This window comes from Hyperoodon ampullatus (genome assembly GCF_949752795.1).
Source record: "Hyperoodon ampullatus genome assembly, chromosome: 11".
In the NCBI taxonomy this organism is placed as follows: domain Eukaryota; kingdom Metazoa; phylum Chordata; class Mammalia; order Artiodactyla; family Ziphiidae; genus Hyperoodon; species Hyperoodon ampullatus.
In genome coordinates, this window is record NC_136924.1 from 39,082,301 (window position 1) to 39,151,026 (window position 68,726).

Below are 68,726 nucleotides of genomic sequence, written 5' to 3' on the forward strand. Positions count from 1 at the left end.
ACAGCAGGCCTGGAGGTCCACATGGGGTGCAGAGCCTGCTCTGTGGTTCTTCTGAAGACCACAACTCACAGACTTGGCACGCTCAGTTGGCGACAACATAATTGGATACAATGGAACACAAACGTAGTTTAAAATATGAAAATGTTCACAAACTATGGTTTGGGTATCACTTTACAATAATAAAATTTCATTTATTCAATAGGAAACTTCAAAGCACTAGCCACAGCTTACTCTATATGTGAAAGACCATCCTGCAGGCCCCAGCAGAGACCCCCATAACCAGGCTCTCTAAGAGCTATAGACTTGGGCTGAGGCCCACCTGGGGTCCTGGCTGGCCAGCCTCAGGCAAAACCAATGACCCTCCAATCCTCCCTCTTATCCTCCTCTGAAAAATGAAGAGGGGAGCAAACCAACAAGGCTGTTCTGAAAACAAAATCAGGACCATGGGAAAATTCCTGGTAAACTGAAAATGCCTACACAATCAAGCCATTTATATATATATATTTTTTAATTATAGAGTCAAGTTATTACTTAAATATTAATTCTAAAAGTAAAAGGCCAATGGAACAGTTTGGAAATCAAGGAGAAACTTTCCGTAATTCTACAACCTTAACTATAGTTGCTGTATATTGTTTTAATATTTTACACTTGTGATGAGTATACCTATTGCTTTACAATTTGCTTTTTCAAGCCTTTAAGTTTTTCATTACTTAAGTATGAGCTACTGTCACCATCACACATGGTCCCTTCCAATTCTGAGTCACTAAGGCTAGTCACAACACCAAGGGTCAGGCTTTCTATAACGTAGGTAACATTCAACTCAAGCACAGATTCACCAACCCAGATGGGAGCAAGGCCTCTGTGTGGCAGGGCTGCCCTCAAAACCCAGGAAGAAAAAGATCGCCCTCAGGCCTTCACCCCAACAAAGGGGACAGAATCAGAGAGAAGCCTGGAGGTGGAAAGAAGAGACAAGACAGGCCCTGTAAAGGGCAGGATGGGAGGGTGTTCCATGCAGGGTCAGAAGCCTCATCCATGTCGACAACCTCAACAGCAACCCTGTGACCCTGAGTCACCAAGGAGAGGTCCGAGTGTACTGAATACACTTCGGCTGAGAAAAGAATAACACATCTTAGAAGGATTTTCAATAGAACTGGATAATATAACATCAGTTTGAGCCCTTTAAACGTATATTTCTCTTAATTAGCAAATTCACTCAAGTAGACCCTGCACTTTGAGCGATACCGAAGTTACTGCACTGGCACCACGAACCAGGCACAGGTGCTGGGCTCTCAGGGTCTATGGTCCGCTCCCTCACATTGCCCTCCCCAAGTCGTATGAGGAGGGGGCTGTCAGTATCCTGGTTTGGGAGATGCTGAAGTATTTGGTCAAGGAAGACCACGGTTACCTAGTAGTAGAGCTGGCACTCAAACCCAGGGCTGTGTGGCTCTGAAACCATGTTGCTTCCTATACCTTACTGCAAATACTACCTTTTCTCTGCAGGAACTGGCGGTGAAAGTTACACACTAACTGCATGGATTTGTGAGCATAAGCCATATGAAAAGAGAAGCAGAACCCAGGCAGCTGCTGTATTACCAACTAAAAACGTAAATTCAGGCAAAGGAACTGAGTTAAGACTGACGCCAGTCCTACTGTGGAAGCCCCTCTCATAAGAGTTTAGCACTGCTTACTAAGAACTTCCACACTAATCCTTGAGCCTCCACGGACATAAGTGACTTTTGTTCAAATAAGCCACTTGAATCACCCCTCCCCTATCTGCATCTCTGACTTCCCACCTGACCTCTCACTTCTGTGCAGAGCTTCAACCTGCTGTGTCTACTACCCCAAAACAGCTCCCCATTGAACTCCACCCTCCAGGAGGAGGTCCAAACCCGAGCTTGGCCTGCAAGGCAGGTCACACAGCCTGAAGTCTGCCCACCCAGCCTTCCCCCCTCCACCCTCAGCAGCCCCCTCACACCGTCAAGTTCTTTACAACTCCGTGCCTCTGCCTGGGCCTCTCCTTCCAGTCACTGCCACCTGGAGAGTGCCTGGAGAGTGGCAAAACCACTCCGAAGTCACCTCCCTGAAGGCCAGCTTCTGTGCAGTGTCCTGAGGGCGGTCAGACCCACCCTCCTCTGTCTGTCCCTACTTTGTACACACTCCCATCTGCTACCGTCACAAAGATGGGATCGCTTCTAAGCTCACCTCCTGACTAACAGCCACCTGAATCCCAGGATCCCAGAACTGAGGAGAGACGAGCGTCAGGGGCACTGCACACGCAGTGGCCAGGAAGGCTCCCTTCGACCCACCTTGCCCAGTTCTCGTCATCGGCGTACACTCCTTCCAAACACTCAGCCCGGGAGTGAACTTTAAATAGAAAGCAGGTACTTCGACATAGCAGCCTAATGGAGTTCCCCAGCTCATTACTGACAACTCTGCCGCTCTATCAATATATAAATCACAGACAGGCCTCTGGAAGAAAAGAGCCAACAGATGCAAGTTTCCTGGTCAGTGAAGGGCCCATGAATACTAGCAGACCTCACGGCAGGTTGTGTAGTTAACTGGATGCCATTCCTGCACAGTGGCACCAGCCTGGAGTTTACAGTTCATCGTGGGCCTCGCCCTCTAACAGCCTCATCTCCTCACCAATGCCTCTCTGGCGAGCAACTCACCTAGGGATGCTGACACATGACATCAGGCTTTATGTTCGATGTCAGTGAGGCTGTCCATGTCTGCCTCATCCTCTCCAGTATTCTAAAGAAATGCACTGTGAAATGAGCAAATACCCTTTTCCATGCCTGGAGAGTGAATGATGTCGGCCAGTCTCCTTACAGCTATCAGACATAACATAATAGGAAGACTGGAGGACACACACATATACCACATTTGAGTGGTACCTACTGAATACCATCCTATTACCTCCATGTCTGATTATTCAAAACATCTTTATTATGATGATTCTTTTCATCAGTAATAAACCATTTAACATCTGTGAGGCTTTAAAGTTTAGTATTCTTTGGCTTACACAAGCCCTTTATATAGCTGATACACTGTATTCTGTTAATAAACTGAAAAAAAACAGTCCCTAAAATATTCAGAATCTGACCAGAAGGCCACAAGAAGTCACTGTTGGATAGTCATGGTCATTGGCACAATCCACACCCAACTCTCAAACCCACCCAGTGGCTCTGGGCCCAGGGAGGGGCCTCTCAGGCTGCAGGACAAGTCTCATCTGTGAGGACATATTCAACAGAACAAGTCAAATGTTTGGAATTTTCACTTAACATTTATTTCACAAGTTTCTCAAGTGCCACTCAACTGAAAAGTAATCATCTCAATGTACTCTTTAATCAATAAACATTAAACAACTCTGCTCAAAACGCTCAAGTCCCACAAATGTTTCCCTATGAAAAGTATGGCACAAAAAAATAACAAAAACAAAATAAGTAACCTTTTGACAGTCAGGCAGAAAGGTGTTTAGTGATCCAAATTCAGACAAAAAAACAGTCCTTTCAGGAGATGCACAAGTATTTCCTCTGCAAGTGACACATTCTGGGATATCTACACTGCCAAACATAACCAACCACCAAGGAAGCAAAACCTAATGGAAAAACCCCAAGCTGGCAACCAGGAGCCCTGACTCTGGTCCCAGGACAGGCCGCTGGCTGTGTAATGCTACTGAAGTGGTGGACAGGTCTGGTACCCCTTTCTCCATCAGAAGAAGGAATATCCATCACCACCCACACTGTTCAGAAATATTTTGGGGACAAAAAATGAGAGGTGAAAATGCTTTGGAATGTGTCTTCCATAAATACAAGTCATCATTATTATTAGCTCAAAGATGACCAGGAAAATAGGATTACAGAATATCAGAGGTGAGAGGGAGCTTAGAGATGGGATGAGCCAGGAATTCCTAATCTGGGGTACAGGCCTCTGATGCTGTCCACAAGTGTGCTTTCTGGGAAGAAGTCCATAGTTGTTATCAGATTCTCAAAAGGTTAAGAACCTCCAAGGCTCTCCTTTGACAAACATGAAAACTGAGACCATAAGATACGTGATTGTCCTAGGCCTCAGGGTTAGTCAGGAAAAGGCTGGACAGAGCCCAGGGTTCCTAGTCTCCATCGATGCTCCTCCCCCTCTACTATTCCACATTCCAGGGAGGAAAAAAGTCACATAAAGCTTGTATAGCTAAATAAATAAAATTAAAAAACAAAAGGGACTTCCCTGGTGGCACAGTGGTTAAGAATCCGCCTGCCAATGTAGGGGACACGGGTTTGTGCCCTGGTCCAGGAAGATCCCACATGCCGTGGAGCAACTAAGCCCCTGTGCCACAACTACTGAGCCTGCGCTTTAGAGCCCGTGCTCCGCAACAAAGAGAAGCCACCACAGTGAGAAGCCCGCGCACCACAACGAAGAGTAGCCCCCACTCGCCACAACTAGAGAAAGCTGCGCACAGCAACGAAGACCCAACGCAGCCAAAATTAAAAAAACAAAACAAAAAAAAACCACCACACACGTGGTTTCTAAAGTTATAGCAAAATTTCCATCCTTTTTTTTTTTTTTAATGCTTCTGAGGCCTTTGATCGCTGAGGCCTTTGATCGCCGAGGCCTTTGACTGCTGAGATAGCATTTTATTCATTCTATATCCTCATATGTTGTTCTTTCAGTGCCTAATGTCAGGAACCACTCAGATGATGTTTTAATATTGAAAATAAAGATTTTATTCTAGGAAACAAGAAAACTAGACTACATGATGCTCTGTTTTATTAAGCAAACAGATAAACACACAATCATGGGAATGACTACAAGCTAATATATAACATAAGTAAGGAGTTTTTGTCATTTTGTGTTTTTAATCAAAATACCAAAGCTTGGGCTCTTAGATGGCCACTGCCCCTTGAATAGCTACTTTTGGAACCACACATACGCCAAGCATGTTGCATTGTGCAGAATACTCTCAGAATTCTTCTTTTAACACTGCCTCCAGTCAGCATAGCATAAACGTCTGAGTACCACCAGTCTCAAGGAACTCCTACACAGCCATCCCAGGGACCACTACTGGGCCCATCAGGAACCAGGTTTCAGGCACTGACATGCTTTCAGGTATGCGAAGGATCACTGCCAGGGCCATAAAGTAAGGTCTCTACCTGTGGAATGCACACTGACGGACTTCGTAACTAAGGCACTGCTGCGCTGCCTTCAGGTATGCAGCTGCACTTCCAAACAATCTTAACTGGAAAAAAACTGAGCCAGCACTATCGCTCATGTGAATGTGGTCATTACCCAAATAATCTACAGGGTGGCCTCCACAAAGTCACCAGTACAATCTGATGGCAGATAAGGCAGGCCCAAGTCAGATGGGAGGTCCAGGTAAAGGTAGCCAGAGAGCACTTGGTAAAAGCTATCATGATCTCTAAACACAAGGTGCCGTTACTATTACTAAGGAATCTATGCCCCCTTTTTGATATTCCCTAACATCCTGGAATCAGCCGAGACCTGGTCAGAAGAAGGAAACCTGAGCACCAGGCCCTTAACTTGGTCTGCACAGACTTTCAAGTGAATAATAAGAAATGAAAAAATGTAAGGACAAATGCCCCTCATCTCCCACCCCAGAAACTGCCTGGCCATCAGAGATCTGGACTGGGCATCCAAGACTGGGGAAAGACAACTTTATCTCCCAGCAACAAGCCATGTTCAAAACCTAGATATTGGGACTTCCCTGGTGCTCCAGTGGTTAAGACTCCACCTTCCAATGCAGGGGACCTGGGTTCGATCTCTGGTTGGGGAACTAAGATCCCACATGCCGCGGGGCAACTGAGCCCGCGCGCCCAACTAAGACCTGACACAAATAAATAAATGAATTAATTCATTCATTCATTTTTAAAAATCAACACACTTTATAAAAAAGGACATGGAGTATTTATTTTAAAAAAACAGATACAGCTTTCTATATATGCCTGCTTTTAGATCATTTAAATATTATGACCTATATCTTATACATTTGAGACTAAAAGTAATAAAGTTTCAGTTCCCCAACAGCATGAGCTAAGAATGATATTTCATTCAAATGAATTTTTATTCTTCTCCAAAAAAGTGAATTAAGAGTGCAGACCTAATCACTCATCTATTCCTCTGTGTTACGTTACTTTCCCAAGTAATAAATATCATCAGCCTAATGGCCAGTTTCTTTAAAGCTGCAAGACAATTGTCAAAAGAAAAACACACCACAGAAAAGTTTTTGATGTAGTGGTCTCATATCTCAACTAACATAACCTCACCAAGGAGACTGTGAAACTCTAGAATTAAGTTTAAGTGCACACAGATTATTGTTTCCCATGTGAATCAAGAGAAACCCCAGTTGCACTGGCTCCCATTCAATGCCTCTATGGGGAGGCTGCAGGCAGGCTTGTGAATCAAATGGAATAAGAACTTTCATGCAAGAAGGGGAGGGCTGGTATTCAACCGAGCCCACCTGGTTGGCTCCCTTGCCCTGGGTTAAAACAGAACTTCAGCATATTGGGATAACTGGAGAGGAAGGAACTGCAGAGAAGGGAAGGAATTGGTGTGTAGCCCAGGTTTAAATTCTCTGAGCTGGTCTCCTGATTTTCATCAGGACAGCCAGGGTGTGTTTGGTAAACAGTGTAACGAGTAGCCGTGGAGTCTCTGAGCAGCCAACCCTCCTTAACCACAGAAACACAGGACAGTTGGGGTAAAGGAGAGAAGACAAGACCCAGGAATGGTGCCCAGACCCCACCTGAAGGCCACCTTCTCTCAGGCACCCAACCCGAGAGCAGCATCCTCAAAGGCTGCAGCTGTGTGGGACTCCCGGCGACAGCACAACTCGCTCCCCTGACCAACTCCTCTGAAAAGAAAACCAGCCTTCCCAGGTGGAGCTGAAACCCAACAAGCCACTGAAATTGAGCAGCAGCAGAAATCACTACCTCTCCAATCCTAGGCCTCTCCGGAGGCCCCAGGAGGCTGGAAACTCACGTTTCTAAAAATGACAGTCTGGGAAAACTCCGAGGGGCAACCGGACAAACACCCCCAGCCTCTCCTGCCCGTTTCCCCAGCCCTAGGACCTGCTCACAAAGAAGGGCTTGCCATCCCCCCGCCCCACAGGGCCAGAATAGGGACAGGGAGGGTGGGAAGGAAGGAAATGGAGGACGGTCATCAAAGCGCCCCAAATAAGCGCATCCGCAAATGTGTCCCGCCTGCTCTGGCCGCCCCCTCCCCTCCAGGCCACCCTCAGGCCCAGCCCTGCCCTCTAACCGGCGCCTACCGGGCCCCCTCTCCTCCGGCGCGGCTCCCCGAGCCGCCCGCGCTTCCCCCAGAGAACCCCTGCACCCCTCGGCTTCCCCGCGTCCCCTCCCCAAGTCTCTCCTAAAGTCGTCCGTCCCCGCTTCTGCAGCAGCGCTCTTGCCTCCGCGGGCCCCGCTCCCCAACTTCTCTCTGCAGCAAGCCCTCAACCCGAGAACTCGTCCTCTCCTCTGTGGCGCCCCCGCACCAACCCCGCACCCCTCGGCCCCCAACTTTCCTCAAGCCTAGCCCACCCGCCCTCCGGAGGCCCCTCGACGTCCTCTCTGGCGCCCCCCTCGGCCCCCGGACGCCCCTCGGCGCCCGCGGTGGCCCCAGAACACACCCCCTCCCACAGCGACAGGAAGTTCGCGCGCCGGCGGCGCGGCCCCAGAGGCTGCCCTCGGGCGCGGAGCGCGGCCCCAGCGTGGCGGCCTGACAGGGCGCGGGCCCGGCCGCCGACCAGCGCCCCGCGTCCTCCCGCGGCGCCCCAACCGTCGCGGCGTACCCCTCACCTTGGCCGCCGCTCGCCTCCCGACACGCCGCGCACCCTTCTCTGGCCGCGACCGCGTCTCCAGCCCCGGCTCCGGCCCCAGCCCGGCTGCCGCCCTCGCTCTGGCCGCTCTGTCCGGCCCTACCCTGCCCCGCCGCGGCCGCTTCTGCCGCCAGCCCCGAGCGCCCCGCCCCCGCCGCGCCCGCTGTGCTCGCGCCATTGGCTACTGGGAGCCGTGCCCCGCCCCACAGTCCCTTCAGCGTCCCTGATTGGGCCAGGGGAGCGACGAGGCGGCCCGCCCCCTAGCACGCCAAAGGGACCTCCCCTGGGCGTCACTGGCGACTACCTTTGTCAATCAAAGGGGGAGAGCCTGCTTAACTGAGGAGAGGGCGGCTGGGGTCACTTTCCCCGAGTCGCTCAGAGGCTGAGGTTCGCAGGACTTACTGCCGGGAGCCAGTGTTTCGGCTTTGCGGGCGCCCAGAGGTGGGGGCCGCGGGAGGGTAGCACCGCACTTAACTGGGAATTCAGGGAAAGTAGTCTCTGAAAGTTTTCTCCCCTTAGGCACTCACAGAAGCCAATGTCATCAGGGCTTCCTCAGATTCACTTGAGCCGGCTTAGTTTAAGCAAGACGGAGAGCAGGGTGTGTGTGTGTGTGTGTGTGCGCTCGCGCGTGTTCACAAAGCCCACGCGAGGGTTTGGGGAACCGATGCCAGGTAACTTGTCGGGGAGGGGGGGTGGGCGGCCCGGAGTAAATAAATAAATGTCAGAGCCAGGATTAGAAACCCGGGTCAGCCAGACCCCAGGCCTGAAGTGGATCCACATCACCACCTTGAAAATAATCACGACGATGGTGCAGCAATATGGAAAAACGCTTAAACTAAAATGTTAAAAGGAAAACCCAGATATGAAATGGCGAGGACTCTAAAACTGCTACTACATTTGCACAAGGACCAAAAACAGAGTGGTTTTTCCCTTTTTAAGTATTCTGTTGCAATGTGCTTGTGATAATAATAATTAAGAAAGAGGAAAAAGAAAGGCACCACCTGCTTTGTGACCACCTAGAGGGGTGGGGTAGGGAGGGTTGGAGGGAGACACAAGAGAGAGAAGATATGGGGATATATGTATACATATAGCTGACTCACTTTGCTATACAGCAGAAACTAACACACCATTGTAAAGCAATTATACTCCAATAAAGATGTTAAAAACAAAAAATAAAATCAAGACAAAAGAAAAAAAAAGGATCCATACAGTCTAAAGAGAAAGGGGGAGGGGAGGTGGGGGAGGGATGGATTGGGAGTTTGGGGTTAGCAGATACAAACTATTATATATAGGATGGATAAACAACAAGGCCCTACTGTATAGCCCAGGGAATGATACTCAATATCCTGTGATAAATCATAACAGAAAAGAATATGGAAAAGAATGTATATATGTGTAAAACTGAATCACTTTGTTGTACAGCAGAAATTAACACAATATTGTAAATCAACTATACTTCGATAAAAATAATAATAAAAGAGATACAATTGACATACATATTTTAAAAAAGCACTACCATGCTGTGCCAGGACCAGCTACTGCCAAGAACTCCCTGCCATTCTCCAGGACTCAGCCCACAGGGACCACTCTGCCACCCAAAACACTTCTGGACCACATGTGCAGAAGCCAGTCATCAGCTGGGGTCTCCCAGACTTCTGAGATCTGGGGAAACTCCAGCTGCACTGCTTTTCCAGGCCCTCTGAAGATCCAGAGTCTCCCCATGGTTTCTGAACAAATGCATCACCTCTGCCTCCAGCCTCCTGCTCTTTCCCACATGTTCGCTGGTCCTTGCCATCATCCCCGTCTCCATTTGCACACACACTCACATAATCCCCCTTCACACTGACCACTGGTGAGGCTAGCAGGGGTTTCTGCAGACTGAACCCCACAGGGAGGCATCCAGCCTGGCACTGCCTGGCAACACGAGACACCTCCTGAGCCCTTTTGGCCTCTTGGCTCTGAGGTCACTACCTGGCTACGTGACCCAGGCAGCGCTCTGGCCTCTGCACCCTGGCTCCCTTCTCTTCTCTCCCCTTCCTTCTGAAGACAAAAACAAAATTCCTCTCATTTCTTTCACCAGAACTCTGACACTTGCTCAGCTCTTTGAGTCTCATCTCTGTTCCAGCAGCTTATCAGGCTATTTTTCCAAAGAGAGCTCCCCTTTCCTAGCTGTGAGCATCCCAACTTTGACCCCCACAAACATTTCACAATGTTGCACCCAGCCTCCTCCCAACAGATCCAAACAGGCCTGGAGCCCAATCCTGCCTCTGCTCCTCCCCCACTGAGGGGCCTTGGGCAAGTCGCTGCAGCTCTCTGCATCTCTGTGTCCCAATCTGTAACACGGGCGTGATGACAGAGCCCAACTCACAGGACTGTGTCAAGGAGTAAATGGGGCAAATCAGGTAAAAGCATGGGAAGCAGCTCTGGATGCAGGCGTGAGTGCTTAGTATCTGAGCGGTTAACATGGTCATGCTTTGTCAATGTCATTTTGCTCCCTTCTTCTTGAAAAATGTGCTCATTACCTGAGTATGGGACAAAGGCTGACTGGTCCTTTATTAGCCATTTTCCACTAAACAGCCAGGATAAACAGATAGCCGATGTTAAAACATACTTTCACAGAGAACAAAACATTCTCCAAAAAATTTATAACGTCCAGATACAGTTCTTGTACAGTGATATACGTGTGTCTTCCAAGAAAAAAAAATCAAAATCTGTTACAGATATTCACTTGATCGACAATTACTTCCAATGTTTAGAGAATGTGCAGGGCAAGGGATGGGGTGGATTGAGGGAGGGACGGACCTGGGTCCTGTTTGTGCTCCAGGGAAGACTCAGCAAGGACGTAGAGTCTAGAAGAGGCCTCCCCAATGAGTGACCGCAGTGATCCCTGGAGGGCGACGATATTGAAGGCAGTGATATTTAACTGAGCCAAAGTGGATGGAAAGGGTGAGGGCAAAGGCCCAGAGGCAAGAAATCCTGCTGTCCAAGGAGACAGGAGGGTTCTGCTTGGCTGGAGCATGCAGCTGAGCAGTAAGTAGCCGTGTGATGCTGGCAATCTGCTTTGCCACTCCAGGTCTCAGTTTTCTCAGCTGTAAAATGGGTATAATCACAGAGTCTAACGCTTAGAGAAACTGCAAGGATTCTTGAGATCACACCTGTGATGCTCTTAGGACATAGCTGGCACAGCCAGAGGTTGTTGAGTGTTTTCCAAGGACCTATTTGCATTTTGTAAAAGTGCTCTTTTTAAAAATTTGTGATTAAAAAAAGAACACGGGCCCAAGAACATGCTCTCTGCACCAACTGTGAATATTCTAGAGACATCAAAGTGTTAACTGTTGAGGCCGGAGGAACACATTTCTGAATACACCTTGGAATGAAGCTCTCCTCTGCCAAGTCATGTAAAGATCTGAATTCCTTGTGAATGGGTCCTTGATTAGGAGGCAATTACCCCAGCCTTTCTTGCTTTGCTTTGTTTTGCTCCACGCTAGCCTGCACACGTCTGCTCACATAAAATGGTACCAGCAAGTACACGGCTCCACTCACCTGCACCACGCTCAACTCAACACCACTGGGCAAGACCCCTGGGCCTGGAGCCTGCTCCCTTCCAAAGTCAGCAAGATATGGTCACATCATCTGGATCGCGTTTCCCAAAGTGGGCATCTCCAGGATGCCCTGCATTGGGATCACCCCATTTTCCACAAGTTCTTCAATTGGTTCTTATGCCTTACACAGTTTGAAGCTCTATTCCTGACACTGACAAATACCCTAACTTTTACTAAGTGGAAAAGCTCATTTGGGGAGTTCAGGGTTACAGTGTTGCCATTTGTGCCAAAGTGGAACAAATATCAACATTGAGACAAATAGGTTCAAGTTGAGTGTTTTGAAACTTTGAATGAAGGCCTGGCAATGCCCAGACTTTATGTGATACATTGTATTTTCCACCATGTGATAAAGATATAAACTCCCTCAGGAACTCCTTCCTTGAGTCCCTGAATTTCAGGAGGATGAGGAGGTCCTGAACACCACATTGATTCCATTCTGAATCCAAAGTATCATCTTACCCTTTTTCAGGTTCCCAGATCAGATAAATTGAAGGTCATCCTTTGATTGTAAAGCAAGATTTTGTTTTACAGTGTTATCATGTGCATCTATCCCTATGAATCCAGATTTCCTTGATACAAAATAAAATTAGATACTGGAGTTAATTGTTTTTAAAAACTGGAACAGTCGGGCCTCCCTGGTGGCGCAGTGGTTAAGAATCCACCTGCCAATGCAGGGGACATGGGTTCGAGGCCTGGTCCGGGAAGATCCCATATGCCATGGAGCAACTAAGCCCGTGCGCCACAACTACTGAGCCCACGTGCCACAGCTACTGAAGCCTGCTCACCTAGAGCCCATGCTCTGCAACAAGAGAAGCCACCGCAATGAGAAGCCCGCACACCACAATGAAGAGTAGCCCCTGCTCGTTGCAACTAGAGAAGGCCTGCGCACAGCAACAAAGACCCAACACAGCCAAAAAATAAATAAATGAAAAAAAATCTATAAAAACCAAACCAAAACAAAAAGAACTGGAGCAGTCTCAAACTGTGGATTCATCAAAAAAGTAACATTGCTCTTATTACTGGTTTATTTTATAACAAATATGTAAATGTTATGAACTGGAACTTTTAAAAGAAGTTGTACACCAATACTTACATTATAAAATAAATGTACACCAATAAAATGCTGCTACTGATTACATGTAGGATGTCATGGAAAGACTCCCACAATTAAAAACATAAAGAGGTTTTGAAACCACAGTTGGAGACAGTGGGGAGCCCTCAAGGACTCCTCTTGGCCCCCAGACCAGCTCTTACCAAAGGCTCTGCCGACCAGGAGTGACCTTCATCCATGTGTCCATGCCTGACTTGTTGAATCACCATCTGTGAACACTGGACAGGGGCTCTGCCTTGGGGCGTCCACATCTCGCCTGGGTTGGGCGTGGGCACTTCCAGGTGGGTGGGACTTGGGCCCCCTCCTCAGCCAGGGCTCGGGATTATATGTGGCTCGATGTTACTGTCACAGCAGTAGTACAAGAAGCAGCGCTGGAGGTCAGGCTTCCACCCCAACTCTGGTTAAATATTTAATTAGGTCCTGGTCACTTCCTGGTGTCAGAGGAAAGGAGGAGAGGCCTGAGGGCCACAGGCCCAGTTTTTTTTTTTTTTTTTTTTTTGGTGGTACGCGGGCCTCTCACTGCTGTGGCCTCTCCCGTTGCGGAGCACAGGCTCCGGACGCGCAGGCTCAGCGGCCATGGCTCACGGACCCAGCCGCTCCACGGCATGTGGGATCTTCCTGGACCGGGGCACGAACCGCGTCCCCTGCATCAGCAGGTGGACTCTCAAGCACTGCGCCACCAGGCAAGCCCCCAGTTTTATCTTTTGTGGAAAAGAATTTTCCCCCCTGCCAACAATTAGGGAAACCTAGGACTCAGGCAAAGGCTCAGGGGTTCCTTGTTCTTTTTTTGCTTTGTTTTTGTTTATGTAGAGCAGTTTTAGGTTTACAGCTTTGGACACGTCACCTCGCTTCCCCGCCTCAATGTCCTCATCTGGACAGGGGAACAGCAGCTCACCACCACCCCCCCAGGAGGGTGGAGGAATTAAACATGCTAATGGATGAAAAGAACTTTGCATGGTGCCCAGCACACAGCAGGCGCTCGGCCAACCGATGCTGATGTTGGTATTGGCCCAAACCATCAAGCGCCTCCTTGGGACTTCCCTGGTGGCACAGTGGGTAAGACTCCGCGCCCCCAATGCAGGGGGCCCTGGTTCGATCCCTGGTCAGGGAACTAGATCCCACATGCATGCCGCAACTAAGGAGCCCACCCGCCACAACTAAGACCCGGTGCAACCAAGTAAATAAATAATAAATAAATAAATAAATAAATAAAAGACACTGTGCTTCCACTGAAGGGGGCAGGGGTTTGATCCCTGGTGGGGGAACTAAATCCCACATGCCGCATAGCGCGGAGGCGGAGTGTGGAGCACCTCCTCATCTGTAAAGGGGAGGGGCCTGGCAGGGCCCAGGGGACGTGGCAGCACCCTCTCCCTCTCCTGCACCCCTTGCCCCACAAGAAGCAGAGCCACGGGGTGCCACTCCCCAAAGTGGGCATGGCCCGGGGAAGGTGGACTTCCAGACCAAGTGAGTGCCAGATTCACTGGCATCATCACCCACGAAGGAATGTGGGCACCATCCCTCCAGATCACTGGCTGCCCCACCCTGCTGCCTGTGTTTCCACTCCCGCAGCCCTCTGCTCTTCCCAGGCCCAGTTCCTGCCCCCACCTGGTCTCCCTGTGCACCCTTCTCCCTCTGTGGGAGCCTCCGACCAAGTCTGAGATCCATCAGAATCCACCCTCCAATCCAGACAGCCCCACTGTGGGCAGGGGATTGGGGAGGCCAACTCCACATCGAGCTCAAGAAATTCCTGTGCCCTGTGGACTGCCCATGGTCACCCACTTTCTCTGGGTCCAGGCAGCAGATGGTAGATCCACACCAGAGCCTTCCAGGGTAGGTCACGGATGGCTTTGAACCATCTGAACTGGAGCTGTGTATGCCGCGTGGCAGGTGCTCAGAAGTGTGTGTGACGAAGGACTATTCCTTCTCTTCTCTGGGACCATGAATGGTGGACAGTAGTCCAGAATGGGGGGTCAGCAGGGTAACAGGCAGAGGAGCGACATTTCACATTGGAGTGCAGTATTGGGCAGGGGGTGGGGTGTGTGGGAGAGACTGGCAGAGGAGGCTGTTTGGGGGCCACAGAACATCACAGCCAGAGACCCCAGAGGATGACCAGGGGAGTCCTTCCCTGCTTCTAAGGTGAGGAAGTGGAAGTCCAGGGAAGTCAGGTGAGTTACCAGAGGTTTTCCAGCCACCAGGGCCAGAGAGCCTCGCAAACCGGGGCCTCCTGGCTGCTTCTCCTGTGTTCCTTACTTCCCCACAGCAATCCCCCCTTTCCCTCCAACACAGCAGATGTGTGACGCCGGGTATCGAGCTGGGCATGAATGAAAACCATGCATTCCCCACTTTCCAGCAAGTAATGCTGGTGGGGGCTGGAGGAGGCGGCTATGAGCAGTGATGCTGAGGGGCCCAAGCGGTGCTCTGGGGACGGGGTTCCGGAGGGCTCCTGAGAAAAGCAGAGTTTGAGTAGATTCTGGAGATTCACAGGGCAGGACTTGGAAGGATGGGTCTGAGGGGCAGGTAATGGGAGCAGTGGGGGGCGGGGCGGGGGTGGGTGGGGTCAGTCAGCCCGAGGTGGAGCACAGGCAGATTCCTCAAGGCTGTAGGCAAACATCCCTCCTTATGGTTTGAGACCAAGGGCAGATGCGGCCAGCCGAGGGCACGCTCCCGGGAGCTGTCCTCTGGGCGTCTGGGTCCTGGCAGCTCCTGGGGGGCTGGGGGGCGAAGGGCCGAGGCTGCTTCCTGCTGTCCCTCCAGCAGGCTCAGACACGCCCTTCCTGTTGTGACAACTCTGTTCTCTGTGCAACTGGTTCTAGCCCCTGGCTTGGGTTTCAGATTTCGGCCCATGCACTCTTTAAGGCTGATGGAAGTATCATGTGGACCCTGGGGAACACCAGCCCGTCAAGCCCGGCCTGGCTTCATTACAGCTCACAGCTTTCTTGTTGTGCGCCCAGACAGTGGGCTTCCCGAGCCAGGGCCTCCTGGGGACCAGGCCTGGGAGACTGCCCCTACTCACTCGTGCAGGCAGCCTTCACCCTGCACCTACTGGGACAGATCACCTGCTGGGTGTCCACGGAGGGCCCAAGGGGCTGAACTGGTCCTGGCTTCTTCCAGGCCCCAATAACAATCACATTCGCCACCCAAATGACCCCCTTCCATGGCGACAGGCCCCAGGATGGTGCTTTATACAAGAGTACTCCTGCTTCCTCACGACACGTCCTCTTTGCACTTGGGGAAACTGAGGCTCGGAGGGGTAAAGTGACTTGTCCAAGGTCATAGGCTCTTGTCTGGCTCCAAAGCCAGACCCTTTGCACTACCCCACACCACGCTGAGTCTCCCAGTAGAGAGGGCACGGGGAGAGCAGAGGCCATGTCACTCGCCAGTGTCCCCTGGCCTGGGGGCCTCCCTGAGCACTGGCCTTGGAGCCTGTCCGATGATGGGCACTGTTTCCAGGCACTTGCTCTGTGGTCTCCGCGCCCTCTCCCACTTCCTTGCTCTGCTGTCCCCCGCTCACCTGCTAATGTGCCCCCAGTTTACAGAAAAATTTATTAGAAAGTACAGAGTTCCCACCTTCCCCCCCTACACACACACAATAGTTTCCCCTATTATTTATGTCCATATTAGTGTGGTGTATTTGTTATCATTGAGGAACCAATATTAATACACTATCATTAACTAAAGTTCAGAGTTTGCATTAGGCTTCATGTTTTGTGCTGCACATTCTTTGGATTTTGACCAATGCATAATGACATGTGTCCATCCTTATTATATCAGACAGAATAGTTCCATTGCCCTAAAATCCCCCTGTGCTCCACCAGTTCATCCCTCTCCCCACCCCAACCCCTGGCAGCCACTGATCCGTTTACTGTCTCCATAGTTTTGCCTTTTCCAGAATGTCATAGAGCTGGAGTCATACAGTCTGTTACATTTTCAGAGTGGCTTCTCTACTTAGCAATATGCATATAAATTTCCTCCACATCTTACTGTGGCTTGATAGCTCATTTCTCTTTATCTCTGATAATATTCCATTGCCAGAATGTACCACAGTTTATTTATCCATTCAGCCACTGAAGGACATTTTGTGGCTTCCAAGTTTGGGCAATTATGCACAGAACTGCTATAAACATTCTTGAGCAGGTTTTTGTGTGGACATATGTTCTCATTTAGGTAAATACCAAGGAATGGTGATACTTTTTTTCAGCTTTGTATTTACAGGCTTTTGTGTCATAGAACTGTGAGATCAGAAAAAGCACCTATGAGAAATTTGGGTAAATATGGGTGGAGTTATATGAAAATGTTTGAGGCCACCAGAACCATACTCAAGCTGGGGGGAAAAGTGAGGATGATTTAGTGGGAGGAGAGAGAGGCGAGAGGTGAGAGTGAGTTCACTTGTGTGGAACTGAAAAGTCAAGGGCAGGCAGAGGTGCTGGGTCAGGAGATGGTTTAAAGACTCAAGGACGTGGTCGGTTAACTAGGCCTCAGGAATGGGCAGGATTTCAGCAGGTTGGAGAGGGGAGGGGAGGATGCCAGGTTGTGGGAACAGCAGGACTGTGAGGTGGGCATGGGGCACGAATGGCTGGGAAGCGGGATGCCTGGAGGTTCCACCGTACCTGTAAGTAGGAAACTTGCTCCAGGCCAAATGACAGGCCTTTCCAAGTATGGGAGCTGAGGCTCCGAGAACGCTCCCAAGCTGAAGGGATTCCTGGGCGGCCAGTTCACTAAAATTTTCCATTTGTCCTCCTGTTTCCTTGCTTTCTCAAAGCCTTTCTGTTTGGGCTCACCCGCCTGGAGGCATGGGACACAGCACCCTCCCGGCAGGAAGTGAGTGTAATGTAACGATGACCGCCCCCACCCCAGTTTTTATGGCTGTGACTCAGCCCTCACCCAGCCCAGGGCTCTGCCAGTTCCCCCTCCCCTGGCACTTGCTAACGTTCCCACTCCCCAGCTGGGCTGTTCTCCTCCGCAAGCCAGCTGGTGGGACCTGGAGACTGCTGCCCAAGGGACAGCGGGAATAGAGAAGGCAGACCCACAACAAAGCTTTGTGATCATTGCTGCGAAAAATAGCAGGACAGCAGGACTTCCCTGGCGGTCCAGTGGTTAAGACTCCACGCTCCCCAATGCAGGGGACATGGGTTCGATCCCTGGTCGGGGAACTAGGATCCCGCATGCTGCATGGTGCAGCCAAATAAATAAAGTTAATATATTTTAAAAATAAAAATAGCAGGACAGCACCAGGGCAGCCCAGACCCAGGTGCACAAGCTCGGCCACTGCCTCTTCCCAGCTGGCAGGTAAGGATGGCAATCACCCTCATGTCATCATGCACACTTTGGAGACAAGGAAACAGACTCAGAGACGTGATGGAACGGACCCACACAGACAGTCAGTGGACAAGGGTTCTCCCGGGACTCAGATTCCAGAGTCAGGCTTTGAAATCAGAGATTTATTGAGCACCTACTATCCACTGGCCACTGTTCTGAGTGCTGTGGTGAATGAGATGACAAGTCCCTGTCCTTGTGGGGCAAATCCCCTGGGGCAGAGGGGGAGAGGGATACTCCACAAATCAGCAAGTGAACAGAAAATTTGCTCGCAGGGCCCTAGAACTTGGCCCGTCCTCTCCCTGCCAGCGGTGCTGAGCTGGCACAGGCAAGCTGCTCTCTTTCCTCCCCGTGCCCTGAAATGACTCTTCCCCTTAAGCCCCAGATGAAAATTCTAGGTCACCTCTGAACATTGGGACAGCACATGCCTTCAGCTCAGGGAACTCCTAGAGGCTCAGAGGCAGAGAGGTCCTACCAGCCACCTGTGCCAGTCTTATCCGTGATGGATGCCCTCTACCGCACCCCTGGGAGTGGTACCCTTCCTGAGATGCGAGGCTCATAAGATGACCCATTCTGCACCTGGGCAATGCTACCAAGAAAGGGTCCCCTTACACCAAACCAACACCTACCGCCCCACTTCTGCCCCCTGCTCCTGGGTCTGCCTTCTGAAACACGCCGACTACATATTATTCCTCTTCACCTAACAGTCCCTCAATTTTTTTAAAATTTTTATTTATTTTTTATTTTTAGCCATGCCGCACGGCTTGTGGGATCTTAGTTCCCTAACCAGGGATTCAACCCGGGCCACTGCAGTGAAAGCATGAGTCCTAACCACCGGACCACCAGGGAGCTCCCGGCCCTTCAATATTTTGTGTCACCCCTAAATCTTCTCTTCTTGAGACTAAATTTCTTCCAGTTTTAAACCATTCCTCACACACTGTTTGATCTTGCTCTGGCTTGTCACTGCCGCCAGCGTCTGCTGCTCTAACTCTGTCCAGAAGTGCTTCACCCAGTGACCACTGAGGGCCCCAGCCATGCAGGACAAATGCCAGCCCTCCCGGTTCTTCCTTACCTCAGCCTGGGGGTGCGTGGCAATGACCCTGGGGCAGCAGGAGCCACACAGGTGAGGGCGAGGACCATCACAAATGAGCAGGCACCTTAGACTCCTTCAGTCAGTCATTCAACTGTCATCCATCAAGTGCGTGCCATACTCTGGATCGGGTCAAGCAGAGGTTGTGGTGCCCTCATGGAGTTGATGGTTTTGTGTGGGAGAAAGTAAAAAAGCAGGTAAATACCTAAGATAACTTCAGATAGTGATCAATGCTTTGAAGAAAGCCAAAGAAGATGATAAGATACTGTGGCTGGAAGGATGATCAGGAAAGCTTCTCTGAGAAGGTGCCCCAAATGATGAGATGGAGCCGGCCCCGCAGAGATCAAGGGGAAGAGAATTCCACATAGAGGGGACCGCCAGTGCAAAGGCCCCGAGGCAGTGGTGAGCGTGGCAACCTCAAAGGCCTCTGTGGCTCCAGCAAAAGGAGCAAGGGCAGAAGGGAGAGTGGGTGGTGAGGAGAGGAGGCTGGAGCTTGAGTTTATTCTAAATTACAGGGGAAGTTTTCTTGGTGGGCGTTAAGTCTCAGATATGATCTGACTTATGCTTTAAAATTTAAGAGACAGGAGAGACCAGTGTAGACAAGAGCATCAGGAAAGTCTTCATGGAAGAGTCAATGGAATCTTCTACCCAAGAATAAGAGAAAAGTCACAATCTCCTAGGAGGAATGGAAAATTCACCTCTTTAAAACAGTTTCTCCTAAGAAGACATGGGAATGGTCAATAAACCCGTGAAAAGATACTCAATGTCATTAGTCATTAGGGAAATGCAAATCATGTGAGATACCATGTCACATCCAAAGGATGGCTAAAATTACAAAGAAAAATAATAAGGGCTAGCAAGGATGTGGAGAAATTGGAGCCCTCACACACTGCTGGTTAGAGGGTAAAATGGTACAGTTGCTTTGGAAAATAGTTGGGCAGTTTCTTAAAAAGTAAACATAAATTTACCTATGACCTAGCACTCTTAGATATCTACGCAAGACAAACGAAAACATTTGTCTGCCTAAAGACTTACACACAAATGCTCACAGCAGCATTACTCACAATGGCTAAAAAAGTAAAAACAACTCAAATGTCATCAACTTGGTAATGGGTACATAGAATGTGGTATATCTATCCATATGATGGAATGCTATTAGACAATAAAAAGAAATGAAATGCTGATACCCACTACAACATGCATGGATCTCAAAAACATGATGCTAAGTGAAAGAAGCTAGCTGCAAAAAAAAAAAAAAAAAAAAGAAGAAGAACAAGAACAAAAACTCCACATACTGTAAGATTCCATTTATATGAAATGTCCAAAAAAGACAAATCTATAGAAACAGAAAGTAGATTAGTGGTTGCTGGAAGCTAGAAGTAGGAATAGGGAGTTACTGCAAATGGGCATGAGAGATCTTGTGTGGCCAATGGAGATGCTGTAAAATCAGATTCTGGTGATCACTGCACAACCCTGTAAATCTGCTAAAGGTCACTGAATCATACACTTAAAATGAGTGTGTTTATGGTGTGTAAATTAGGCCTCAATAAAACTGTTCAAAACGAAGATTTCTCCTCTAGCACCCTCTGGATTTTAGGCTCCACGATGACAGGGACTGACCCACCTTGTTTAGCAAAGTGTCCCCAGGACCTCGAACAGCTATGGCACACGGTGAGCACCCAGTAAATACCAGTAGAATGAATGAATGAATGAAGCCTATTAAGAGTTATCATCTTCAGTTGGGTGCACAGCCCCTCACAGCCTCCTTCTCTATCTTCTCCTCTCCCTCACCTCCCTACCTGAAAGACTTATCCCCACGGCTGGTCCATTTCCTCTGGGATCTCCCTACCACACTGCAACCCTGCTCTCACCAGGCCCACCATGGCCCCGGTAGTGAAGTCCCAGAGCCCCTTTCAGGGCTGAGCTCCTGTGACCCCACGCAGCTCTTGTCACGCTCTCCTACATCCTGGCTTCCACGAGATGCTGAGCCAAGCTTCTCACTCCTCTCTGACTGCTCCTTCTCAGCCCCTTCTCGTTTTTCCTTGTGGCCTCTGCCCTCAGGCAATCTCCTGGAGCATCCTTTCCCAGCTCCATGCCAGTGGCCATCGATTCTATAACACAGTCCAACTTCAGATCCTCAAGTGCCAACAGGACACCCCACAGGCGTGTCCCCAAGGTTCCTCAAGCTCAACATCCCTAAAACTAAAGGCATCATCTTCCCCTGAGCCCTGCATGAATGGTACCTCCTTCCAGAAAGCTGAGCATCCTTCTTGAGGTTTCTCTCCCCTTCTTCACCCATCCTCCCCCACCAAGTCCTGTTGATGCTACTTCCAAACACCACTTTTTTCTCCAGGACACCATCATCTATCGTCTGGATGACCATTCTCCCATCTGTTCTCCACACTGTAACCTGAGTGACCTTTTACAGGTTAAAATTCTTTCAGTTGCAGCCACCTCTCTCTAACTCTGGCTGAAAATAGTGGTGGAGTTACAGGAAGGAGACAGGCAGTGTTCCGTGCAATCGAAGGAAGAACTGAAAGGTCAGGACTAGGGAAAGAAAGTGACCGGACAGCCCCCAGCCTCAGCCTCTGAAGCTCATGGTCCTTCTTTCTGGAACACATCTTCAAGGGGCCTCCACCTCAACAGTTTCTGTGCTGACCCGAGCAGCACAGATATGTCCCCAAGACCCACTTGGGGGATCAAGCTCCTTCCAGACCAGGAGAAATCACCTGTGCCCAGCAGCCAGCCCTCCCATCCCCCAAGCAGATCAGATGGCTCCCCTAATCCTGAGCATCTGTCCAGACACAACAGAGAGCCAGCCTCTCTTATCCGCTGCCTTCCGCCCCTCCCAAACCTCTGCCCGGTCACAGTCAGCTCTTTCCAGGCCCTTCATGGCCCCTCCGAGGGTCCACTTGAGCAGCCTGCCCTCTGGTCTCGCCCACCTCTGGGAATGTTCCTTTCTCAACTCTCTCCCCTTCAGACTGAACTCTGAAGAGCAAGGACTTGCCTGTTTTGCTCAGGGCTGTGTCCCCAGCACCCAGTGCTATCAAATCGCTAATGCTCCTTCAATATTGGGTGATTTAATGGGAAAACGGAATTCCGCATGCTAAGGAGAAGTTTCTGCCTGGGACAGACCGTGTGTGAGAAGAGTTTGCCTGTCAGTCCAGCTTTCCGGCAGACTTATTTTCATTCTTATTCTGAGTACAAGATTCAGGAACTGAAGCAAACCAGTGACTTTCTTGCTACACAGTTGTTACATGGAAACAATATTATTTCATAGCCATGAATAATAGGATCTCACTGAACAGCTCCTGGAAAGTACTTTAGTTAAGGTAACTTTGCCAAGTTTACCTAATTCTGCTTCGAAGGTTCAAACCCCTTTTACACACACGCCCCCTGCTGGTCAACTGAGAATTGCTCCTGGCTCTATAGATCTGCAACCCGGGCGGGGTGCGCAAGCCGCTTCCTCCACCAACCCTCCCACCCTCAACGTCCTCCTTAGTCCACAGCCTCAGCTCTTCTTTGCTGTGCTTCCCTCCAGCCTCTCCCCGCCTCGATCATCCTCTGAACCACCCACAGAGTCTCATCTCTAAGAACACCTCCCTTGTCACTCTACTCCTCAGAAACATTCCATGGCTCCCTAGTGCCAAATTCTTTAGCCTGGCATCCAGGATCCTTCATAATTTGGCTCTGAATCCTCTTTCTGAAATTACCGCCCACTACTCTCCTGCCTCCCATCCAGTTCCACTCATTCTTTAAGACACAGCTCAAGGAAACCACCCCAGATCACACAGCCGACCCAGAGCACAGCTGTTGGAGCATATGTTACTCATGCCACTTCTCTGGCACTGAGCCTATACTGTCTTTTTCACTGTTCTTACAAAAGATAGTTTGTGAACTCCTTGAGGGCAGATACCAGGTCTTAAAACTCAAGTGACAGCAAACAACGTTAACTAATGCTGCTTTGGCACTTTTGCAATCATTGTCTTTCCTTCTTCGTGATGGCTTTGTGAGGTAGGCAGAGCACAGATTATAATCTCCACCAGGCAGATGAGAAAGCAGAACTCAGAGTCATACAGCAAACAAGCAGCAGAGCAGGGAGAGGTCGCGGGTCTTCTGATACCTGATTCTGTCCTTGCTCTGTTACCCCCTGCAGTCTCCCTTGTGCATCTTCCAACTTCCCAAACCTTCTGAATGGCAAGTGACAACCAATAGTTGTTGATTTTATAATCTCCAGTTTCAACCCCTGGATACTGTCCTGCTACCATAGGGACCTGGTGTTTCCCTGCCTTTTCCACAGACAAGAACACGTTGTGTTGGAAAGAGCTGGGTGGGAAATCACGTGCACCGGGCCCCAGTGAGCCTCTGTCTTCCACCAGCTGTGTGACCTTGGGGAGTCACCTCCTCCCGCACATGAAGGGCTGGGCAGCATTCTGTGTCTCTCAAATTAGGTGCTGGGTTTTTGTTGTTGTTGTTTGTTTGTTTTTAACTTAGTAGGCCCTTAAGGCTTTGTGGGAAATGTAATTTGTAAAAGTTAAATAACTACACGGCAGCCCCCCCACCCACCCAGTGCCTGCCTCCCTGGTTCTCCCCCCACCGTCCCCCCACCTTGCAGTAAGGGAGGTGGCTGCATTCCTGAGCAGGGACACCGGAGGCCAGCTTCCTTCTCCAAGCTGCTGCTGGGGCTCCTCCGTTATCCCCTCCCCACTCACAGCACCTGTAGCACCAACTGAAGAAATAAACGTGTTTACCTGTTTCTAAGACTGAACAGGACCTCTGCCAACCTTGGGAAAGGACTCAGTCTTTCTTAAAACTCAGCCACGTCAAAACTAGTGCAATTCCCTTTGTTAAATCATTAAACATTCTCATAGTCTTCTGTTCTTCAGCCAAAGGACAGGAGCATCCCTGTGGGGCAACAGGGTGGGTGAATCGCTTGTTACCTAGAAGGAGAATGCGCCTGGGACTTTAGGGCACTGGGTGTGTGCTGGGTGACAGGTCTGAGGAGGTGGGTTTTGCTCTGGAGTGGATGCTCTGAGGAAGGGCAGCTGATTCTGTAACCAGGTGTCTCAGTAAACCTTGTCTACAGGGAGTGGAGCCTGGGGCAGGTACGAGCAATGATTGGTGCAGTCAGTCCTGTGGCTGGGACAGGGTGGGGGAAGCTTGGTCATTTTGCGGCTTGGACAATGTTGATGCTGCTATTCAGGTTCAGACACGATGATGGAAGGATTCTGCCTTGATGATCAGTTACACAGGGGCCTGGTCTGTGTGGTTGTTTACATTCCACAGGAGAACACCAAGCTGCGGGGACCAGGCCTGCTCTTGGCTGTCAGGGCTGCTTTCTCTTCCTCGGGGACAATGTCAGCAGACAAAGCTCAGCACTCGTGGGACTTCCCTGGTGGCACAGTGTTTAAGAATCTGCCTGCTGGACTTCCCTGGTGGCGCAGTGGTTGAGAGCCCGCCTGCCGATGCAGGGGACGCGGGTTCGTGCCCCGGTCCGGGAAGATCCCACATGCCGCGGAGCGGCTGGGCCCGTGAGCCATGGCCACTGAGCCTGCGCGTCCGGAGCCTGTGCTCCGCAACGGGAGAGGCCACGGCAGTGAAAGGCCCGCGTACCACAAAAAAAAAAAAAAAAAGAAAGAAACTGCCTGCCAATGCAGGGGACATGGGCTCAATCCCTGGTCCAGGAAGATCCCACATGCTGCAGAGCAACTAAGCCTGTGAGCCACAACTACTGAGGCATGCGTGCCACAACTACTGAAGCCCGTGGGCCTAGAGCCCGAGCTCCGAAACAAGAGGAGCCACCACAAGGAGAAGCCCGTGCACCACAACCAAGAGTAGCCCCCGCTCGTCGCAACTAGAGAAAGCCCGTGCGCAGCAACGAAGACCCAATGCAACCAAAAATAAATAAATTTATAACAGAGAAAAAGAAAAGCTCAGTGCTCGTGGTCTCTCCAGATAGATTAGCCCCAGGTGCCTCTGTGGAACCCCTCTCCTTTTTTTTTTTTTTTTTTTTGGCCACAGCACTTGGCATGTGGGATCTTAGTTCCCCGACCAGGGATCGAACCCTCACCTCCTGCTCTGGAAGCTCGGAGTCTTAACCACTGGACCGCCGGGGGAGTCCTGTGGGCCCTTTTCAAGGCATCCTTTTCTCACCTCTCACCATCTGCTGTGGGGCATAAGGCTTGGGACACAAGGTGAATGGGGAGCCACAGCCTCTGCTCTGTGGCTGGGCAGGTAGGAGGCACACCTGGAGCTCCGAGCCGGCCCAGTTCAATGACCAGCCAGGATGGGAGTCTGGTCCCAAGGTAGGAGCTGCCCGGTGTCCTCAGCCACCACAGGAGAGACTCCCGGCAGGAGAGAGGCCTCGGAGGCTCTTCTCTGTGGCCCACCCTCTCCCCAGGAGGATCCTGGGCAATGCCTGATGGGCCGCAAAGGCAGCTCCGGGGCAGGGGAGTGAGGAGGGGCTGGAGGCAATGCGGGACGGGGAGGGGTGGAGTGAACGGGGTGGGGGGGCACGGCGGGGGCGGTGCGACAGAGGGGACTGAATTCAGGAGGCAAAAACCCAAAAGGCTCAGTCCAGGACTGGAATTAAAAGGTGAAGGAGAGGGCTTCCCTGGTGGCGCAGTGGTTGAGAGTCCGCCTGCCGATGCGGGGGACACGGGTTCGTGCCCCGGTCCGGGAGGATCCCACATGCCGCGGAGCGGCTGGGCCCGTGAGCCATGGCCGCTGAGCCTGTGCATCCGGAGCCTGTGCTCCACAACGGGAGAGGCCACAACAGTAAGAGGCCCACGTACCGCAAAAAAAAAAAAAAAAAAAAAAAAAGGTGAAGGAGAGGAGCTGGGAGAATGGCCCTGAATCAGACACCAGAGGCACGAAAGCCCCAGGGGCATGTGGGCTTGCATTGTACCAGCAGAGACACCACACCGCAGCCATTGCTGTCCTTCAGGCAAGAGGGTCACCCACAACCTACATCAGCATAGCAATCACATTTAGTGAAAAACCCAGAAAACTTGGGCTTTCTCTGAAGCATCTGACTCAGGTGAGAGAGTAACTAGAGAACAGGGGACAATCACAGCCAGGCCCAGGGAACTCAGGAGGGGAGGTCGCGGAGGCTTGGGATCTGGGGAGAGAGAAGGCACGGGTGTGATGCTTCTTCTCCGAGAACAGACATGGCCAGCCCAGCGCTGCTGAGCCTGCAGGGCCTTCGTAGGGGGTCTGAGCAGGACTGAGAGCTGGGAGCGGTGGAGCAAACCTGAGAACCAGGTGGTCACCTGTCATCGGTGGGCCCTTCGGTCGAGGGCCAGTTCCTTGGGGCTGTCTCTGCTGCTCACCCACTGTGTTCATGTCCTAGAGCTGCTGGAAAAAATGACCACAAACTTGCTGGATTAAACAACAGAAACTTATTCTCTTCCAATTCTGGAGGCCAGAGTCTAACATCAGGGTGTCAGGGTTGCTTCCTTCCAAGGGAGGATCTGTTCACGCCTCTCTTCGAAGTGGCAGCCGGCAACGCCTGGCTTGCTTGGCTCAGGGCAGCATCTGCCTCTGTCTTCACACGGCCTTGTCCTCTGTGCCTGTGTCCTCTCTTCTTCTGATAGGGACACCGATCATGAGATTTAGGGCCCACCCCAAATCCAAGACGATTTCATCTTGAGACCCTTAACTAATTACATCTGCAAAGACCTATTTCCAAACAAGGTCACATTCTGAGGTTCTGGGTGGACGCGAGTTCTGGAGAGACACTGTTCAACCCACAAAGAAGTCTGGGGTCATTGGTGTCCCACAGGGTTGAGGTTCTGAAGGTGATGCCCCTGCAGAAGTAGACCCAGGGGCCGAGTTCAAAGCCCTGGCTGGCACTGGAGGCTACTCAGTGGGTGTCAAGTGCTCCAAGGAAATTGCTGCTGCCACCCACAGGGCCCATCCTGGCCAAGCTTCCAACCTCCCAGTGTGGAGGACCACTGGGAACAAGGCCAGCAAGGCCCCACTGGCCCCTCTGCCACGGCTCTGCAGCTTGCCTGGTCCCCCGCCGAAGCTGCTGCTGATGGCCACGGCCACCTGGGCAATCTGCCGGGCCACCTTCCGTGTCCTGTCCAAGCTACAGTATCCTCACTGTTAACCCCTGGAAGGAGACTTTGCTCAGAATTTGCTGTCTTAGACCCACTCGAGATCCTGGGATGAGAGCCCAGACTCCAGATATGGGGCTACCACGCAGCATTATCATATAAGAAAAATCAAGGGAATTAAACTTGAAAAAGAAAGGGGAAAAAAAAAGGACAATCAAGGGGTGGGGAAGCCCATGGCTCCCTGCAGGGGACCCTGTGGACCCTCAGGCTCCCTTCTGCTAAGGGAGCACGGCAGCCATGGAAGAAATGAGCACGAGATGGAACGCTCGGAACCCTTTAGGCACAGAAGTACGAGGATGCTCTCTTCAGCTTAAAAGCATATGAGGAAATCCCCTGGCGGTCCAGTGGTTAGGACTCTGCTCTTTCACTGCCGAGGGCTTGGGTTCGATCCCTGGTTGGGGAACCAGGATCCCGCGAGCCACGTGGCGTGGGGCGTGGGAGAGGAGCATATGAGACACAGTATGGTTCAGGCTGGGACAAATCAGAAAAGACATAAACATACCTCGTCTGCTTTAATGAGAAACAGGAAACAAAATCTGATGGTGCTCCTGTTGCCTCACAGGTGTCCTGAACTGTCCCAGGGCACCCCACTTGGGCACAGATCCTGTTAATGAGCACCTTGTGGGCACTGATCACTGGGCAGTGCCAGGTGTCGGGCGAGAGGCCGGCTGGCTGGGATCCCTGCAGCAGACACTCACCTGCTTCCCTGGGCCACAGGAGGCTGATGGCCTGACGCTGGGGAGACGAGGGAAGCTCCTCCGGGGCTGGCTGGAGAGACAGCAGAGCTGGAAAGTGGACCTAGAGGGAGGGTGGAAACTGCCAGTCTCCTGGGGTTAGAAAATCAGGTGAGTTTGGGGCTGGTGGACACCGTGTATGGAGGGCCTCCAGGTCCCCCCAAGCACAGGAGGCTCTGTGGATGGTGCTGAAGAACCACTGTGTGCTGGGAGAAATGGCCACAGGTCAGAAAAATCTTCTGGGCCAGAAGGTGGAACCCAATTGCATGGGGTGGGGCTGCGGGCCGAGACCCAGTGGTCCAGGTGGGAGGCCCACTGAGGAGCCCGTCACCAGGTTTGGGAACTGCCGGGCTGTGCGAGGGGGAACACGTAGGAAGTCACCTTTATTCTGGGCTTGAGCATCTGCCAAAGAATACTGAGGGAGCCGCCCATTCAGGAAGCAGGCAAATGATGAGTTTACTCTGGGAAAAATCAAACAAAAAGAATCACTGTGAAAATGACCAAATGCTACAACCCTCAGACTTCGGGAACCACCCGCTCCTACCCCATCAAATGGAAAAAAGTAATGGGAGCTGATAAAACAAAAATTGTCATCCTGGATGATTCCAAATGGGGACACCACTGCCAAGACCTGAGCCGAGTGACCTGACAGTCTGTTTACAGCCCAACAATTTCCCAAGGCCTCTTCACACATCGCATACTTCTTACTCATGCATGTTCTAGAAATGTCCAGAGGAAACATCTGCTCCAGAACATGACATCACTAATGTCACAGTCAATATTTGACATAAATCTATTTAGCAGACACTCACTCTCACCTAGCAACCTGGTCATTGGCAAACTAACTTCTTTCCTCTGTGATTGAACTGCCCTCTGAGCTCAGCCTGCGGTCACATTCCCAGCCAGGGACTTCACCCTTTCCCAGACACATCTGAGAGGCAAAAATAAAGCAACATAACAGAGAACCTGGGTTGTGAGAAGTGGTGGGTGGAAAAGCTGTGTGCAGAAGCTGAGGGTGGAGGCCAGCCACGTGGATTTTGTCTCCTCCTGGGGAAGAAAACACCGTCAGAGCTGGAACAAGAGCAAGGTGGGGCAGGCAGTGGCACTTGTTATTTCTAAGGCAAATATAAGTAATCCCCTTCTTAAACACTGGGAAGCAAGGTCCAAAGAGCCACTGTCAGCCTTGGGACAAACTAATAAATGGCAGAGCCAGGCCTCAAGCCCAGGTCTGATTCAGAGGCTCGAAGCCACACCTGCCATCCACAGCGGGCCTTAATATTAAGGAACACACGAAATGCATCGATCAATAAGCTGGAACTGTTTTAGGCTTAACGTGAACACAGCAGACAGATCCCTTCAAATTGCAATTTATTTGGATTCTGGCTAAATGCCATTTGTATTACATTTCATTCACTTTGTATTGTACCAGATCCATTTAAAAGGACCTTTTTCCCTAAATGGCCGTGAAACATCATTAAATATATGTGAGCACACGTATACACACGAGACATGTAAGCGCGACAGGTGTTTGCACATGGGTACAGGAAAGACCTCTATCTTCTATGTCCTTGGCGTAATTATGTAACAACAAAATCCTATTCCTAATGTTGTAACCAAATAGAGGTGGGGGGCTTCCCTGGTGGCGCAGTGGTTGAGAGTCCGCCTGCCGACGCAGGGAACGCGGGTTCTTGCCCCGGTCCGGGAGGATCCCACATGCCACGGAGCGGCTGGGCCCGTGAGCCATGGCCACTGAGCCTGCGCGTCCAGAGCCGGAAGAGGCCACAACAGTGAGAGGCTTGCGTACCGCAAAAAAAAAAAAAAAAAAAAGAGGTGGGGAGTTGAAAAAGAAACTCAGGACAGTGAATGAAGCATCAATGAAAGATGTCACATGTGACAGTAAAAGGTTCTTACTAAGAGGAACACCCCCATGGGTTATTCGGCCGCATCAGTCGCTCTACAGAGGGACACGGGTTGCCTCCCCATATTTTTCTGTAGGTCAATGGCGACCAGGGTGGCTTGTGGGTAAACACATCACATCAAGAGCTTATCCCGCTGCCGCCGGCTGCCAACAGCGCTTACCTCTGCGTCTGTGGCAAACCCAGATGCTGATGTCATATAAGCCACATGCTGGGAATTGCCTGGGCTCATCTGACAGACTCACCTACAAAACCCAGGTGAGTTGTCTGAGAGCATCAAGACAAAGGACTTTGTAACGATAAATGCTGAGGAATATTTCTAGTCGCCTGTTTTCCTCCAAATCGCAGTCAAGCTAAAAGGAATGAAACCAAAGCAGCTGTCAGATTAAATATTTTGCTTTCTCACGGCAGCATGATTTTGTAAGATATTCAAGTTTGGGGTTTGTTTTTAATTTAGTGCCAAATTTTAAAAACGTGAATACCTTATAATAAACTAAATCACATGCTGAAGCTGTTACTTTCTGTGGAAAGAGCTCGTTTTATACATTTGTGAATCAGTTCTTACAGCCCTTATGAAATAGACTGTGATATTGTGATTTATAAGAGATATATATCTGGTCTCCATCCCCTTTCCTGGCACACAGCTCCTAAAACCCTTGTAATTTCCTTTCTAAGAGCTACAGGGACATCTTTGTTATATTTAGTTTTGTTCCCAGTTCCTGAAATTGCTACAGAGCATAAAGGTGAAATGGGTATCTTTTGCTGTTCCTAACAAGTCCCTTTCAAGCAAGCCAGAGTTTGCGCTACTGACTGGAGGCTGGAGCTCCTGGGTGGCCTTGAATGTGAGCTGGCTGCCCAGGGAACCAACCACGTGATTGGAGGGGTGGAACTTTCAGCCCCACACCTCAACCTCCAAGGAAGGGAGAAGGGCCCGGAGGTTGAGTCAGTCGCCAATGGTTGATGATTTAATCAATCATGTCTGTGTCACGAGGCCTCCATAAACATCCCCGGACTGTGGAATCTGAAGAGCATCCAGGGTGGTGTCCCTGGAGAGGACATGGAAGCTCCGTGCCCCTTCAACCACACCTCGCCCTGTGCATCTCTCCCATCTGGCTTTTCCCGAGTTGCATCCTTTATGTAAACCAGTAATCTAGTAAGCAAACTGTTTTCCTGAATTCTGAGAGCCCCGCTAGCAAATTAATTGAACCCAAGGATAGGGTTGCAGGAACCTCCAACTTACAGCCAGTTGGTCAAACACAGTTGGTCAAACACAGTTAACAACGTAGGCTTGCGGTTGGCGGCTGAAGTTAAGACGGTGGGGGCAGTCTTGTGGGACGGAGGCCTTACCCTGTGGGATCTGACTCCAACTCCAGGCAGACGGCGTCAGAATTGAGTTATACGGGAGGACACCCAGCGCCGCAGCAGAACTGCTTGGTGTGGGAAAAATCTCCATACATCTGTTGTCAGTGTCGTGAGTGTGAGCGTGAAGGAGAAACAGGGACTTTCCCCAATGATAGGCTCCTTAACCTTCCAAAGAAATGCCTTTATTTATTTACAGGGTTTAGGAAAGGAAAAAAGCTCTAGAAAAAGGAAATTTCCAAAATGGGTCTTCAGCAAGGCTGGGTGCAGGCTGGAGTCTTGCTTTCGCTGGTGGTCACTTCCAGGTTGTGAGGACGGTCCTCCCGGAGTCTCTCGATCGGCCCCCTCTGGGCCCCAGCGACTGGCCCGGCCGACTTCTCAGCTCTCGGTCAGCCCCGTCGCCCTGTGCCAGCTCTTCGTCGTACCTAGAAACAGAGAAGCATCTCCAGGGTTCAGCGGCGGTGTGGCCGTGGCTGCGGTGCGGCAAAGGCCTGTCACCCAGAGAAGCAGCCTGGCGCCGTCCCGCACGCCTCCAGCCCACCAACCACTGCCCCAGGCCATGGAACACAAGTACAGCTGCCTCAAAATGTTACTGTGGGCGGTCCCCACCCCTGCAGCTGACATTTTATACAGGCCACTAGACTGAGTTTGGCAATGACCCCAAGGAAAGGAATGAGACCTCAGGGTAGCGAGGGAGAGAAGTGACGTCTGGAAATACTTTACACGCAGCATCTCACTCAGCATCTGTGGGGCGAGGATGACTAACCCCATTTCAGACAGGGCACAGGGTGTGAGCGGCCTGCCCAGGAGGAGGCCAGGACAGGGAGAGGCCCTGCAGCTCGCTCACAGGCAAGGCCAGTGCCGCCTCCACCAGCTGTGACCCCCCCACCCCCTCCCCACCAACGTTCCTGCATCAGGCTGGCGCACGGCCTGGACAGAAAGTACAGCCTGGGCTTTTGCATCAGAAAGAACTGGCCTAGAACCTCAGCGTCCCTGACCGTTTTGGCATCTGGGTGATCCTTTCTTGCTGGGGTGGGGCCCCTCTTTTGGGGGTCCCATTGAAACCCGCAGGACCTGTTGTGGGCCCCGGCGCCACACAGGCTCCAGCGAACAGGGCCTCCTACCCCCCCACACCCCGCCGTGGCTTCACGTCACCCTCCTGACTCAGACCAGGAGGTATTATGATTCCCACTTCCTGTTTGAGGAACGTGGGGCTCAGAGGGGTTTACTCAGTGTGCTAAAGTCACACAGCTGGTACGTGGCAGAGGTAGGATTAAATAAAACCCAGGAGTCCGGATTCCTAATTCGGAACTGTTTACCCTGTAGCTCAGTGTGAAGTTCCTGTCACTGTAGAAGTGTGTGCGTAGGTATCACTGCTGACCACACCCTGCCTGACTGAGGAGCCTCTGTTACACGTGCAAAGACTGTTCACATCAAACGCACAAGGCACTAAGATGCTCAGTCATGTTGCATTAGCTACATCTTGCTGACTTCTGGAAGTGCGTGTGCTTCCGTTATAAGCTCATTCCCAGAGTCAAAATCTGTGGGTTGAGTGTGGGTTAGAGGCCTCTGAGGTTGAAGAACACATTTCTGCCTTGGGCTTCTGGTGGCAAACGGGGCTGAAAGGGGAGGGGAGGGAGGAGGAAGGCCAGTCGCCGAGTGTTATCTACGCGGCAGGCACAACGGGGTTTCCCTCTGCCGGACGTAGATGTCAGACCACAACACGTGGACCCCACTCTCCTCCCCGTCTCCCTACAGAGAGATGAAGCTGGACAGAGGACTCCCCAGGGACACTGGCGGTTCTGCCTGTGGGGGGCTCTCCCGGAAGCCACCCTGGCCCCTCCCCTCCCCCGGGGACTCCCGTTCATATGTCATCACTCTATTGCCTGCGCGCGTCTGCAGTACCGACCAAAGGGCTGGAGTGACCCCTGCCCGCCCCCCCGTCTACTTCACGGTCCTCCCCAACATCTTACTCGTGGGGTGGTGTGCAATAAGAATCTGCTGAATAAACAGAGGGGAGACCCACAGGTGGGCTCCCAGTTTCACTGGGTATTTGTGCAGCTTAACAACAAAACAAACTGAAATGAGCGTTTGGCAAGCAGCTGGCATCCGGGACGGGCTGCTCCCAGGGATGGTGTGCCCACGGACAGAGCGGGCGTGAAGGAGAGTCAGAAACAGGATGGTTCTTCTCAGGCCCCTCCTGTGCTGGTGGGCTGCTCTCCTGGCCTTTCGACAGGCAGAATCCACTCACTCTCAGGGTTCAGAGCATTTCTTTTTTTTTTTTTTTTTTTGCGGTACGCGGGCCTCTCACTGTTGTGGCCTCTCCCGTTGCGGAGCACAGACTCCGGACGTGCAGGCTCAGCGGCCATGGCTCACGGGCCCAGCCGCTCCGCGGCATGTGGGATCTTCCTGGACCGGGGCACGAACCCGCATCCTCCACTTCGGCAGGCGGACTCTCAACCACTGCACCACCAGGGAAGCCCCAGAACATTTCTTTTTGAAAGGCCGTAAAAGTAGAACGGGCACCTTCCGAACTGGGCCCCGGAGGGAGCAGTTGCAAAGTGCCAGGCCCTGTGGCCCCAAGGCCAGGACGGCGAGCTGGGGCAGCGGCAAGAGCGCCTGTTTCTGGGTGCCACACCAGGGGCGCCGGCACCCTGGCTGGGACGCTCTGAAGGGCTCTTGGGAGCATGCAGCAGAATGCAGAGAGGCTGGCACAGCAGGAGGATAGGGCGGTGCCTGTGACGTCAGGGCCCTCCCCACGCAGCCCCAGGGCTGTAAGCCCACCCGGGACTCTGACAGGTCGTCTGAAGCACCGGGGGCAGGTCCTGAATGTAAGGATTCAGAACTGTCGGCCCCGCGCTGGAGCTTTCCTTATCACCTCATCTAGGGAGAGGGTGGCTGAACGGATTGAGGGGGGCCCACCTTTTTGTCTCTCCAAGTAAAAGCACTGAGGCTTCAGACCACTACGTCTTCAACTGGAAACGGAGCGTCTGCCCACTCCCTCAAGGAGGAAATGGGTTGATGGGGGCAGGGTCCTCACAGCCCGCCTCCCTGTCACCCTCAGCTGGACCAAGGTGGACCCACCAGACCCTGGCCAGACTCCTTCCCCACACAGCCCCCCATCTGTCTTAGGACAGGGCTCACGAGGCCCTCCATCACAGTCTGACATCCGTCACCCGCGTGTCACCCTGCACCGCCCACAATGCCAACCCCCGAGGCTCTGGATGGGCCCCATCCTGGCCCCACCAGCAAACTCTCCCTCCCTCTGTGCACTCAGAGCGCTGTCCATCGTCAGCAATGGACAGAGCACCCCCCATCCTCCACCTCATCCTGGAGGGTCCCCTTCACCTTCCTGCTTGGCAACCTGGCTTCCCCTGCAGCCCCTGGAGTGGGCCTGCTTTCCCTCCCACTCTGGAGGAGACCCACCCACCGTAAAACTCCTTCCCAGGTCAGCAGAATCCACCACCCTCACCCGGCCTTGTTGGTCACCTCTAATCCTCCGTGTCACTGCCCCTAATTCCTTAAGATTCAGGCTCTCGGCTCACTCTTGCTGGTGACTGCAGTGACCAAACAGATGGGACCCCGATTCCCTGACCTACTGCCCTCTCCGATGACCTTGTCCTCCACCCCAGCTCAGCCCCATTCCCAGGGCACCCGACCTTGCTATGTTTGGTGACCGCAGCCCCTGCAAAACCTCGGCCGCCAGCCTCACCCTGACCTCTGCCCCTTCTCTTCCCAGTTCACTGTCCTACAGCCCTGACCCCATGACCCCTACCCACCCCCGCACTGTCCTCATCTGCTCACACCCTCATGTTTCCTTGCCCTTCTCCCGCACCTGGCAAGCACCCCACCCCGGGCACTTCCACCCTCTGCCTACTCTCTACTTCACCTGTGCAGCAGACGTGCTGGAGGACACAACTGACTGGCCAACTGGTTGCCCTTTCAGTTCCCGACCACCCTCCCTGGGCTGCACGCTTACGTCCACGTGGCAGCAGTGCTAACAGCCAAAAGCATGGGATCTGTGCGCTGTGTAAAGTTGACTCACCACTTCTTCATTTTTTAAAAATGTTAAGTTAAACGTACATGTTTACTTTTACAGAATCATGTAACGTGATCCTAACATATTCAGTCCTTCGGGTTGGGTGCTATTTCCCTCTCTTCCTGGCTCCCCTTCCCCAGCCCACACCCCTGCAGCAGTGGTGTCCATGCTGACACCCTAATGCATGTCCCTCCACGCTTCCTGGCCCGTCCACTCTCAGAGTAGCCACCACACGTGGAAATGCCCATCACACCGAGGGAGGGGGCACCAGGACCACAGCCCGTTTCACATGGATCACATCAGGCACCCTTTCCTGCAGCTCGTTTTCCTCCCGGGCCCCCGGCACAGCCCCAGGTCAGTCCTTTTAACGTCCACTCACTCTTCTATGGTGAGAACGAACTGGACTCGCTCGGCCACTGCCCTCCTGACGGGTTCTCACTTTCCCCCGCTTTATGTCACTACCAACGTGCCACGTAACCCCTCTGAGCCTTTGTTTCCACACGTGTAAGATGGAGCCATTGACAACCCTCACCTCACAAAGTTGCTGGAGAAATGAAATGTGACAACACGTGTGTCAAGCCCTCAAATGCTACATTTCTTTTCCTCTCACCACTGTAAGACAGATCGTATTATCCTCATTTAAAAAGATGTACACACGGAGACTCAAAGAGATCGATTAGTTCCTCAGTGTCACACAGCTCTCGGGGTGGACCAGAGTGTGGCCAGCCTCTGCTCCACGGCAGGTGACCAGCTCCTGCTGCCCCAGCAGCAAACGTGGCAAATGCTTCGTTAATGTTTCTCAGGCACAAGACTAGGCAGAGGCCTGGTCCAGCACGCAAACAATTGTCTGCTACAAGATCTATTCCATAACACCAAAAAACAAAATACTCTACCCGATAAGGTGAGTCCACATATACCTAGAAAATCCCAGTTGGGCCCTGGTACCCCCCAATCTGACACACACAAGGCCAGCTGCACAGACACACAAACTTACAGAATTTCATAATTGCCAAGGACTTCCTTTGGGGGTGACTTGTTCCATTTACAGTCTGGAATTTCGCCGTTAGGGACGGCGATGTTGAGGGTGTCATTAATCAGGTTATACTTTAGGATTCGGTCATTGGCAGTGCTGGAGGTGAGGGATGGGGACGCGTTCACCTACGAGAGGAAAGAGAACACATCCTTTGGCTGGACCACTTACTCGCCTGGAGCGAGGGCCCCGCAATGCAGATAAGGTTGTGATTCACACTGTTCACACCTAACACCTTCAGGGAGCATTTTGTGATCTATTTCATTAGCTGTCAGGTGAAATACAAACGATATTTAAAGACAGGATTAGGAACAGAAGCTACAAATCCGTCACCACGCAAACAAAAATCGTAGGTCAACGTCCATCACAAATGTAATTTCAGCGTCTACCTGTGTGATGAGCTCTGTCCTCAGCACCAAAAGCTGCCCAGAGCTTTGCTGGAATCTGTGACCCAATGATCCTGACCAAGCAGCATCGTGGGTTGAAGGAAAAGGAAAAGGACCCCTTCTGCTGAGAGAGTAAGTGCTACCTCACCAACAAAGCAACATTCTGACCAGGTGAGGAGCCCATCCAGGCCTCTGAGGGGGTCAGAGCCAAGTCACAACATCCACGTGTTAAAACGTGGCCATTTACTCCGCTGAGAGTCCCACGGGCCCTCAGTCAGTACCTATTTACCCTTATTTTAGGCACAGTTGTAATGACTTTGGTGGGCTGTTTTCTCAGGCCGTGAGAGAGAAGAGACAGCCAATGTGCAAGTTGTTCAGGCTTCCCCGCCCAGTAGTCAGACTGTGTCTTTGTGCCGCCAGCAGGGTGGACCTCGGTTGCCCCTGAAATTACCACTGTGGGTGATCGTATAATACTGTAATTCTTATTACAAATATGCTACAGTTAAGACCTGTTATTATTTTAGAAGTAATGTTCACAATTCAGATCCTAGTTCATCAAGGAAAGCTTGAGTTCCATTCAAGTATTTACTCTGTTTAAGATGAAGGAAAAAAAAGCATAAATATGTTCTATCTAAGGACTGACCTATCTGTCTATCTATATGCACATTTATCTACACACATATACACACACACACAGCTCGCCCTCCCGTAACCTGGTTCTTCTGGCAGCTCCCTGCAGGGCCCCCACTGACTTCCCTACAAGGGACCACTCACTGCCACTTGCTCTTGTGACTCAGCTTCGGCTGGAAACAGGACTGAGCTAAAGGGCCTGAGCCGTCCCGTCCACATGGGTGTGGTGAGAGGACACGGCACTCAGGGCACTAGCAGGGAGATGAGTCACCAGAGTGGAAGCCTGCGGCACCCTTTCTGCCTGTCCAGCCCTGCACCCCTCAGAGGCCTGAGCCCCTCTTCCTGGCAGCAGAGCAAAGCAGGACCACCCGGCCAGTTGGGCTCCGTGTCAGGGCCTCAGACGGGTGTGCCAGCGCCCGCTGCCACTGTCATCAGGAAAAGGGTGTATGTACCTTGCCCTTTCTAGAACAGCCATCACTACATCCTGTCTACGCCTTGAAACGGGCATGAGTCCACTTCCAAACTACGCCTTCCTCCTAAGAGGATAGCATTCCTTATTTCCGGACAGAACGCTACGGCCTCCCAAGGGCTTCCAGGTCTGTGAGCTCCTTTCCTGAATGGGAACAGTGTCCGACAGGGTCGGGCCCCAGGACCTGGACTCACCCGGAAGCACCCATTCGGAAGGGGGAGGATGGCTCGGGCTCTGTGGGCTGGGCTTGCCGGAGGTGACAGACCGGGAGTGTGTATTCCCCAACCATCAGCAAACCGTCAGACCTGGACATCTGCCTCCCGTCCTACCACGCCCACCGCGGCCTGGGAAACATCTGGCTGGGGCCGCGGAGCCCGAGGCAGAGGCAGAGGCACCGGGAGGGTGTGGGGCGACCAGGCACAGGGGCATGCAGCACGTGGGTACCTCGATCAGCCAGGGCTTCAGCTTGTCATCGATGATGATGTCATAGCCGTAGCACTCAAAGCAGTGTTTGTCGTTGTTCATCACGGGCTGCAGGGAAAGGACCGGCAGGTTACAGAGCCAGAACTGGGGGGCCCAGCTGAGACCCACATCGTGGAGATGCGGGACGTTAAAGCGGCAGGACCCTCCTCAGGGTGGTGATGCCAGCGGCGCACTCCTGTGACCAGCGGCTCCCCATCTCCGCCCTCTCCCCTCCCCCCTTCCTCCCCGTGTTCCTCCCGCAAGGTCAGGGATGGAAAGGGGGTTCGTGAAGCAATCACCGTCTCCACGTCTCATTCATCAGAGGCCTGACGACCAGCAATGAACGTCTCCATCGGCACAAGACTGTCCTCAGAGTGGACAGAAGTCCAGCTCCAAGCCCAGGCACCCAAAGTTCAGGCCTGTGCGGCTTACACACACACACACACACATACACACACCCAGAGCCCACCAGGCTGTCAGTCCCTTCACAGACCCCTCGGGATACAGCGTATGAACCTCTGTTCTCTGTGACAAAGGTCAAAAGTCAAATCCATTTACTTAAAATTTTTGGATTTTCTTAGTTTTTTTTTCTTTAATTAACAACTTCGTTGTTGCGCGCGGGCTTTCTCTAGTTGCGGTGACTGGGGACTACTCTTTGTTGCAGTGCGTGGGCTTCTCACTGCGGTGGCTTCTCTTGCTGCGGAGCGTGGGCTCTAGGTGCACAGGCTTCAGTAGTTGCACCACGTGGGCTCAGTAGTTGTGGCTCGCTGGCTCTAGAGCGCAGGCTCAGTAGTTGTGGCGCACGGGCTTAGTTGCTCCGTGGCATGTGGGATTTTCCCGGACCAGGGCTCGAACCCGTGTCCCCTGCATTGGTAGGCAGATTCTTAACCACTGCGCCACCAGGGAAGTCCCTTATTCTCAGTTTTTAATTCCATTTCTAAAACCGTTCTCCAAGTGCATTAAAAAACCCACCAGCGGCTTGTTTACAACACAGATTTCCAGGCTGCCCGAGCTGCCTGGATTAAACCCTCCAGGAGAGGCCCAGCCAGCAGCAGTGCTACGCACTCCCCGGGGACTCTCATGCACCCCACAGCGAGGGGAGCACACAGACACGACCGTGAGGATGGTGAGGCCTATTCATACGTTCGCGGATGCGTGGACTCTCCCTAAAACACTGGATTTAGAACAGGAAACGTCTAAGGGGGAGAGAGCCCAGTGCAGCCCCACTCACTAGAGGAAAACCAAGCTGGGGGGCTGTTTCATCATGTGGAAATTTAGTGGAATTGTTGCATTTCCACTGAAAGCCTGGTGTCCTAACCCGGCCAGCACACACACCACTGTCCCCCAAAGCCTCTGCAGCACAGAGGGAACAGAGGAAAGTCACTCCCCCTCTGTCATGCCCCAGCCCCGCTGTCTCTGGCCCTCTGAGCATTCTGCTCCCGAGCTCTTCCTCTCGGCTTCTCCGTGGGCCCCCAACGTGGTCCACGCCCTGCACCAGGCCCTCCTCACGAGTTACCGCAGCCTCCTGTTTCCCTGCCTGCCTCTCCCCTAGATTCCCCGAAGGCAACAACCTGGTAAAAACATGGTGACCAAATATTTGTTAAATTAATTAAAACTGAATAAATAAATCCCTGCTCCCCAAAGCCTCAGAGCCTTAGAAATCCAACAGCTTTTCAGCTCAGGAGGCTGAGGCCCAGGAGAAGATGCTCAGACGTGCCTGGAGGATCCAGCCTCAAGACAGGCTGCATGTCCGGGGCCAGGACACAGGTTTTCTTGATTAAACAGCCAACTGTTTCTCAGAGTTCTGCCAATCAGGCCAGGATGGGAGCGGAGGCGCTGGTTTAATCAGGCACTAAGGCTCGCACACCGCCTGTGTTACAGCTGCTGCCATTTACCTTCCCAGTCCGTAAGTTAGCCTCCATGGAGCGTGTTCACACAACCAGCCAGAGACATCAGGGTCGTGATCCCAATTTCACAGAGGACACCCCCGAGGCCCACGGAGGGCAGGCACTTGTGCCACGTCGCCAGGCAGCACATGGTGGCTTCGGCTTGAAATCTGAGCCCAGGAGTCCCCACGCATCCTCACCGTGACCCCCACCCAAGCGTCGAGGTTCAAGGCATGGCTTCTGTGGGGTAAGAGACGTGGAAAGTGGCCCCTGAGACGCCTCTCTCCAACAGCTAACTACACTAACTAGACCCTGGGTTCTTCCCCGTCGAGTCCTCCCTGTGGGCCCGAGACGCAGACTGAAGGCACAGGCAGGGCTCATCAACACTTGGTGAAACAGGAAGAGCTCAATTCAAGACACAGGAAAGCCAAGGTGTCTACTGAAGGGTCACCTTTCCTGTCCATAATTTTCTTTACACAGTTGTTTCAACAAAGCTTTTCACATACAGGGGAATTAGTATAAGTTGGCATTTTCAAAGATAAAAATGGGAGAGCAAATTCCCCAGCGGTCCAGTGGTTAGGGCTGCCATGGCCCAGGTTCAATCCCTGGTCGGGGAAGTAAGATCCTGCCAAGCCGCACAACGCAGCCAAAGGGGGGAAAAAAGGGGGGGGGAGAGGGCCTTAATCTTCCGCTGAGAAGGTTTCACATAAATATTTTCACACACATCCACCTCGCTGCCAAACCCACATCACACTTTCTCCAGAACAGCAATCTCCCCACGTCTCCGACTCCAGCGAGCGAAGCTCTTTTCACAGCCCCTCAACTCCAGTGTGTGGGCACTACTCTGGTCTGCCCACCGGTATCCGCACCAGAAATAGCGGCCTGCATGCTGGTGCTCCAGGGTTTATTCTTTTCTTTTCCTTTGAAAATAGATGCACACCTGCTTTAGAACGGTGAAACGAAACACAAAAACTGCAAACCAGCCAACAGATATGAGACTTGAGTAAAAGAAAAAAGAGAAGCTCTCTCCAGCCCTAAATGTCTATGAAATAGCAAAGCAGGAAGCCTAAAAATAGGGAGGCTGCTGAAAAGTCCATCTCCACAGCATCAGCTTATGACAAAATACTCATTCTCGACTCAGTGGGCACAGAAGAGCCGATGATGACGTCACGAGGTCCCTGCCCTTCTGTAGAGGTTCCGGGGCCATGGCTGCAGCACCACCAGCCAGGAGCCAGCCCCTCTCCCTTCCCGAGACCACCCTGGCCTCTGGCAGATGTGTAGGAGGTGAGACCATAAAAACAGCTATTTTTAACAAAAGAACCACCTGCACCCCCAAATCCCAAACTCTTGCTAGGCTTGCGTGGTCTCCTTCGCTCTCTCTGCTCCCGGGGCTCCCAGCCCCGCCCCCCAACGCTCCTGGGACTCACCGCCACGGCCTTCAGGGACTGCACGATGATCCAGTGGATCTCATCGAACAGCTTGCTGGTCACCTCCTTGCCTCGGGTGCTCTCCAGGTAGAGCCGCAGGTTGTTCACAGTCCACTTGCCCCCGTGGATGTGGTTGTAGTCCTCCTGGCCACAGAAAAGGGGGTGGGGCCCCAGGCAATGCTCCCAGAGGAACCCAGCACTTGCTCTCACCCTTGAGCATTTCCTGGTGCCCCTTGGTGTGCGGGGGGGCAGGCACCCAGGAACAAATCAGATGGGCCCTGCCCCTTGGGGATCTGCGCCTCCTACACATGCAATTTTTTAAAATACAGTTGTCCCTTGGTATCCACAGGGGATTGGTTCCAGGATCCCCCTTGGATTCCAAAATCCTTGGACGCCTAAGTCCCTTATATAAAATGACACTGTATTTGCCTATAACCTACACACATCCTCCCCATCTCCTGTGTACTTTAAATCATCTCTAGATTACTTATAATACCTAATGTGATGTAAATGCTATGTAAATTGGTGTGAACAAAACATAAAGGCTACAAAAATAGTTGCCATTGAGCAGCAAATTCAAGTTTTGCTGTTTTGGAAATTTCTGGAATTTTCTTTTTTTTCTGAATTTTCTTTGTTTGGTTGCTTCAGGCAGCTTGCAGGATCTTAGTTCCCCAACCAGGGATGGAACCCACGCCCCCTGCGGAGGAAGAGAAGAGTCTTAACCACTGGACTGCCAGGGAAGTCCCTTTTCGAATATTTTCAACCCACGGCTGGTTGAACCCACAGATGTGGAGCCCTGGGATGTGGAGGGCCGACTATACTCAACTCTGTAGTATTCTCATAATCAATGCTTTATCCCTTACAGTGCATGCTGTGGATGGAGTGCCACCCAGACACCCCTTCAAGACCAAGGCGCTCCTTCTTGCAGCAGAGACCCCTTCAGGGAGCTGCCCTTGGTTAAGAGGACCTACCTAGTCCAACCCCTCCTTGGGCAGCCCAAGCCGGTGAGGGGTTGGTGCCCGGGTATTGGCCCCTGTCTCCATCTAGGACAACTCTTCAGGGGCACCCAGCTGCAGAGTGTGCTGAGGTTGGCTGGGGCCCCTGCTGCAGATGTGTCCCCACTTGACCCCCCTCTGCCCAATCCGGCTTCCCCCAATTCCTGGTGTTGCCCCTGACATCGTGCCCCAGTAAACCTCCTGCACACTCATCTCTGCCTCTGTTTCCTGAGAAGCCAACCTGGGACACACCGTGCCCCGGGCACGATGGTTTAAGAGACCCACACGTGAACCTCCCTCACAGCGTCCCAGCTGTCTGAGAGACTCGGGCTCAGAGAGGCCCCGTTACTTGCCCAAGCTTTCATCCTGGTTGTGACAGAGCTGGGACCTTAGCCCAGGTTTTTTAACGCCAGTTCAGTGCCCTTTCTACTTCTCTACCCTGAACATTAATTCTCCACACACTGCCTCTTTGGTGGCAAAAAGCTAGAAAATGCTGAAGTATATTAGAAAGTTATGAGACAGAGATTTCATTTTCTAAGTATAAAGTTGGTAACTGTGAACTAAAACAAAATCAGCCTAATAAGGAACAAACTCAAAGCAGACTCTGTTTACATATAAAAGCAAAGAATTATCCATATTTTTAAAAACATCTTTTCAAGGTCAGAGACAAATTCCTTTTACATGTCAGTTCTTACTAAAATGCCTCAAAAGATGAGGTGCCCAAGCTTGTTCACCTCAAACAGGCTCTCAAATATATTACTTGGTGTTTGTATCCCTAAAAAAAGGACTGTATCCCTAAAATAAATTATAGGAAAAACTAGGCTAACTGTCCAGCAATACCTTTTCTTTTCCTATATACAGATCCTCTTTACTATCAAGAAAAATTTGTTTACTTAAAAAAAAAAGTTCCAGAGGCATAAAGTATACACTTTAGGCAAAACACTGTCTTACACATGCATAGATATAAAAAGTATAGATACAAAGTAATGATACAAAAAGCGCCTGCTTTTTGGCCGTAGGAAAGTTATTTTATCAGAGTTATCTCAGAACATTTTTCTCCTATCAACTTGCAAACACTGCACATTTCAGGACCCACCCTGCACCCTGGGAAACCCGCCAGCAGTCATGGTTAAGCCAGCCTCCTGGCAGGCCCCAAACCCCACTCCTGCACTCTCAAGGCAGCACTGAGGTCTCCTGACCCTTCCTTACACTCAGTCCTTTGCAATCTGCCCCTCTGGCTGGACTCTGAGCTTCCTGAGGGCAGGGATGTGTCTAATCATCCGGCCCCAGAGTGCGGGGTGTTGCTCTGCCCCCAGGGGCCCTCAGTGGACAAGCAGATCCACTGGTCCACAGCAGTTCTGTGTTCAATATAACATCTATGCTCTACGCAATGCTAAATTAGAGCCATGTGAAGCTCTCATTCAAGGGTGAAATGGAAGTTTCTCGGAGTAACCTCTTTCTTACATTAAAAAGCGAAGCATTTAGAAATAGGAAGAATATGGAAAGCACTGCTGCTTCCGGTGCATGTAGAGATGCCGGGCTGAAGACAGCCTCAGCTCTCTCCTTCTGTCTTTTTAAAAGAATGGTTTCTTTTCCTTACTGATGGAAATAGTGACCTCGTGTTTGATGTCCTGAGAAGGCTCATCAAATGGGACCCTCCCAATTTCAGTCTGGCCCCCCCAGGGTGAGGCGGCTTAGCAGGCCAACACATCATGCACTGTCCTCAGGACACCAAGTGGACTCGAGGTCGGTCACTGTCATTTCCCACCCCCGCCCAGACTTCACGAAATGTGCTACTTGGTTATGAAGGGTGTGGCGTCCCCAAATGGCTGATAAGTTCTGTGCTGCGTCACCTGAAAGACCATTTTCCCAAATTCTTATGAGTAAGGCCTTGGCCGAGTCACCCCTTCTCCTCTAACTGTGAACACTGTAATGACAACGCTTTCTCAGTTTGCTCTCAGGAAAACCCAATGGGTAGGTGAACCGGGGTCAGCCCCACAGGGAAGCCAGTTGCCACGACCAGGAAGGTAAAAACCAGGGCTCCTGTTTGAGAGGGAGGCTGGGTGACTTGCCCAAGTCACCCAGAGGTTAAGTGATGGGCATGGGATTGGGCCCAAGCTGGTCTGACCAAACCCTTCAGTAGGTTACTCAGAAAAACTTGTTTTCTATCAATATTTACCCTCTTTCTATTCAAATGATAAAAAGACTAGGGTATTCAGGCTTCCATTCAAGCAAGACCCAAATAGAAGAGTCTTTCCTATAGAAATGAGACCCTCAGGCCTTGTTCGCCAGGACTGGATTATAGCCCCAAAGCCTGCACAGAACCTACCACGTCCTGTGTCCCAGCCTCCGCTGGCCTCTACAGGGCCCTGTCACTCCACCCGCCTCGCCTGGGGGCTCCAGCTGCCCCGACTCCTTTCAGCTCCTGCGATGCTCCTTCCTGCCACAGGGGCTTGGCATGTGCTGTGTCCTCTGCTAGAATGCTCTTTCCACTCCTCCACCCAGGGAACCCCTGCTCAGACTTCAGTTCTCTGCTCAAGGCCACTTGTGCGTGGCGGCCTCCGACCACCTGGACTACAGGCTCCTTCATTCCAAGCCCCTCCAGGCCTGCATCTCTACCTGCAGAACGCGCATCTCAGTTGCAGTGTGATTATTTGATGACTGCCTTCCCCCCACAGGCTCTAAGCTCCATGAGAGTAGGGGTGAAGGAAGTTTTTGCCCATAATTGTAGCCCTCAGCATGGGACCAACCCAGACAGGTGCTCAGTATCTGGTCTTTAACTGAATGACCAAGCACAAGTCCTCTCATATAATCCTCCCACAAGCCCCACAAGGTAATAATATTATCTCCTTTTACAACTCGAGAGACCCAGGCTCCGAGAGTCAGTGAAGTTGCCCAAGGTCCCAGAACTACTTGAATGTGGGACTTTCTCCAAATGCCCCACCCCCAGTGGGACAAGCACACTGGATATTTGGGGCTCCCCCTCCCAATCAGTGCCAGAGCATCTTAAATACAACTCTTATACCCACCCACCCTCTCCTGCAAATAGAAAAAGGAAGAAACCCACAAAATCCTCATCAATGCCAGGGCATCTTAAATTCAATTCCTGTACCCACCCAACCCCTCCTGCAAATAGAAAAACAAAGAAACCCATAAAATCAGTCCATTTCCTTAAGCTCAAGGGAAAAGAAACACTTACCCCGTGTTTCTGAATGGCAACGTTGGTGAGATGAACAAACATGTTGTCCAGCTCACTGGTACTCGGGGTGTATTTTACTGTGCAAAAGCGGCAAAATCCAAGTTTATACCTAAGTGGGAATTCAGATTAATTCAATACTCTGAGGACAAGCGTAAACAAAATATAACAGTTTTTTTCTCTTAAAAGAGCTGCTTTTTGTTTTAAACTTTTTAAACAGCTGCTTTGTTATTTTTTATGGTTCTTTTTTTTTTTTTTTTTTTTTTTTTTTTGCGGTATGCGGGCCTCTCACTGCTGTGGCCTCTCCCGTTGCGGAGCACAGGCTCCGGACGCGCAGGCTCAGCGGCCATGGCTCACGGGCCCAGCCGCTCCGCGGCATGTGGGACCCTCCCGGACCGGGGCACAAACCCGCGTCCCCTGCATCGGCAGGCGGACTCTCAACCACTGCGCCACCAGGGAAGCCCTATGGTTCTTTTTATACAACAGCTTTATTAAGATATAATTTACATGCCATATAACTCATCCACTTAAAGTGTACAACTCAACGGTTTTTGGTATATCAGAGTTGTGCAACCATCACCACAATCAATTTTACACCTGCATCACCCCAGAAAGAAACCCTGAGACCATCAGTAGTCCCTTCCCAACCCTGGTGTTGGGCAAACACTCATCTACTTTCTGTTTCTACAGTTTTGCCTCTTCTGGGTGCGTCATATAAACGGAATTGTACAACATGTGGCCTTCTGTGCCTGGCTTCTTTCTCTGAGTATCTTTGTAAGGGTAAAAGAGTTGTTTTTTGTTTTCAAGATTCACATTCGTGTCAAAGTTACTGCCTTACTCAACGTGGATCACATGTCAGGGACTACTCGTACGGGGAGTTCGACCAGCCCTTGCAAGGTCTCCAAGGAGTAGGAAGTATCGCGTCAAAGCACGGTATTTTTTTTTTGGCCACAGTGCGCATTGTGCGGGAATCTTAGCTCCCCAACCAGGAATCGAACCCGGGCCCCCTGCAGTGGAAGCCAAGTCCTAACCACTGGACCACCAGGGAATTCCCAAAGCACAGTCTAAAGAATGGAAACAAAACTCTGGCTCTTACATGTAGCAGCGCAGTGGGCGGTACGTAGACACCAGAACATACAAGCGCAGGTCAAACTTCCTGCCGCCGATAAGTAACGGGTTGTTAATGTACAGAGAGATCACGTAGGCTTCCTTGGTAGACTGAGTCATGAACCTGGGCGTGGCAAAGTCGAGGTTAGATGCAAAGACCAGAGGTCTCATAGAGAACAGACTTGTGGCTGCCAAGGGGGAGGGGGTCAGGGAGGGATGGACTGGGAGTTTGGGGTTAGTAGTTGCAAACTATTATATATGGGATGGATAACAACAAGGTCCTCCTGTACAACACAGGGAGATATATTCAAATATCCTGCGATAAACCATAATGGAAAAGAATATGAAAAAGAATCTATATATGTATAACTGAATCACTTTGCTGTACAGCAGAAATGAAAACAGCATTGTAAATCAACTGTACTTCAATAAAATAAATTAAAAAAAAAAAAGACCAGAGGTCTTTAGTCGGCTGGTGACAAGCTTGCTGCCTCTCGTTAAGTGAGAGGCCAGTTCATGGGGAGAAAACAAGGGTGGGGGGTATCCACAGAGGAACCCCCGGGTGCTGGCATCATGCAGTCAGACTTAAATGCAGGACACAAGGAGGCATCCCTGCCACTCCTGGGAATTCAGGGGAGCCACTGGCCCACCCGGAAAGGATGGCACCAATGGTGGCCTCCAGGCACTTCTCGGCAGTTAAGGACCTCGAAGAGGCAAAGAGTGAGCCTTAGACTAAATCTGGTGTCCTCCTTTCTGAGGGGCCCCCAACCCAGAGAGGAGACCTGACCTGACCGTCACTTAGGTCTTCTCTTACACTGAACGCACACACTGCCTGGCACTTGGGTCCATCCCCACCTCGACCCCGTGAGGCTGGTGCTATTTGTGTCCCCAGTTTACCCGGATGAAGAACCTAAGAGTCTATACAACAAAACTTACTCAGGTGGTGAGTGTCAGACAGGGGTTCAAGCCCAGGCACCCAGGTGTTAAGCATACGCTTCGCCACCTCAGAAGCACCAGGACTGGACGGGTCCCCCCCAGCTTTCAGGACAGAGAGCGGCCAGCGAGGCTCCCTGCTCCTGTGACCTTACGCCAGTTTATCCACCATCCCCAGGTGAGATTCTACGACTGGTGACGCTACAGTGGCCACAGAGCCTTGCCCTGCTGCTGCGTGTATACCTGCACAAATGCTGCACACCTGGAAAAGCAAGCAAGGGCACCCCCCGCCGTGGCCAAGAGACTGAGGCCGACGTGAGATGGCTGGGAAGCACACGCAACGGGCTCCCCCACTTACGAAGATGTTTTGCTGTCCCGGGACCACTTTTTGATTTGCGAGAGCTTGTTGATCAGAAAGATGCCCTTTCCCTGGGCTTTGCCACAAGGTTTCATGATCCAGGTGCTAGAGGGGCTTTTCCTGAACTCTTCCACGAACAGGTTGTAGTCGGCGGGCAGCATGTAGGTGATGGGGACGAAGTCTGAGGGTAACAGAGAGGGGACAACGGTGAGCCAGCCCGCTGGGGGCCACAGACAGAAAGATGCTGCCACTGCCTTTTCAGGGCCTGTTTCACTACCTCATGCCCCCCACCCAGCATCTAACAGGGCAAGGGCTTCTGCAGTTCAATCCCGGTACAACACAGGCACACCTCATTTTATTTTGCTTCACAGATAATGTGTTTTTTACAAACTGAAGGTTTGTGGCAAGCCTGCGTGGAGCAAGTCTATCGGCACCATTTTTCCAACAGCATTTGTTCACTTTGTGTTTCTGTGTCACGTTTTGGTAATTCTCGCAGTATTTCAAACTTTTTCATTATTATTATGTTTGCTATGGTGATCTGAAATCAGTGATCTCTGATGTTACTACTGCAAAAAAAATTACAACTCACTGAAGGCTCGGATGATGGTTAACATTTCTAAGCAATAAAGTATTTTTAAATTAAGGTATGTAGGGACTTCCCTGGTGGTGCAGTGGTTAAGAATCCACCTGCCAATGCAGGGGACACGGGTTCGATCCCTGGTCCGGGAAGATCCCACATGCCGTGGAGCAACTAAGCTCGTGCGCCACAACTACTAAGTCTGCGCTCTAGAGCCCGCAAGCCGCAACTACTGAGCCCACGGGCCACAACTACTGAAGCCTGTGTGCCTAGAGCCCATGCTCCACAACAAGAGAAGCCACCACAATGAGAGGCCTGAGAAACACAACAAAGAGTAGCCCCTGCTCACCGCAACTAGAGAAAGCCCACGTGCAGCAACAAAGACCCAACGCCGCCAAAAACATAATTAATTAATTAATTAAGGTAATGTACATTGACCTTTTTTTAAGACATAATGCTATTGTACACTTGATAGACTACAGTTTAGTGTAAGGATAACTTTTATATGCAGTGGGAAACCAAAAAAATTCACGTGGCTTGCTTTTATTGCGGTATTCGCTTTATTTTAAAACTTCATTCTTTTTATTTATTTATTTTGGGTCACACCATGCAGCTTGCAGGATCTTAGTTCCCTGACCAGGGATCGAACCCGGGCCCCTGGCAGTGGAAGCGTGGAGTCCTAACCACTGGACCACCAGGGAAGTCCCATTGTGGTAATTTGCTTTACTTTGGTGGTCTGGAACTGAACCCACCATACCTCTGAGGTCTGCCTGTAATGAGTTTTCTCTTTTAGCTGTGTGCTAAGTACTTTACAAATCTGTATCATTTAATCCCCACAGCAAACTGTAAGATAGGTACTGTTATCATTCTCATTTATCAGATTAGGAAACGAGGCCCAGAGAGGTCACCTATGTACTTTTCCCCACGTGTGCAAAAGGGATTCTGAAATTACCCGACAGCCCAGCTTTTCTCACCAGACAGGGCAGGGACGCACTGCGCTCCCCAGGCATTGCTGGACTCAGTAATGATCCCTGCTGGCAGTCTGTAACTCAGGGAGTGTCCCCCACGCCCACCACCTCCTGTGCACATTCCCAAGGCACTCACACAAACTCAGATCCCAAGTTGAGCCCCCTCCCCCAATTCTGGAGACGCCTGGGATGAAAGAGGTGCCCACAAACACATTCATCCCTCAAAGCCAACAGTCACCATCTCACGGTCTCGTGCCACTGGAGAATACTCCACTATCTATTTAAAAGGTGAGGCCGGTGGAAAGGACACAAACCCAGGTAGAGGTATTTCCCACTTTCGTCCTTCTCCGCCAAAGGACTCCCTTCCTTCTCCAGCTCTTTCCTGTATCTCTTGATGTTTTTCACCATCAGGTCCTTCCGCGTCAGTTCATAGTGGTTCGGGAAATGGTTGACTATTTGATCATCTGAGAGCCGGTAGCCAGTCTCGACGCTAAAAACATTGCGGATGGTTTGCACACTCATCCTGAAAGAGAAGCACAGAAGGGATGTGCAGGACAGAAGCTCAGAATGTGTCCATGTGGAGGCCGGTGTCGTTAAAGCCCGGGGACTCCTGACCAGGAAGCACGCTCCCTCAGAGCTTACCTGTCCCCAGCCCGGCACCGAGCCAGGAGGTGCCTGGCCCGCAGCGGCAGGCTGTGTGTCCGCTGACTGTACCTCAACTATCTGAGGCGGGGGCTGCTTTGACTCTCCGCCCTGATTGGTTGTACTCTCTGGCACACAGTAGATGCTCAATAAATGTTTATCAGTTAATGATAACATTGATTTTGATACCAAACTAATGAAAGTCAGACTCTGAAGTCAGGAAACTCATTGACTCGATATCTGCACCCAAAGTCAGAAAGGACAGGGACCCCCTAAAACCAAAACCCCAGGGACTTCCCTGGTGGTCCAGTGGTTAAGAGTCCGTGCTTCAACTGCAAGGGGTGCAGGTTCCGTCCCTGGTCAGGAACTAAGATCCCGCATGTCACGTGGCAAACCCAAAAAATTAAAAACAAAAAAAAAACAGGGGTCATTTAAGGACCCTCAGTTGGCATGTGATATTCTTGGAGAGACCCCTGATAGGCCAGCTAAACTGCAAAGCCCCCAGTGAAATGAGAGTTGAAAGAGAAATGGATTCCTTATCCTCTAAGAAAGCCAGTCTCCCTGTCACATCTGTCTGACTTCCCTAGCCCCCCCAGAGAAGCAGGAAGGACGGAAGGGCTGGCACCCACAAGGGAGCCCTGGAGTCACAAGACAAGGCAAGGTCCTCTCTGTACTCCCTGCCCCCAACCCGCCCCCTTTCATAGCACCAACCAGAGGGTTTCTTTTGATTCCATAATCATTAGAACAAAAGGATTAAAAAAAAACCCACTTTTTATTATGGGAAAGCTCAAACACACGAAGAAGTATAGAGAAAAGTGTAACAGAACCCCGTAATCCAGCTTCAACAGTCACCACGAGGCCAGTCTTGCTTTGCCTGTACCTCACAGCGCTGGCTTATTTTGAGGCACTTCCCAGATACCATATCATTTCATCCAAAATATTCCTGTTAGAATCTCTAACAGTTAAGGACTCCTTTTTATATTATATGATATCCTATTTTATACTGTTATCACAACTAAAAAAAAAAAAGGAGTGCAGCCAGTTCCATTTTTTTTTTTTTTTTTTGCCTGCACCACACAGCTTTCAGGATCTTAGTTCCCAAACCAGGGATCGAACCTGCGCCCCATGCAGTGGAAGCGCACAGTCTTAACCGCTGGACCGCCAGGGAAATCCCAGGAGCAGTAATTCCTAAATATCATCAAATATTACTCAGTGTTCAAATCTCCCCAGTTGTCTGATAAATATTTTTTTACAACTTTTGCAAATAAGGGCCAGGCCTTCTGGTTAGTTGTTCTCTCTCTCACACATCTCTTTAAATCTATACATTCTCCCCCACCCCTCCTTAATTTTTTTCTAGGCAATTTATTTGTTGAAGACACCAGGTATCTGTTCTGTAGGGGTTCTCACAGCTTCCTTATTTATCATGCTCCCCAGGACCCTGTACTTCGGGTAAGTTGGGAGTCAGACCTAGAGGTCTGATGAGCTGCAGGCTGATGGGGGCAGAGCTGCGTCCCGGGGTGGCATCCAGCCGGAGAGCCTCTCCCTTCGGGATGTCAGTGACTAATCAGCTGCACCGCCCAAGAGAAACAGAATGTGACCCACAGCTGAGTCACATAGTGAATTTTCTAGTAGTCACATTAAAACAAAAGTTAAAGGGGGACTTCCCTGGTGGCACAGTGGTTGGCAATCTGCCTGCCAATGCAGGGGACACGGGTTCGAGCCCTGGTCCAGGAAGATCCCACACGCCATGGAGCAACTAAGCCCATGCGCCACAACTACTGAGCTCGTGTGCCACAACTACTGAAGCCCGTGCACCTAGAGCCCGTGCTCCGCAACAAGAGAAGCCACCACAATGAGAAGCCTGCGCACTGCAACGAAGAGTAGCCCCCACTTGCCACCACTAGAGAAAGCCCACATGCAGCAACGAAGACCCAACGCAGCCAAAAAAAAAAAAAAGTTAAAGAGGTGAAAGTAATTTTAATGTATCTTATTTAACCTAATATATCCAAAATATTATCATTTCAACATATTACCAACATAAAAATTTGTGATGAGGAATTTTACATTTGCTTCTTCGTGCTAAAACAGGAGCGTACATCACACTCTGGCACATACACCTCTGTCTGGACCAGCCACACTTAAGTGTCCTATTGTCCTGTGGTCAGCGGCCTCCGTCCTGCACAGGCGTCGATCCTTATGTCATGAGGGGTTGCAAAACGGTGAAATTCTCTTTTTGCATTCCTCCTTCATTTATTGACAGGAATATTTCTACAAGGAGAAACTTCCCTTCGTCAACAATTTAGATAACCCATGAATGGTTCCTCCAGGGAAGACTGAGTAAGTGTGTGATTCTTTCCCTTTACCAGTTTTCAAAATAGTGAGCTGGTTCCCTACCACCTGCAGAGCTGTGATGAGCTGTGTTCTGGGAACCTATCACTGCAAAACGAATTACCCAACATTAGCTACTTCAGACAACCACCATTTTATAATACCTCGAGGTTCTGTGGGTCAAGAATGTGGGTAGGGCTCCGCTGAGTGCTCTGACCCACGGAGCACTGAGGTCGCTGGGTGGGATTCAGCCGGCTGGTCTGGGGGCCCCGAGAAGGCTTCTTCCACATCCGGCACCTTGGCAGGCACGGCTGGAAGGTGGGCGCAGCTGCAACTTCTCCAGCACGACAGTCCCGGGACGGTCAGGCTTCTCATGTGGCAGCTCGGGGCTCCCACAGGGGGTTCCCACACAGGAGGAGGAAGCTGCTGGTTTCTTAAGGCCTGGATCACACTGACTGCATCCCACTGGCCAAAGCAGTCACAGAGCCCACCCAAGGTCAGGAGGAGGGGAACGAAGACCCCATCTGCAGAGGGAAGTGGTGTCAAAAACGTTGTGGCCATTTTGATGTGCCACAAATTACGTGGGGTTTTGTTCTGTTTCAGTTCTTTTGGGGGGCATTTTTATGAACTCATAGATTCAAACATGATTCTTGAGTTTCAGTCTGCTGTAATTATTCTTACGGAAGCTCTAGTTGTCCCTATTTTGCGCAGAAGGAACTCTGCAAGCTGTCTCCTGAGTTTTATTAACCTGAATCCAGCAGGCCTCGACGACGTCCTTGCTTTCCCTTAAGACAAGCTATTCCGAGCTCACCTTGTACAATTCTTCCTGAGGCCCAGCATCAGGCATTTCTCCAAGGAACAAAGGACCCTTCGTTATAAATAAATGTTCACCTACTGTGTAGCCTGATTGTAAAAAGGGTCCCAATTGTGCACCCCTCAACTCCCATCAGGAGGTAAAATATATTTCCCCTTGAATTGGGGCTGACCTAATGCCTTTCTTTGGCCAAAAAGGGCAGAAGTGATGGTGTGCCATCTCTGAGACTAGCCCCGAAAGGCCTTGAGAGCTGCCACCTTCCTCTTGGGCCCCCGACACCACCACAAGCCCAGGCTAAGCCGGTTGGAGGGATGTGAGAGATTTGTGGAGAGAAGCCCCTGTCGTCCTAGCCAAGGGCATCCTAGACCAGCCAAGCCTCAGATGACCCGCCAGGTGACAGCAGATGTGTGAGTGAGCCCAGGCAGGAACAGTGAAGTCCTGCCAGACCAAAAGAACCGCTCAGCCAAACCCACAAACTCATGAGCAGCAAAAAATGGTTGTTGTTTCAAGCCCCTAAGCTTGTGGTGTTTGTTACTCACCGTCAGTTTGGCAATGGATAACCCATACACCCCCTCCAGGAGAGTCAGTGTTTACCTGTTTCACACTCCTTCTACTTCCTGCCCACATGTAAGCTGTTTTTGCATAGTTGTTATCAGAATACAAATACAATTGCGTAATATGTTTTTCTTCATACTTACTGTTATTCGGTTTCCCAAACTGCTTTATAATCATCATAATTATTTCAATGGCTGTACCATAATCCACTTGGTTAATCTATTCACCTTTCCCCAACCAGTTAATGTTTAGTTGTTTCCAATATTCTTCCCTAACCAATTTTTAAGACCCGACAGGACACTTAGTGCTTAAAGCACGAGCTCTCAAGATACCTCAAATATCCAAACTTATCATACTGTTTAGCTCTTTTCTTCTCTCTGTCATTCTCTTGTTGGTTAAAAAGAGCTCCAAAACGCTTCTTGGCATGAGGAAGCAAGCACTCAAATCCCCCCCGCCCCCATCCCTGGCATGTGACCAGCTGCCCAGAGAAGCCGAAAGAACGTGCTGAGTTCTGCTGGGCCCCACAGCACTGGGCAGGGGGACACCAAACAGCAAGTACAAAATACTGTCCTGTTCAGCCCTCTTTTCAGAGCTCCCATGAAACAGGGCTCTGGATAAAGGATTTCACTTTACCTATGAGAAGAAAGAACATAAACTTGACACTTAACCATACACAGGCACTGAACTACTCCATAAACGCCCTCCCTCTCTGCAGTCCACGCTCCTGAAGGGAAATTAGGTTGCAGTTTGTTTGTTTGTTTGTTTATTGGCCATGCTGCCTGGCTTGTGGGATCTTAGTTTCCCAACCAGGGATCGAACCCAGGCCCTCGGCAGTGAACGCGCAGAGTCCTAACCACTGGACCGCCAGGGAGTTCCCAGGTTGCAGTTTAAAGGGCAGGTGACTTCACTGCTGCCAGGAGCAAAGCTAGGGTCACCTCTCCATCCACCGCTGGAGCTGGAGGCTGCGTGCTGCCTACTCTGTGCCCAGGCCCGGCCAGGCTCCGGGGATGCTGAGATAAGCCAGGCCAGGTCCTCATTCTCCAGGGGTTCACAGTGACACTGGAAGAGGGGACAGGCTGGGAAATCACAAATCACGGCACTCAGCATGTGCTGCCATGGCACCTGAATAGAGCAGCCTGGGAGGGCACGAGAGGCAGAGGTGGCTTCCAGGGCAGGTGTGCTGGTGCACAAAGGACAGTGACAGCACGTGCTGATGCGGCGCCCGCCATGCGCCAGGCACTGCCCCGAGTTCTGTGCTTCACTGCTTCCTTGAAACCTCAAACAACGGTATTTGCAGAGAGAGGCCAAGTCCTCTGCTAACAGCCACACAGACGGCAGTGGAGGACCCAGGGCTGAAGCCACGCATGGCTCTGGCTCCAGGATCTGGACATCTAACCCCTGGATGCACTGCGTCTCCAAATGGGGGGCTGAGGGGGCACAGAAAGCATAGCACGTACACAAATGGAAAAGAAAGACAGTTTCAGCAGTGGGTCAACAGGGGAAAACGTGCAGCCGCTGCACTGGCGGGGACTAGGGGTGTAGCGGGGAAGAGAAGTGGCTGAGAGAAGCCGAGTAACATCTCTCAAGGTGGCGGCAGGGAGAGTGAGTCTGGGGCGGGGGGATGTACAGGGTGACAAAGCCCCTGCCGACCCCGACGTGTGCCCCCACTCGCCCCCGTCCCCTCAAAGTTTCACTGCAGTGCTCTGGACCCAGGAGCTGCACAGGGTCGGCGAAGTATTTGGCTGAGGAACTCAGCAGGGATGTGGAGGCCGCCCCGAGGGAGGGAGCAGACCAGGCCTGGACCAAGGAGGACACAGGACCTCACCCTGAGGAAGTGAGAGGCGGGGAGAGGAGTCTAGGAAGACTCCAAGCTCCTGGCTGGGTGGGTACCACCCGGGACTCAGGGCCCACACACTGCTTTTCTAGCCTAACTCGCCTTTCTGTGGTTTCTCAGTCAGTCCAGCCGGCACCCTCTTGGCCTAACGAGAGGGAGGTGAAAGGAAGCACTGAGCCCTCCCCACAGCCCTCCCCACCCCACCCCACAGGATGCTGACCTCCCTAGCGCACCCTGAGGTGCCAGGCAACCGGGCACCACTGAGACCAGCACGAACTGGAGGCGGGTGGGGCTCTGGTTTCTCACCCAAATTCCCACTGCCGTGTAACCACACTCAGCCGTGCTGAGACATCCTGGGACTTCCTGACAACCAGGAGCGTGGACACTCCACCACGTATACTAACCCAGGGCCTCCTCCCCGCACGCACGAAGGGCCCGGGATGAGAAAAGTGTAAGGGGAGGCGGCACGATGGCGTGGAGGCTCCTGCACAGGACAGTCCGTGCGCCGGCATGGGATTAACCACGCTGATAAATGGGCTCTGGAAGACAACCAAACCCTGGTTTACACTTACCAGTAAAAATTCCAGTCCTCGTTTTCTGTCACTTGGACCCATCCTCTCTTTTCAAAGTTATTTATCAGCACCGACTTCTCGATATCAGTGACCCATTTCACTTTTCCTGCCATAATCCTGGAAGAGAGCACCTTATCGGAGCCATGAAATTTAACAACTCACATCCCTCCGCCCAAAGGAGTCCTCTACGCAAGGTGAGCAGACGTCCCCCACCCCCAGCTCAGTCCTCCCCACAGTGGCTCTCAGCCAGGGCAGGTCACCCCCTGGGGGACATCTGGCAACGCCTGGAGGCACTTGCTTGTCAGGACTGGGGGTGAGGGATGCTTCTGGCATCTTGTGAGCAGAGGCCAGGGATGCTGCTCAACACCCTCCGACATACAGGATGCCCCACCCCAGCCCCCGCCAACAAAGCATCCAGCCCCGAAGGCCAGTTGTGCTGAGACTGAGAATCCTGGTTAAGTGGGAAATAAAGGCAACACACGCTGAATGGCAGCTATGACTGGAGCCACAAGGAGAGGCACGAGGACAGGCGCCGCTGTGAGAGCGGAGGCAGCTGGGAAGGCGGCCCTGAGCGGGGACCCTGGAGCTGACTTCTGAGGGGTGGGTGGGAGTACTCACCCCGTCTGGGTACCCCCCGTCCCCTCAAGTTCTGCCTATCTCCCTGCTGCTTCCCGATTCGCTACACCAATTCGCTCTCTTTAACTGTGGGTGATCTTTTTTTTTTTTTAATATTTATCTATTTGTTTATTTATTTTGGCTGCGCCGGGTCTCAGTTGCAGCACGCGGGATCTTTTTAGTTGTAGCATGTATGCGGGATCTAGTTCCCCGACCAGGGATCGAACCCGGGCCCCCTGCATTGGGAGCACGGAGTCTTACCCACCGGACCACCAGGGAAGTCCCTAACTGTGGGGGATATTAAGTGTTTGTCTGACCACATCAATCCCGGTGAACAAGCAACGTGGCTCTCACTGTACTTAAAATATGCAGCCCCCTGGCCCTCACCTGCTTTTCCAGGTACATCTTGTGCCACCTTCTCCCTCACCCGCTGTTCCTGCCACACTGGACTTCTCTGCCCACCTCCTCTTCTACCTCAGGACCTTGGCACATGCTCTGCCTGCAGCACTCCGCCCTGCTCTGCCTGGCCAAGCTACCACCCACTCGTCTGCCAGCATAAGTGAATGTCACTTCCTCCACAAAGCCTGACTCTCCAGACCAGCTACGCGGCCCCTTGGCACCCTGCAGTTCTGTCCTTGCTAGAGGGCAGGAGCTGGCTTTCTTTGTCACTGCTTTGTGCCCAGGGCCTGGCACCGTGCCTGGCATGCAGCAAATGATCACTTCAGAGAGAATGAGTGACTCTGGTCACAGGCCTGTCAGTACCACCATGTGACTTTGAGAAGGTTTCTGGACTTGTTTCCTCCTTTGAATTCTGGTTTTCAAACTGCTGGGGCAGCCCAGGATTCCAGGCTCCCAGCCCAGCTCTGACCAGAGAAGGCTGCATTTGTCACACTTCTGTGTACCTCTTCACAGAAGGTGAAGGGCTTTCAGGAAGAAGGGCTTCTGTGAAAAACTGGGCTTGAAAGCCAGGGGACCTGATGAGCCTTGAGGGCCTTTTATGAAAGGAGGCACCTCCCCCATGGACTTGTAATAGCTTCACATTTGGGGCAACGTAACAGGGCAGAAAAGGCATGGGACGTAGAGATGGGGACCCAGGTATGTGTTGCCTGGGAGAGGAAAAGAGAAGACACTCTCAGGATAGAATCCACCAGGCTGAGCTCGGGGTGCTTCCACCCAGTGTCAGCCCACCCCCTCCTCGCACTGCCCAGCAAGGCGGGTAGTGTCCTCAAGGCGGGACTGTGGTCAAGCATAGGCCCCGGAGCTTGGGTTTGAGGCCCAGCTCCAGCACTCACTAGCTGTGTGACTTTGGGCAAGTTACTTAACCTCTCTGAACTTGTTTCCCCCTCTGTAAAATGGGGATAACAACAGTATCTACCCATGTCATAGGTTGGAGTGAGAAGTAAATGTGTGAACACATGTAAAGCACCGAGAACGGTGCCTGGCATGTAAGGAAGCACTCAGGGAGCATCTCATACGATTGTCATCATCCCCGGTTTTCAGATGAGGAAGCTGAGGCTCAAAGGTTAAGAGCCTGGGTAGGAACAGACCAAAGGAACTGAGGGTGGCTTGAGCCAAACCTAGGGTGACCCTACTCTAAACCTCTTTCCACACAGCCCATCCCTTCCCTCTGTGAACTTGGCCTTCATCAGGATGATGGCAACACCCACAGGGCCAAAGCGAGGAATAAATGGAACCGCTCTCTGCAAACTCCACGTGCCACATGACAGCCACATCAGGTTGCTAACTGATCGGTCATGACCCACATGCAGGTCAGCAGCCACCACACGGAGATGATGGCAGAAGCACCACAGAAGCCGAGTCCCCGCGTGCCGGTAACTCATGTCTGTACCGGAGCAAACCCCACACGCCTCACACCCCCTTGCACTGTCCAGGCCGACTGCTGAGGGGAGTTTACTTTTTCACCACGGGTGATTTGCACATACTGCGTTTGTTACAAATTGAAGGTTTGTGGCAACCCTGCATTGAGCAAGTCTGTTGGCACCATTTTTCCAACAGTATTTGCTCACTTCGTGTCTCTGTGTCACAATATTCTTGTAAGATTTCACACTTTTTCATTATTATATATGTGCTACGGTGATCTAGTGATCTTTGGTGTCACTACTATAACTCACTGAAGGTGCAGGTGATGGTTACCATTTTAATTAATTAATTTATTTATTTTATGGTTACCATTTTTTAGCAATAAAGTATTTAGTTAAGGCATGTACCTCTTTTAGACAAGTTGCTAATGCCCAATACAGTCTGCAGTACAGTGTAAAGATAACTTTTAAATCCAGTGGGAAACCAAAAAACTCATGTGACTTGCCTTCTTGCGATAATTCGCTTCACTGCGGTGGTCTGGACTGGAATCTGCAGTTATCTCTGAGGTCGGCCTGTATTTGATTTCAGTCTGAACAGCCCTGCATCCCTGACCAATCCTGCTCGTACTCTGCCCCCTAGAGTCCAACTGCAGACACAGGATTTCGGTGAGAATCACCCCCAAGCCAGGCAGCGCCTACACCACAACCCACACCCTGCACTTCAAAGGCCAGTCTCACTGGGCGACCTCACTCCTGCCACAACTCCCACAACTCCACAACTTCTGGAGATGACGCAGAAGTAAGAGCAACAACACAGAATAACGATAAAGGCCGTACTTTATACGTGTGCTGCGCTTCAGTCATAAAATAGCGTGAAAATGCTTCCAAGGGTACAATCCTAAACCCAATAAGGCCAATGGGGCAAATGTTCTCACCTTCACTTTACTGAGCAGGAAATGGAGCCTCCGAGAAGGGTAGGTTTCCTCTCGGCCCCCTGCACCCTCCACCTGCTGTGTGGACAAGTGGTCACCAAGGAAAACATCTCAGCCCGGACCTACCATAGGTACTTATGGAGCCAACGGGAACGTCCAATTTCTCTTCAGTTTCACCAAATTTTGACTAGGATTCTTACCTAAAATAAAATACACAAATGATTGGCACAAAAACAGACATATGGATCAATGGAATAGAATAGAGAGCCCAGGGACTTCCCTGGTGGCGCAGTGGTTAAGAATCCGCCTGCCAGTGCAAGGGACGTGGGTTCGAGCCCTGATCCGGGAAGAGCCCACATGCCGCAGAGCAACTAAGCCTGTGCGTCACGACTACTGAGCCTGCGCCCTACAGCCCGCGAGCCACAACTACTGAAGCCCGTGTGCCTAGAGCCCATGCTCCGCAACAAGAGAAGCCACCACAGTGAGAAGCCTGCGCACTGCAACGAAGAGTAGCTCCCGCTCGCCGCAACTAGGGAAAAGCCCATGCGCAACAACGAAGACCCAAAGCAGCCAAAAATAAAAAAATAAATGTATTAAAAAAAAAAAGATTAGAGAGCCCAGAAATAAACCCACATACCTATGGTCAATTAATCTTTGACAAAGGAGGCAAGGATATACAATGGAGAAGACAGTCTCTTCAGCAAGTGGTGTTGAGAAAGCTGGACAGCCTCATGAAAATCACTGAAGTTAGAACACACCCTCACACCATACACAAAAATAAACTCAAAATGGCTTAAAGACTTAAATATAAGACATGACACCAAAAAACTCCTAGAAGAGAACATAGGCAAAACATTCTATGACATAAATTGTACCAGTTTTCTTAGGTCAGTCTCCCAAGGCAATAGAAATAAAAGCAAGAATAAACAAATGGGACCTAATCAAACATAAGCTTTTACACAGCAGAGGAAACCATAAACAAAATGAAAAGACAACCTATGGACTGGGAGAAAATGTTTGCAAATGATGCAACTGACAAATGCTTAATTTCCAAAATATACAAAGAGCTCATACAAGTCAATAACAACAACAACAAAAAAAACCCAACCCAGTCAAAAAATGGGCAGAAGGGCTTCCCTGGTGGTGCAGTGGTTGAGAGTCCGCCTGCCGATGCAGCGGACACGGGTTCTTGCCCCGGTCTGGGAAGATCCCACATGCTGCGGAGCAGCTGGTCCCGTGAGCTATGGCTGCTGGGCCTGTGCGTCCGGAGCCTGTGCTCCACAACGGGAGAGGGCACGGCAGTGAGAGGCCCGCGTACCGCAAAAAAACAAAGAAACAAACAAACCAAAAAATGGGCAGAAGACCTAAATAGACATTTCCCCAAAGAAGACATACAGATGGCCAACAGGCACAAGAAAAGATGCTCATCATTGCTAATTACTAGAGAAATGCAAATCAAAACTACAATGAGGTAACACCTCACACCAGTCAGAATGGCCATCATCAAAAAGTCTACAGGGCTTCCCTGGTGGCGCAGCGGTTGAGAGTCCGCCTGCCGATACAGGGGACACGGGTTCGTGTCCCGTTCCAGGAAGATCCCACATGCCGCGGAGCGGCTAGGCCCGTGAGCCATGGCCACTGAGCCTGCGCGTCTGGAGCCTGTGCTCCACAACGGGAGAGGCCACAACAGTGAGAGGCCTGCGTACCGCAAAAAAAAAAAAAAAAAAAAAAAGTCTACAAATAACAAATGCTGGAGAGGGTGTGGAGAAAAGGGAACCCTCCTACGCTGTTGGTGGGAATGTAAATTGGTGCAGCCACTATGGAAAACAGTATGGCAGTTCCTCAAAAAACTAAAAACAGAGTTGCCATATGGTCCTGCAATCCTACTCCTGGGCATATATCTGGAGAAAACTAATATAATTTGAAAAGACACATGCACCCCAATGTTCATAGCAGCACTATTTACAATAGCCAAGACATGGAAACAACTTAAATATATATCAACAGATAAATGGATAAGGAAGATGTGGTACGTATATACAATGGAATATTACTCAGCCATAAAAAAGAATGAAATAATGCCATTTGCAGCAGCATGGATGGACCTAGAGATTATTATACTAAGTGAAGTAAGTCAGAAAGAGAAAGACAGATATCATACAGTATCACTTATATGTGGAATCTAAAATATGACACAAATGAACATATCTACGAAACAGAAACAGACTCACAGACATAGAGAACAGACTTGTGGTTGCCAAGGGAGAGGGGGTAGGGTAGGGCAGGATTGGGAGTTTGGGATTAGCAGATGCAAACTACTATATATAGAATGGATAAACAACAAGGTCCTACTGTATAGCACAGGGAACTAAATATATTCAGTATCCTGTGATAAACCATACTAGAAATAAATATGAAAAAGAATATATGCATGTATAACTGAAACACTGCTGTACAGCAGAATTTAACACAACATCGTAAATCAACTATACTTTAGTAAAATTTTTTAAAAATTAGGGGAACTTCCCTGGTGGTCCAGTGGTTAAGAATCCACCTTCCAAGGCAGGGGATGCAGGTTCGATCCCTGGTCAGGGAACTAAGATCCACATGCCGTGGGGCAACTAAGCCCGCGTGCTGCAACTACTAAGCCCACGTGCTGCAACTACTGAGCTTGTATGCCTCAACTAGAGAGGCTGTGTGCCGCAAACTACAGAGCCCATGCGCCGCAAAGAAGAGCCCGCATGCTACAACTAAGACCCAATGCAGCCAAAAATAAATTAAAAAGAAAAAAAAATTAGGGACTTCCCTGCAGTCCAGTTGTTAAGACTCCATGCTTCCAATGCAGGGGGCACAGGTTTGACCCCTGGTTGGAGAACTAAGATCCCACATGCCGTGCAGCACAGCCAAAAAATTAAAAATTAGAAAAACCATTAATACACAGACGAAATGTACACAGCACAAGATCAAGAGGTGTTCTAACAGTTTATGAATGTAGCCAAATGGTAACTAACCAGAATATTCAGTGGATGGCGTCTTCTGTTTAAGTGCCCAACGGAGGATGCCTTGGGTTCCTCTCGTCATGATAAGTACTTCTGAATTAGTTACTTATTGGCTCCCGCTGACCTTCCCTAGCTGCCAGGCCACCCCTTCACTTCACACAGCCCTTGCTCTGGCTGAACGCACCCCCCTGTGGTGCTCCGTGCTCACCCGCGAACCTGTGCCCACGCTGTCCCTCCATCCGAACGCCTCTCTCCACCACTCTTTATCCAGCTCCACCAACCACGTGGGGCACAGTTCAAAGGCCACTTCCCCCAGGGGGCCATTCTCATCGCCTTCACTGGAATTAGTGTTTCCCTCCTCGGGACCCCCTGCAGACCCTTCCTGCCATCCTTGCCAGCACTCAGAACTTCCCAACTTGCATTTCAGTTCTTTATGTACGTTCCTTCCATAAACGTGTGAGGCGAGGGACTCTCGTAGTCACCGGTTTCCCTCTCAACCCACTGATTCTAGATTTAAAGGGGAGCATTTGCAGCGAACCCTACAGTCCATCTGCCCGACCCCATTATCTCCAGCCCTTCAGCACATGAGACGCAAACAATGACTCCTTGTTATGTGAGTGACTGATGGACAAGTCCCCAAGGCTGGGTCCTTGGAATCTGACTCATCGCTTCCCTGGGAATGTTATGGGTTGAACTGTGCCCCTGAAAAGATACATTGAACTCCTAACCCGGGTACCTGTAAACATGACCTTATTTGGTCAAAGTAGGGTCTTTGCAGTTAAGATGAGGTCATTCGGGTCAGCCTTAATCCAATGACAGGTACTCTTATGAGATAGAAAGCTGGACACAGACACACAGGCAGGGAACGCCTTGTGAAGACACAAGGATGGACAGACAGACAGAGGGAAGGCAGCCATGTGCAGACGGAGGCAGAGATCGGAGGTAATGCTGCAACAAGCCAAGAAATGCCTGGGGCTCCCAGAAACTGGAAGCCACAAGGAACCCTCCCTTAGAATCTTCAAAGAGAGCACGGCTCTGCCAACACCTTGATTTCAGGCTTCTGGCCTCACTGCGCCACCCAGTTTGGGGCACTTTGATACCGCAGACCTAGGAAACTAATACAAGAGACAACCATCCTAAACACTAGGGAAAAACGAAGAATAAGAAATTTACACCCATAAGGAGGTTTACATATATATATTTGGGGAACAGAGCACAGTAAAGTGCTGAGCAAGAAGACAAGAGAGTCATTTACGGTTAAAAAAGGAAAAAATGAAGTAAGGCCGCCTCTCCTTTAAAAGAACCTCTTTTCAGAAATGCACCAAATCAATGTGGAAACCACCACTGAGAGCAGATGAAAAGGCATCCTTGGGAAGAGCCAAAGGAAGGACGGCAGTTCCCTCCACACCTGAGGCTTAGAGACCCAGTTCGCTTGGAGACGCGTCTGAGCCATGGAGCCACTGCGGATCCTGGCATGTCCTCTCCAGGCCTCAGCCTCCCCAGTGAAATAAATGGGAAAGAACTGATTCACTCTGTTACACAGCAGAAACTACCACACCACTGTAAAGCAATTATACTCCAATAAAAATGTTAAAAAAAAAAAAAAAGAAAGTGACAGCTCCTGGGCGGTGCTGCTGGGATTACCAAAAGGTCAGGTGGGCGTGGACCTGGCACACAGCAGGTTCTCCGAACAGTCAACTGAGTGTGAAATGAGTGCATCAGGCAGAAAGAGCTTCACCCTGAAGCCTCCCCTGATTCGGCTCCACACGCGCCCCCTTTCCAGCTCCTCCTACTGGCGGGCTTGCTGGGCCCCACCCTCACACAGTAAGTGAGTACATATTTCTATCATCGCTGAAACAACAGCTACCACTTCCCGAACACCAGGACACGTCAGGCCCCGGGCTGGGCGGTGTGTGTAGATCCTTCTCTACTGGGTACATGGTTACGGCTCACCTGAGGCTGGCAGGCAGGTACTCTCCCCGCTTACAGATGGGAATGTGGGGCTTGGAAAGCAAGAGGCAAAGCAGAGACTGCTGCCGTGGCAACCTGCACAGTCTCTCTCCCACACGGGGTGTCAACCGTCATTACATGCATCCCCCTTGTCAGGCGTCATCGACCCCACAGGGCAGGGGGTGGGTCCCCCAGCACCCAGCCAGGGCCAGGCACAATGAGGGGGCTCAGGTATCATCTGTAGAACAGACTAAGGAACCAGCTGGCCAATCCCCACATTACGGAAGCCAGGGCTGACGTCTTCCCAACCCTAGGAAATACTAAGCCTTATCTATTTATCAGGTAAATAGATAAATACCTGATGTCAGATTGTTTTCCTGTGGCTTCCTCCTAAAATAAAAAAGAAAAAACTGGAATTAGCGGTATTATGTGATGAACTTCACACGTTATCTCTCTATTGGTTCATATGAACTGACGCCTCAGAATTTTAAGCCACAGGGTCAGCTGCTTTCAAAACTGAGCATCGAGGGGCTTCCCTGGTGGCGCAGTGGTTGAGAGTCTGCCTGCCGATTCAGGGGACACGGGTTCGTGCCCCAGTCCAGGAGGATCCCACATGCCGCGGAGCGGCTGGGCCCGTGAGCCATGGCCGCTGAGCCTGCACGTCCGGAGCCTGTGCTCCGCAACGGGAGAGGCCACAACAGTGAGAGGCCCGCGTACCGCAAAACAAACAAAAAAAAAACTAAAAAACTAAAAAACTAAGCATCGTAAAAACCTAATCAGGAAAAGCAGAGAGTGATGTGCTGGTCCTCATGCTGCTCACAGCTTGAAGTCAGAGTGGGCTGTCACTACCTGAGGTATGTCAGCCTCGGAAAGCCATCCTAAAACCAGACAGTTGCTGGTTATTTCCAGAACACCATGGGTCCCACTCCTGGGGCAAGTGGGCAGGATCTTCACAAGCTTGAGAACAGGTTTCCGCCGGGACATCCCTGGGCGTCCGGGCCACCGATAGTGTAGTTTCTCATCCATTCACTGGGCACTGACAGTCACTCCGTGCCAGGCGGGTGATGGGAGATGGAAAGACACCGGGGACCAGGTGCTCCTGGACAGTCCTGATCCAGGGAAGGCAAGAGACGCGTTCAACCAGCGGCAGCCCCGGCGGCAAAGTGCTTTAACAACCTAACAAAATCCAACCTCAGTCCTGGGGAGGAAGTAACCATCAGTCCAGTCCAGCAGCAAATCATGCCCGCTCCACCCCCAGAAAATTCCAGATCCATCTGTGTCTCTCCCCAGCATCCCCACAATCCAGGCCACAACTGGTTTCCTTGGTCCCATTCTCACCCCGTTGCAACACATTCCCCACCCAGCAGCAGACCAATCTTTTCAGACACAAAGCAAATCTTGTCACTCCTCTCATAAGCCTGCAGCAGCTTCCCACTGCACTGAGAATAAACCTAGCAGTCCACCCATGGCCTGCAAGGCTGGCCCAGCGTGACCCGGGACCCCCATGCCTCTCGGGCCTTGTCTCCCAGCGCCCTTCCCACCTGTCTTCCCTCTCCAGGCCCCAGCCTCTTTCAGGTCCCCACACCTGCCAAGCGGCATCCAGTCTTAAGGCTTTGCTCTTCCCCCACATCTGGCACTTTCTCCAAGGTCAGCTCCTCAGACTGGCCTTCCCAATCTCAATCCTCCCCCTTTACAGAGCTGTCACTTTACTTCTCCGTGGTGCTCACGTTCTACACAGTTGTTTAGTCGGTGCCAACTCAAAGCATGGTCCGCGGACCAGCAGCATCCACATCACAACCTGGAGCTCATTAGAAATACAAATCTTCCAGCTCCCCCCATGCACACACAAGAGTGTACACATTCAGACTCTTTGCGAGCGGGGCCCAGGAATCTGTGTCTTAACAAGCTCTCAGGCGATTCTTATGCAAGCGCAAGTTTGAAAAGACCTGGTCTGTGAGACTTCCCTGGTGGTCCAGTGGGTAAGACTCCATGCTCCCAATGCAGGGGGCCCGGGTTCGATCCCTGGTCAGAGAACTAGATCCCGCATGCCTGCCGCAACTAAGAAGTCCATATGCTGCAACAAAGATCCCATGTGCTGCATGCAATGAAGACCTGGTGCAGCCAAAAATAAATAAATAATAATTTAATTTAATTTAATTTAACTTTTTTAAAAAGGGACTTCCCTGGTGGCGCAGTGGTTAAGAATCCGCCTGCCAATGCAAGGGACACGGGTTCGAGCCCTCGTTCAGGAAGATCCCACATGCTATGGAGCAACTAAGTCCATGCGCCACAACTACTGAGCCTGCACTCTAGAGCCCGCGAGCCACAACTATGGAGCCCATGCGCCACAGCTACTGAAGCCTGCATGCCTAGAGCCTGTGCTCCGCAACAAGAGAAGCCACCGCGATGAGATGCCTGCGCACCTCAGCGAAGAGTAGCCCCCACTCACCGCAACTAGAGAAAGCCTGCGCGCAGCAACAAAGACCCAATGCAGCCAAAAATAAATAAATTAATTAATTAAAAAAAAAAAGACCTGGTCTAGTTCATGTATTTGGTTCCTTGGTGACTATCTGTCTGACACAGATATGTCACATTGTGAGCAGCAGTGCTGTTCCACTTTATCTCCTGCTGAATCCCCAGCACCCAGAACAGTGTCTAGCAATAGCAGGCTCTCAACCAATATGTGATGAATTAACAAAATAAAGACGTGAATTCCCTCCACACACACAATCAAACAAGCACTGTTTGTGCCAAGCAGTGAAGTAGGCGCAGCCCAGCCCTACAGGGGCTGTAAGTCCCAAGGGGGAGACCCAGGAAACAATCACCCATAAACACCTCCACAGCTTTACCCTGGTGAGAAATAGGAGGCCGGGAGTTTAGCTGATTTCCGCTGAGCGAGGGAACATCTTGGGAAATCTCTGTGCCTACAACCCCAGGAGGACAGAACTCTGCCAAGAGGCCTTTTACCTCCTGGAGTTACGACTACTCCCACACAAAAGTCAGAACAACCTCTGAGGAGAAACAGCGGGGGGCAGGGGGCTCACCCTCATGGGAGTCACTTCACTCTTCTGGGTCCAGCCATCGGAAAATGGGATCAGTCTCTGCCCTCATCCCACTACCCCAGACACTTTGATCACTATCAGTTTCAGTAAAGTCCCAGCTAGGCCAGGATCCTAGGACACTTGCATTCTTTTCCAGCTAGTTAAGTCTTTTTTGAAAAGGCAAGAAGAGCCATCTTTAAATAAAGTAAAAATATAAATGACGACTTCACATCAGTGCCGTGCAGCATTCGGTCGCAGCTGTGTTGCCCTGTCCGTTTCCTCACCCCCATGCTCCACGTACCTGTTTACCAGTGCCTGAAACTCCCTGAGTGCAGAGCAGGGCCAATCTTTTTGTACTGCCACAACCCAGCACCCAAATGTGTTCATTAAATATTTCCTGAACAAAGAACCGCTTTGCAAACAAACCTCCAAATGGCTTACAACGACCAGATACTTTTAGGTCTAGAATGAATCCCTTGTAATGCCACAGCTACTCTAGGGGTGTATGACTACCACCACCCCACCCCCTCTAATGATGGGAAAACAGTCCCCCAGAGACAGGTGAGCAGGGCGGGGAACACATCTCCTGTCTCCTGTCCAGAGCTCTAGCCACAGGTACACCGCGCCCTGCAAGATGCCGATAGGAACAATACAGATTGCAAATGAATGTAAAAGCCTAGGAACAATGAAATTCTGGGATAACCAATAAGAAGAAGAATGCAATTACAAGGATCGAGCGGCACAAGTTAAGTCATAGGAACTCGGAGGAGGAAGAGGGGCACAATGGTCAGCGCAGGCTTCCTGGGGAACGCGAGTCCAGCGAGCAGCATCTAAACCGCACCTTCGCGGCCCCGTAGACCAGCGCCCACAATCCTTCGCGCATGCGCACTCGCCCACCCAGCACGGCCACACCCTCGGTCCCCGGAGGCGGCGGCCTCGGCGGCGGGGCCTCACCTGTAGGCGCACAGCGCGGAGGAGCGCCCAGAAGCGCGGAGCACGGCGGCCCCGCGCCGCGGCCCGGCCCCGCCTCCAACCCCACTCGGCTCTCAGAGGAGGACGCGGACCGCTACCTGGCGCGGACAGGATCTACT

General features: G+C 51.2%; 1 protein-coding gene across 1 annotated transcript; it reads right to left on the reverse strand.

The window, feature by feature from the left end:
- Positions 1–31,256: 31,256 nt before the first annotated feature.
- On the reverse strand, positions 31,257–56,391 carry TTLL1 (TTL family tubulin polyglutamylase complex subunit L1; the record flags this gene model as incomplete). The annotated part of the gene is made up of 9 exons (XM_079715900.1): positions 31,257–31,495; positions 36,104–36,267; positions 38,069–38,155; positions 41,400–41,543; positions 45,594–45,702; positions 46,687–46,821; positions 47,989–48,169; positions 49,848–50,056; positions 56,279–56,391. The coding sequence occupies 9 exons, from the start codon at positions 56,389–56,391 to the stop codon at positions 31,366–31,368; spliced, it is 1,272 nt and encodes a 423-aa protein (XP_079572026.1). The 3' UTR covers positions 31,257–31,365.
- Positions 56,392–68,726: the final 12,335 nt, after the last annotated feature.